This window comes from Rhinatrema bivittatum, chromosome 1 (assembly GCF_901001135.1).
Source record: "Rhinatrema bivittatum chromosome 1, aRhiBiv1.1, whole genome shotgun sequence".
NCBI lineage: Eukaryota > Metazoa > Chordata > Amphibia > Gymnophiona > Rhinatrematidae > Rhinatrema > Rhinatrema bivittatum.
Genome location: NC_042615.1, coordinates 766,892,479 through 766,964,567, shown reverse-complemented (window position 1 = coordinate 766,964,567; position 72,089 = coordinate 766,892,479). Strand labels below are relative to the sequence as shown.

Below are 72,089 nucleotides of genomic sequence, written 5' to 3'. Positions count from 1 at the left end.
GCCAGGAGACGGCAGACCAATGCAGCTTTGGTGGTGGCTTCCTGCCACAGCCAGGGTCCCTGGGCCCATCTGGGCATCATGGCTTCGGAGGGTGAGTGTAGCCATTTGTGGTGCTCTCACTGCTCTGCGGCCGGCGAATGTAACAAATTCTATGGAAGTACAAATGAAGATATGCAATATTTGTGTGTGTGTGTGTGTGTATTTGCTGCTTCCTGTCTCCCTCCCCCGATAAGTTTTATGAACTTGCAGCACCAAACTTTCAGGACATTTCAGGAGGTCCAAGAGGATCCTGAGAGCAGTATGTTTTGGGATCCAGGTACATGCATGGATATGTGTGCACATATTCCGGAAAGTAGGCTCCATTAGCCCTGCATGGAACTTCTTGTTTTAAAAGGGAATGTGCATTAAAGTACTTTATTTTTGCATAGGCGATCACTGACTGTGCATTTTCCAGTAAGGAAAGCCTTAGAGACAATTTAAGGAGGAATGATGATGATGTCAAGATCACCATTTCAGATGATGCCTGACCAGCCAGGAAGTGTGGCTATTACAGAGTGCCTGTGGATATTTCAGCTGCAGAATCTAAAGGTCTTTTTTTTAACTGTCTATTGGAAAAGGAGAATCTATTAACTGTAGAAATTAAGCAATTTTTCTTCAGGGTAAAAAAACAGAGGCAGGAACCTCTTATATTAACATGCTGCTGCAGTTTCAGCATGAATGAAAAATTGATTTGCATAATAATGAATACTGAGATAGATATAAAATTCTTTGAATGGCTAATAATAAATGGTGGTGTAATTTGATGAGCTGAATTGCTTCTCTTACTTTTTTGTGAGGGACAGCAAAACTTGTTGAGCCTGGGATTATTTATTTTCCTTCAGTTAGTTCTTTATGGGATTGCTCCAGTCTTTTCTTGCATTTTCTCTTCTCCGCATCTCTCAGTTTTAGGTCCTTCTTGTTTTCTGGGGTTCCGGGAGAAAAAGGAAAAGGGGGGGTCTGATATTTCAGTTTTTGAAAAAGAAAGGCATATACATTTTCCTCCCTCCCCCATCCTTATCGCTAGAATTGTACTTGTAGTTTGCCATAACCCTCCCTATAGTTCTTTATGCAGTTTTTGAATGACTAGACCTGCATTGTGGCTATCACTGCCCTGAGGGAGGCCTGCAATTTAGAATATTATAAAGGAAAGTACAGTAAGCTGGCTAGGTGCAAGGTATGATGGAACCCTCAGATTTTTCAGTGACTTTTCTAAAACCAACTGTCCATGTAGTTTTTTTTTTATTATTATTTTTATTTTTGACAGTTATATAGGAGTAAAGGTGCCTGTGTACTTTGCACGTGCCATTTGTGTGGGTGCAGGAATGGGGCAAAATGCCATGCATGCATTTGAAAATGCTATTTTTGCACGCTCAGTTTAATCTACTGACCTATTGCATCCCCTAGGAACGCTGCTTTTGCTTTCTGGTATGTTTCTCCTGCTGCTTTTGTACTTCCAGTGCAGTCAGAACCTGTGCTGGGAACTGGTTCCATGAGCCCTAGTTTGCAACTACCTAGGAACTTTCTCCTATATTTTATATCCACCCACCCCATATTCCTATTTTTTCTTACCTATTGTTATCTTGCAGACCCTTTGTATGTTTTTGATAGGGATGTGCAGATGTTTCCAACTTTCTAAAACAAAATGACATAAATAAAATAAAATGTTGTGGGTTTTTTTCATTTCTTTCATTTTAATGCTTGCTATTAGCTACTGTGTAGCTGCCCCCCCTCAAAAAAAAAATGTTTAGAAGAGATTCTACCCTAACAGTTGCTCCTATTCCCCTATGCATATGGTTCTACCTCTAGCTTACCTGATCCAAACGAGCCAGAAGCAATTCCCAGTCTTTCCTGTTCCACCAGTACTGTACTTCAAAATGGTGCCTTGGGTCAGCTGACACCTTTTTTAAGTGTAGCAGCAGTGGGACAGGAATGACTGGGGATCACTCCTGCCTCATTTGGATCAGGTAAGCTGGGGGGAGGGGAGAGTGTTTAATGGGGTTGGGGGATGCAGGCAACTCTGATGGGGGTGGCATGCTTTTTTAAAAGTTTATGAGACATGGTTATCAGCAGGGGGTGTGTACATGCCGTTTATTGATTGTTTACATTTTTTATCACACTCCTAACTTAAATGCTTATTTATTTATTTATTTATTTTTCTATACCAATGTTCAACTAGTATTATCACACCGGTTTACAGCTTAACAATGAAATTTATTGAAATAGATTTCGTATTTTACATTGAAACGTTGTAACATGATTAGCTTTGTAATATGGGTAAACATTGTGACATGAGTAATTATGTAACAAAAGTAACTTTGTGAAAAGAGTAATTTGTAACAAACATACTTTGGATTATGGAGAGATTTAAGGAGCATTATGTCTTAGAGTGGAAGGGGTGCAGGCTTTAGAGTTTTGTATCATTTGCAATAACATAATTTGAGAAGTTGGCGATATAAGTTATGGCGTAGTTCATCACAGGCATAGTGAAGTTGACATTGAAGTAGTGAGATCCTTATAAGTTAGTTACAGATGTGGCAGGGTAACTTGATTTGCATTGGGTTGACCATGATGGGATTCTGCTGTGGGGTGTGGGAGGAGAGAAGTGTGTGTTGATTGAGGGGGGGGGGCTCATCTTAGTGTGGTTGGTGGTGAGTGATGTGTCGATGTGGGATATGCTTTTTTGAAGAGCCAAGTTTTGAGGTTCTTTTTGAATGATTGGATTGTGGGGTCGAGTCTGAGTTGAGGTGGTAGACTGTTCCAGAGTGTTGGTCCTGCAACTGTGAGGGATCGCTCCCTTGTTGAGGTTAGGTGGGCAATTTTTGGTGATGGGGTTGAAATGAGTCCAGTGTTGGTGGAGCGGAGGGTTCTCTGAGTGGTTTGGAGGTGGAGGGCAGGGCTCAGCCAGTTAAATTTTTCAGTGTATAGTGTTTTGTGGATGAGTGTTAGGACTTTGTATTGAATCCTGTGTGGAATGGGCAGCCAATGTAGGTTTTTGTTGCTTTTGTGTCTGTTCTCGCCCTTGCTCCACCCTCTCTACCATTGTGGTGACTCCCTTCGGGTCTGACGGACAGATTCTGCCATGGCTTCTCCTCGCCGCTTCTCCCCAGAATCCCCGGGCTGGTCTGACGCTGCAGATCCGCCATGTTCCTGATGACGTAAGGGCGTGTGCGTGTGCTCCAGAGTTTGTATCAGCAAGGGTGCGAACTTCGGGGGCATCCCCCCATAGTGACGTCATCCGCTTCCAACTTAAAAGGTCTTTGCTTGCAACTATGAATCAAGTTAGCAAGGGGAATTCTTTCTCCGCTGCTCTGCCTCCACAAACTTACCAAAGAGTACCCGCTCCTCGGGGGCCCCACTCTCTCTTCTTGATTTCAGATTCTAAGACGGGATTCGGTACACGCTCCTTGAGGGCCTACGTCCCTGAATGCTCAGAAGATTCCTTACTGCCTGGAAGTGATCACAGACGGGAAAATTGTGAGTTCTATTACAGATAGGAACATAAGAACATAAGAAATTGCCATGCTGGGTCAGACCAAGGGTCCATCAAGCCCAGCATCCTGTTTCCAACAGAGGCCAAAAACCAGGCCACAAGAACCTGGCAATTACCCAAACACTAAGAAGAACCCATGCTACTGATGCAATTAATAGCATGGGCATTGGGCTATTTTACAGATCCACCCTGAATTTCAAGACAAACCCATGTTTGCCCTGACCAAGGCCAGAAATCTGAAGGATTTCGTAGTCCACTCTAACCTGTTAGCCTCAAAAGTAGAGCGAGTTGATCAGCAGGGCAGTTGATCAGCGAGTTGATCAGCAGGGCAATCACAAAAAATGTGGCAAATGTAGTGCATGCAGGTTTGTCTATGAAGGTACATCGCTCAATATACCAGGGAGAAAATCTTTTCGATTTCAGCGAACATATGACTGCGAATCCACAAAAGTCATCTATGCACTGTGGTGTGCATGCCCTAAAATTTACATAGGGAAGACTATGAGGAAGCTTAAGAACAGAATCCAAGAACATGTGAGTCGCCTCGGACACCAAGTGGAAGGGGCACCTCTCACTGACCATTGGCTAGAATTAGGCCATTCACCGGAAGATTTCCAGGTAGCAGTCATTTTTCAGTTACAGATACACCCGAGAGGGGGAGATTTAAATCTGAAACTTATACAAATGGAACAGAAATTCATTTATACCTGGAACACCACTACCCCCAATGGACTCAATCGTGAGATAGACTGGACAGTGTTTTCCTAAAAGATAACAGGCATAACAGTGAAGATGAAGATAAACAGTGAGAAGCTAATCAACACCCAAGGCTTCTCAAGTTTTAATATCAATAGAGAGAAGTAGACGCACAGTCATAAACTCAAACACCAACAGAGAGATGTGAATGTACATCCATCATTCATAAATACTCATAAAGGCTGCATCGGCATGAATTGAGGCGGTATAGCACCGCTTTGTAAAAAATGGACACACCCCCCAGGTTGCCATCAGAGAGCGGACATGAGAAAGCTTAGTCGCCCATCAGGTCCCCGGAAGTGCTTAATAGAAATAGAGTAAATTTAATGGAGAATAAAGAGTTATTCAATCCCAGCAAGGATGATCACAGGATCAGTTCAACAGTCAGATGAACCGCACAATGAGATCAACTAGATGAACATTATCAACACAGACATAGCTTATCCACGGAGGCAGCGGCATCAATTGAGGCGGCACTACACCGCTAAGCAATGAACGGACACACCCCCCTGGTTGACATCAGAGGGCGGACCTTGGAGTGCTCAGTCTCCCATCAGGTCCTCAGAGGCATTCCCAAAGTCACTAATCACCCTGATTTAAAACACTGTAGCCAGTCTCGGTCTGATGAAAGGAATGGGTGGGGACCCGCGGTGAGTATAAAAAGAGCAGAATAGGCAAGCGCGCCTCAGACACAGCAGGTAGGCGCCGTCCACGAGCAGAAGCATGATCAACACAAAAGTAAGTATCTCAGAACGTGCGCATGGGATGCAGCGAAGGTTTATTGGAATAGACGGAAAATGAGAATTAACTATGTTGTCTCCATAGCTGGAGACGTAACAGATACTGTGTACCTGGTTAGGACACAGCACTACCCCTCCCGTAGCCCCTGAAGCAGGCATGAACGTGCCGAAACATGGCCCATGTCGGGCAAGAAGACGCGACCCCGTGAGAAGCAGCTGAGACGGACGCCCTGATAAGTATTAACAAACAAACAACGGGTCGCCTCAAAAAAACGGGGAGATAAGGGTTTTTTTAGAAAACCGTTTGAGAAAAACAGAAAAATTTGCATTAAAATAAAGAATAATAGACGGGGCTAAAAAGAAGGACACCCCTCAAATGGCTGTCCTTTAATAGAGCCACCGTACATTAGCAACACCATAGCACAAGTGTCCCTTGTATTGATGTATGTTATAGAATTGATGCAATTAATAGCAGTGCCTATTCCCCAAGCATAATTGATTAATAGCCATTAATGGACTTCTCCTCCAAGAACTCATCCAAACCTTTTTTGAACCCAGCTACACTAACTGCACTAACCACCTCCTCTGGCAACAAATTCCAGAGCTTTATTGTGCGTTGAGTGAAAAATAATTTTCTCTGATTAGTCTTAAATGTGTTACTAGGGAATGCCCCTAGTCCTTCTATTATTCGAAAGTGTAAATAACTGAGTCACATCTACTCGTTCAAGACCTCTCATGATCTTAAAGACCTCTATCATATCCCCCCTCAGCCGTATCTTCTCCAAGCTGAACAGCCCTAACCTCTTCAGCCTTTCCTCATAGGGGAGCTGTTCCATCCCCTTTATCATTTTGGTTGCCCTTCTCTATACCTTCTCCATCGCAACTATATCTTTTTTGAGATGCGGCGACCAGAATTGTACACAGTATTCAAGGTGCGGTCTCACCATGGAGCGATACATTATGACATTTTCCGTTCTATTAACCATTCCCTTCCTAATAATTCCTAACATTCTATTTGCTTTTTTGACTGCTGCAGCACACTGAGCCGACGATATTAAAGTATTATCCACAATGATGCCTAGATCTTTTTCCTGGGTGGTAGCTCCTAATATGGAACCTAACATCGTGTAACTACAGCAAGGGTTATTTTTCCCTATATGCAACACCTTGCACTTGTCCACATTAAATTTCATCTGCCATTTGGATGCCCAATCTTCCAGTCTTCCTGTAATGTATCACAGTCTGCTTGTGATTTAACTACTCTGAATAATTTTGTATCATCCGCAAATTTGATAACCTCACTCGTTGTATTCCTTTCCAGATCATTTATATATATATTGAAAAGCACCAGTCCAAGTACAGATCCCTAAGGCACTCCACTGTTTACCCTTTTCCACTGAGAAAATTGACCATTTAATCCTACTCTCTGTTTCCTGTCTTTTAACCAGTTTGTAATCCACGAAAGGACATCACCTCCTATCCCATGACTTTTTAGTTTTCGTAGAAGCCTCTCATGAGGGACTTTGTCAAACGCCTTCTGAAAATCCAAATATACTACATCTACTGGTTCACCTTTATCCACATGTTTATTAACCCCTTCAAAAAAATGAAGATTTGTTAGGCAAGACTTCCCTTGGGTAAATCCATGTTGACTGTGTCCCATTAAATCATGTCTTTCTATATGCTCTACAATTTTGATCTTGAGAATAGTTTCCACTATTTTTCCTGGCACTGAAGTCAGGCTCACTGGTCTATAGTTACCCGAATCGCCCCTGGAGCCTTTTTTAAATATTGGGGTTACATTGGCCACCCTCCAGTCTTCAGGTACAATGGATGATTTTAATGATAGGTTACAAATTTTAACTAATAGATCAGAAATTTCATTTTTGAGTTCCTTCAGAACCCCAGGATGCATACCATCCGATCCAGGTGATTTGCTACTCTTTAGTTTGTCAATCTGGCCTACTACATCTTCCAGGTTCACAGTGATTTCGTTCAGTTCATCTGAGTCATCACCCCTGAAAACCATCTCTGGAACTGATATCTCCCCAACATCCTCATTAGTAAACACGGAGGCAAAGAATTCATTTAGTCTTTCTGCAATGGCCTTATCTTCCTTAAGAGCCCCTTTAACCCCTCTGTCATCTAATGGTCCATCCGACTCCCTCACAGGTTTCTTGCTTTGGATATATTTTTAAAAGTTTTTATTATGAGTTTTTGCCTCTATGGCCAACTTCATTTCAAATTCTCTCTTCGCCTGTCTTATCAATGTTTTACACTTACCTTGACAATGCTTATGTTTTATCCTATTTTCTTCAGATGGATCCTTCTTCCAATTTTTGAAGGATTTTTTTTGGCTAAAATAGCCTCTTTCACCTCACCTTTTAACCATGATGGTAATCGTTTTGCCTTCCTTCCACCTTTCTTAATGCGCGGAATACATATGGACTGCGCCTCTAGGATTGTATTTTTAAACAATGTCCAAGCCTGTTGAACACTTTTAACCTTTGCAGCTGCACCTTTCAGTTTTTTTCTAACTATTTTCCTCATTTTATCAAAGTTTCCCTTTTTAAAATTTAGTGTTAGAGCTGCAGATTTACTTATTGTCCCCCTTCCAGTTATTAGTTTAAATTTGATTATGTTATGATCATTGTTGCCAAGTGGTCCCACCACCGTTACTTCTTTCACCAAATCTTGCATTCCACTAAGAATTAAATCTAAAATAGCTCCCTCTCTTGTTGGTTCCTGAACCAATTGCTCCATGAAGCAATCATTTATTACATCTAGGAACTTTATGTCTCTAGCAAGTCCTGATGTTACATTTACCCAGTCAATATTGGGGTAATTGAAATCTCCTATTATTATTGCACTGCCAAATTGGTTTGCTTCCCTGATTTCTCTTAGCATTTCATCATCTGTCTGACCATTTTGTCCAGGTGGACGTTAGTATACTCCTATCACTATACTCTTACCCAACACACATGGGATTTCTACCCATATAGATTCTACTGAGCATTTACTCTCTTCTATGATCTTTATTCTGTTGGACTCTATACCCTCCCGGACATAAAGTGCCACACCCCCACCAAGTTGATCCTACCTCACTCCACCTTTGCAGCAGTACTCGCTCCACCTTTGAACCGGTACTCGCTCCACCTTTGAACCGGTACTCGCTCCACAAGGGCCTATGTTCCTAATCTCCGAAGACTCTCTTCTGTCTAAGACGTTATCGCAGGTACGGAGATCGAGAGTTATTACTGCAGATTGCAGATAGGAACCGATACTCGCTCCATGAGGGCCTATGTTCCTAAAACCCTCCAAAGACTCTCTTCTATTCCAGAAGCCATCTCATACACAGATATTGTGAGTTCTTATTCCAGACCTCATATAGGAACCAGTTCTCGCCTACGGCTCCTGTTCCTGAATATACTGAAGACTCTCTGTTGCATAGAAGCCATTACAGATATTTACAATTGTGAGTGTATCATCTACTACTGGTTATGTATGCAACATACCCTGTCTACCCAATACCTATAGTCTCTCTCTACAGCTCAGCAACCCAGAGATCGCAGTTCCATGATTGGAGGGACTTCAGCCCTGCCGGGCACATCAGCTCACTACTGCCACCTCTGGTGGTTCTACTTCCTGTCTAATAAAGAACTATCTGTGTTTGTCTCCATACTCCAGCCTAGCCAGTGGTCCCTCTCAGAATATCCTCCTGGGGGCACTGTCATCTGCCCAAGGATTCACCAATTTCCATTAAGTGTTTATTCCTTACACTACTAGAGCGGTATCATACAGACTACCACTCTGTGGGAGCCAACCCACAACAGATCATTAACTCCGCCTACGGAGTATTACAAACTGCTACTCCTCCCCTCGGAAGGAGCTGATCAATAACAGATTGCTAACTTCCATCTGCTTGCTCCACCCATCAGCATAGCAGATTATAACAGATTGCTAACTCCGCCTCCCTGGCGGGTTGAGCCATATCAGTAATTTGCTCCTCCCGTCTAACAGATTGCTAACTCCTCCTTCAACGAGAGTATCCAGCAGCCAGATCCATAACAGATTGCTAACTCCTCCCCTCTTGAGGAGCAGATTTATAACAGTTTTTGAGGATTGGTGAGATGTGTTCAGTTCTTTTGCAGTTTGAGATTGTTCTTGCCACTGTGTTTTGTATTAGTTGTAGTGGTCTTAGAGAGTTGGATGGGAGGCCCAGGAGTAGGGCGTTGCAATAGTCAGTTTGGAAAATAGTAGGGCTTGAAGAACTGTTTTGTAGTCGTGGTTGTGGAGTAGTGGTTTGATTTTTTTTGATAATCTGGAGCTTGAAGAAGCCATCTTTTATTATTGAGCTGATGTGATTCTTCATGCTGAGTTCACTGTTGATGAGTACGCCGAGATCTCTGACTGTGAAGGTTGTTTTATTTTTTGAGGTAAGTGATGTATCATTGTTTTTGAGAGTTGAGAAGGTCTTGTTGCTTATGTGTAGTATTTCTATTTTGTTGTGGTTGAGGTTGAGGGACATTTGTGATAGAAGGTGAGTTATCTTCTGGAGGTGGTTGTCCCAGGTTTCTAGTGTGTTTGTGATGTTATCTTTTATGGGGAGTAGTATCTAAACATCATCAGCATATACAAAGTATGTTAGATTTAGTCCTGTTAGGAGCGTACATAGGGGGAGGATGTAGATTTTGAACAGTGTTGAGGAGAGGGATGAACCTTGAGGTACTCCATGAGTGAGGGGGATTTGTTTGGATTCTGTAGTATTGATTCTGATTTTGTATGATTGGTTTGTCAGGTATGATTTGAACCATTTAAGTATAGTATTGCCTAAGCCTATATCACTTAGTCTGTTTAGTAAGGTTTCGTGGTTGACAGTGTCAAAGGCAGCGGGGATGTCTAGTAGGATGAGGATGTATGATTGTCCATGGTCGAGGCCTTTGAGGATGTGTTCTGTGAAGGAAAAAAGGAGCGTTTCAGTGTTGAAGTATTTTCTGAAACCATATTGGGATGGAGACAGGTTATGATTTTCCAGGTTTTCGGTAAGTTGGCGGTTGACAAGTTTTTCTATGATTTTGGCTATGAAGGGGAGGTGGAGATGGGTCAATAGTTTGATGGATCGGCTTTGCTGAGTTGTGGTTTTTTGAGGATTGGTTTGATGCTGGCGCATTTGAGAGTGTCAGGGAAGGTGCCTTGTTCGAGTGAGATATTAATTATGTTTGCTATGGGTCTGGCTATGGTGTTTGTGATTTGGCTTAGAAGCTTTATGGGAATGGAGTCAATGGGGTGTGCGGCTGGGTTAAGTTTCTGTATTATTGATTCTACTTCGGTTGAGGCAACTGTTTCCAATTGCGTCCAGGAAGATGTGGTGATATGTGCTGGGTTGGGTGTGGGTTGGTTGGTGTGTGGGTTGACGGCTATTATTTTAGCAATTTTATTGTTGAAGTAGTCGGCAAGTTCCTCACAAGTTCTTGAGGAGTTTTCTTGGTGTAGCGTGTTGAGGGTGGGTTGTATCAGGTTGGTGACATAGGCAAATAAGGTTTTGGGGTTGAATTGGTGTTCGTGGATCTTTTTGGAATAATAGTATTTTTTGGCCTTTTTGAATGTCTGTTCTGTAAATATATAAAATGGTTCTATATCTATCTTTTAATTGAGGGGATGGGTCTTTTCACCATTTTCTTTCAGATTGTCTTAGAAGGTGCTTGGTGTTTTTTAAAGCTCCGGCGTGTACCAGGGTGTTTTGTGTTTGTTGGCAGTCTTGATAACTTTTTTGAAGGTTGGGCATTTGATTTTTGCCACCTCAGAGTTGATGGCTATCCAAGAGTTTGTGGCAGTGTTTGCGTCATTCATGTCCAGTTCTTTTAGTTTGTTTGGCAGGATTTCGGTGAGTTTGTTGCTTGGGCATAATTTGGTGAATTCCAGGAGTTTGTCAGTTTGGTTTGGTTCTGTATGTGGGTGATTTAGTTGTAAGCTGGTGTGGATGAGTTTGTGGTCTGACCATGGGATGGTGGAGGTTGCAGGAGGGTGGGTCTGGTCTATGTGATTATTGATGAATATTAGGTCTAGGGTGTGTCCGGAGTTGTGGGTGGGGGTGTTGATTATTTGCTTGAAGCCAATGGCTGTCATGGTATCTAGGAGTACTTCACAGGTTGGTGGGAGTGGTGATTTGTCCATATGTAGATTGAAGTCCCCTAGCACGATGGCTGGTATGTCCATGTTGATATTGACGGCGATAGTTTCAATTGAGGTGGATAGATTTTGTTGTAGTGTTCCAGGAGGGGCATAGAGGAGAATAATTTGTAGCATCTTTGGTTTGAAGAGGCTGATTTCAATGGGGGATGGTGGGTTAATGGGGTGGAGTGTGATGTTGTGTTTCTTTAGGGCCATGAGAAGTATGCCGCCACCTTTCTTTTTTTTTTTTTTTCAGCCTTGGTATAGAGTATATGTTGTAGGTTGCTTTGGGTAGTTGGTTGATGAGGGCGGTGTCTGTGTTTGAGCCATGATTCCGTTATACAGAGTATGTCGGGATGAGAGTCGATTAGGAGGTCGTGTATTATTGGTATGTTTTTGTGATGGATTGTGCATTGAGTAGTAGTAGAGATATTATGGAGAGGGTTGTGATTAGATTGTTTGAGCGTGTGGGGATTGTGATGAGTTTTCGCGTTCTGGTAGTATGTGTTGTTTTTGTATTGCAGTCGGGGTAATGTTGGTTTAGGGTTGGAGGTGTGACTCTTGGGCGCATATTGGGGTGTGAGTATGAGGGGAGGTATGGGGTAGAGAGGATGAGTGGGTAAAATGAGAGCATATGTAGTGTGTGTTTGGGGCTGCTGCTGGGAGTTGCTCTGTCAGGGTGTGTTGAAGGAGGGGGTTATCGGGTTTGGAGGGATCAGAAGAGGTTATTGAGTGGGGAGGAGAGGGAGAATGTGTTTTCGAGATGGGATGTTGTTTGAGGTCTTTGTGGGGTGGCACTAAGGGCGCAACATATTATTAAACATATTATTAAAACATACTAAACAAAATACAGTAATCAAAACAATAAACAGAGATCCAAATCTTGGATAACTACCTTGTAGCAAAGGGAATCCTCTTTCATTATTCTAACTTCTAAACACCGGACCCCATTACTAGCATTCTGGAAGAGCCAGGTCGTGATCAACCTTTTAAAACCCATGTAGTCTGCACGCTAGTGGGCCTATCGGGATAGTTGGTTCCACACATGTGCAGCTATCACCAAAAAGACTTTATCTCTGGTACTCCTCAACCTTGCATTCTTGTGAAGAATGCAGGTGATAACTAGAATTATAAAAGTTTAGTCTCTCTTCTAGAATGTAAGGCCCAAACCATGCAAGGCTTTGCATGTTAAAGGCAAAACCTTAAATTTAGCCCAGGAACCTGCAAGTGGACTATGGTCAGAAAAAGGTGGTGCTAGAAAAGACCCTAGCTGCAACTTTATCAATCCATTGTAATTTTTTGAGGTCTTTGAGGAGCTCTCACATGTAAAGCATTGTAGTAATCTATTATAGAGATTCCTAGTGCTTGGGTAACAGATGCTAAAGAAGCTAATTCATGATAAAGTTTGAGATGTCTGACTAGTTGAAGACTTCCAAAGGCTGCTCGTGATAATGAGACAATTTGATGGATAGCTCCAGGTCCAGATGAAAGCCCGAATACCGAATACTCTTGTCAATGGGAAGGGGACACTCTCTGACATACATTTTAAGCTCTTGGTTTAGCTCCCATGATTTTTCTGCCCAGAACCTTTCAGATTTACTTATGTTCAGCGTACGTTTATTGTCTCACAATCATAATAGTGACCGCTGACATACAGACAGAAATCAGTTCTGGACATCATATTATTATATCTTCACTTAACAGGAAATACACCTGAATGCCACCTGCATAGAGAATGTGTTGTAAACCAAATGTCTGGATGCTTTCACAAAGTGCTGTAATATAGGCGTTAAATAATATGGGGGAAAGCAATGATCCTTGTGGGACACTGCACGCCAGCAGCCATGAATTTGAATAAGCATCTTGTAGGATCACAATTTAATTTTGCACTGTTCAAAAATGATATAAACCAGTCTAATACAGCGCCTTTCAGCCCATCCGATGGTTTTTACTGTATTGAATGCTGCTGAAAAGTCCAGCAACAAATTTCCTGCAGGGTGTCTGACCTGTTGTAGATTTCGGTATCATCCTCAAAAAGACAAACCTTTCCAGATAGTCTTTCTGCAGTACTTTCTACCCCTATGCTACCCCTTTTGCTATCTCTCTTCCTTCAATCTTGCCTTCTTCCTTGTCTGCCTCTCATTCCTCCTCCTCCTGTTCCTTGCGTCTTTCCTTCCCTGCCATATCAAACTACCCCACCATTTCACCTTCTCCCTATTACTTGCTGAAAAAGAAAGTTCACTTGGGAAAGGACAAGGGGAGGAAGAGGAGAAGGGGGAACCACGGAAAGTGCATCACTTTGTCCCCATTCCATCACTATTCAGCAGAGGCTTGCATCCCCAGCAATCACCCAAGTCACATGGAAGGGCAAACTGGCATTTTATTCAGGAGCCAGGAAAGAGGGTGAATGTCCTGCAAATCTCCTGGAGCAACCTAGAGACTCAGGATATCTGCACTTACGCACTCACAGGCCGATACAGTAAAGTCCGTGGGAGAGCGGATGAACGCCCGCTCTCCCGGCGCGCGCAAGGCCCTTCACCGGTGTGCGCGATTCTCTATTTAAATTAGGTGACACGGTAAAAACGGGGAAAAGGAGGCGCTAGGGACACTAGTGCATCCCTAGCGCCTCCTTTTTGACAGGAGCAGTGGCTGTCAGCGGGTTTGACAGCCGACGTTCAATTTTGCCGGTGTCGGTTCTCGAGCCCGCTGACAGCCACGGGCTCGGAAACTGGATGCTGGCAAAATTGAGCATCCGGTTTTCGGCCCGACAGCCGCGGGCCGAATTCAAATTTTTTTTAACTTTTTTTACTTTTCGGGACCTCCGACTTAATATCACTATGATATTAAGTCGGAGGGTGCACAGAAAAGCAGTTTTTACTGCTTTTCTGTGCACTTTCCTGGTGCCGGAAGAAATTAGCGCCAACCTTTGGGTCGGCGCTAATTTATGAAAGTAAAATGTGCGGCTTGGCTGCACATTTTACTTTCTGTATCCCGCGCGCATACCTAATAGGACCATCAACATGCATTTGCATGTTGAGGGCGCTATTAGGTGCCGCGGGTTGGACGCGTGTTTTCCTCCCCTTACTGAATAAGGGGTAAGGGAAAACGGGCGTCCAAGAGCAGGCTAACAGTGCGCTCCATCAGAGAGCACTGTACTGTATCGGCCTGTCAGAGAGGAACAATAAAAGTTAAAAGTCTTAAATGTTTAGAATACTGGCCATGGTTTTGGAATTTTCTAGCATTTCTAGCTCCTTGTTAAAAGATACACACTTGTGAAATTGCAGTCACTCGTTATAATGGAGGCTTGGATTTGAAACAAGTGAAAATCAGTACGTTTTTTAAATTAGGTGGGGAATTCTTTTATAAAGCTTTCCTTATAGTCCTGTCCAGATTCTTGTGCTAGGCATCTTATTTAGGGTCTTCTGCATAGTTTGCGCATTTATGTTGGGCATTACCTAAACATATCACATTGCCATTATCACTTTTATTCCCCTCTTGAGACTAGCAGCAGACTTCCAGTAAATACCTTCTTACAATCATAGAGCACATCCTTCCTGACAAGAAGAAACCTGAATTTACAATCCTAAAACACAGACATGATCAAGTGGTACTGCTCTGAACCAGACTGAAGAAGAATGAGTCAGAAGAGTCTTGCTGTGGAAGGGTTGTTTTGCTCCTTTTATGCAGTTATGGAGGACATTATAGGTAAATAGGTCAGTAACTGACAGCTTCCAACTCTTTTAACCAAATCCTAAAACTTTTTCTGAACTATGCTCCTCAATAATTCTCTCTTTTTTTCATGTATATGTTTTAAGTTTTAAGAAAAACCTCCAAGAAACACTCTTGTTAGGTTAAATGTGCTATACTCTTCATTAATATAACATACAAGTCCATGAAAGAAAAGAGGTAGGGAGGAGAAGACACCAATCCAGGTATCAAACTGAAAAAGAAAACGTAGCAGGAAAGTTCTGTAAAACACCAGCAAAAAACAAAAGGAAGGGATAATATACTCACTGTACTGCAGGAGAAACAATCATTAAATGGCACTTAGGGAAAATCATAATTGATATGGCTAAAAAAAATCTCTTACTTAAGATTTTGGTACCTAACCAAACATTTTAATGGATATGAAAAAAAAACCAAAAACCCAGTCCGGAGAATCCTAGATCTTAGAAGCAAAAGCTGCTTCCTTCTAACCAGAGTGGCATGTGCCACATCTAGAAAAATTCTTCTCTTACATTTGAGAGAAAGCTCATCCCTATTTTTAAAAATCATTGCTTGTCTTGCTCTAATACTAAATTTACACTCAGTGTTGCCAACTTTGCTTGTCCTCTCCAGAATCCTGTAGGAAAGTTGTTAAATCCAAAATATCTGGAAGATTAAGAGACAAAATCACCTGCTCCAGATGGTGGTGGTAAATGGAATTCACTCTGAGAAGAGAAAGATGATTAATAGTGTGTCTCAGGGACTGGACCTGAAGCCGGCTCAGTTCAAAGCAGTAAACTTATGAGTAATATTATAGAGGGGTTATAAGGCAAAATTTGCCGTTTTGTGGATGACACAAAGATCTACAGCAGAATAGGCATCTCGGAGGGAGTAGACAGAATGTGAAATGATCTAATAAAACTTGAGAAGTAGTCAAATGCTTGGCAGTTAAGATTCAATACAAAAAATTGCAGTCGTACATTTTGGGTGCAGAAATCTGAGGGAGTGATACACGAAAGGGCTTGAGAAGCAGTTGGGTATTGACCAGGTAGAGACCTTTAGGAAGTCAAAAAGTACAATAAGGTGGTGGCCAGAGCCAGAAGGATGCTAGGGTGCCTTAGGAGAAGTATAACCAGCATAAAAAGAGAGGTGATAATGCCTCTGTTCAGGTTGTTGGTGTGGCCTCATCTAGAAAAATGTGTTTGGTTCTGGAGACCACAACCTAGAAGTGGTCAAAAGAGGCAACCAAAATAGTTTGGGGTCTGCACCAAAAGTCATATGAGATGAGACTTAAAGATCAAAATATGTTTCCTCTAAGGAAAATGAGAGATGGAGACATGAAAGAGAAATGTAAATGCCTGAAAGGTATTAATAATGGACAAGTGGTAAATCTTTTTGAATGGGAAAGAAGCTGTAGAACTAGGAGTTATGATATGAAGTTCAAAGGGAGCTCAGGAATAACAAGAAGAAATTGTTTTCCTTCAAAAGATGGTGGAAGCCTGGAATTCCCTCCCAAAGGAAGTGGTGGAGACAAAAAGGGGTAGATTTTAAAAGATGTGCGCGCACACATGGATGCACCAATTATATAACATGCACGTGTTGGCGCACGCACGTATGCACCAGATTTTACAATCCGTGTGCATGTGTGGGTGGTGCACGCGGAGGGGGGGGGGTGAACTTTTGCAAATTACAAGCGGTGTCGCAATCGGGCCTTCCCCTGTTCCCTCCCACTTCACTCCAATTAAGAAGCGGGCTGGGAGGGAACTTCCCTACCCCCTACCTAAACTCCCTCCCTCTTCCCCTCTCATCCCCTCTCCCGGCTCCTGAGGCCTAATTCGGGGCCTGGTTGACGGCGTCCCTGCTGGGGCTGCGCCGTGGCGAGCTCCTCCATGGACGCTCTGCCCCTAGGCGTGCGTGCATGCCACTTGGGCGCTTTTCTAGGCCGTTTCCCGCCACTGGTGACTTCGCCCAGATCCTGACGTCAGATGCCGCGGCCTTCTTAGGTTGGCCGTGGTCAGCCAGTCTTTGCCTTGCAACGGGTTAGCTTCCTGGTTTCCTGTTGCGTTGTGTCCCGGAGCGTCTGGCTTGTCTTCGTCGCTCCGTTCCTGCCTGCCTGCCTGCTTGCTACAGTACCTGCTTGGTTCCTGCCTGCTTGTTACAGTTCCTGCCTGGTTCCAGTACCCAAGTCTTGCTGCAGTTCCTGCCTGGTTCCAGTACCCGAGTCTCGCTACAGTTCCTGCCTGGTTCCAGAACCCGTACCCTGTTACAGTGTAGTCACTGTGTTAGTCTGGTTCCAGTTACCTGTCCTGATCCACCGATCACCTAAGTCCCAGCGGTTGGGCTCCTACGGGCTCCTCCCGGGGGAGTGCCAGCTTCCAGGGTGAATTGCATCTATGTCCAGCCTGATCATCCTCCTACCGGCCTACTGTATAAAGCCAGTGTCCTTCTTTCCCAGTCTCCAGTGGGTCGGCCCAAGGGTCCACTAAACCGAGACTCCCATTACAGATTGCAAGGCACAGGACTCGGCGGATGCGCCTGTCTCCTTGGATTTTGCCAGGGTTGGCCCAGCAGCTGCAGTACCAAAAACAGTACCTCGATGTCCTTACTGGTTCGGTAGAGGAGTTATCGGCCCGGCTTGATGCCAGAGCCGCTACTGCTCCAGTCCAGTTATCCGAGGCCTCAGATTCTTCTGTAACGCAGCTAACCCCACCCGCTCACTACACTGGTAACGCAAGAATCTGCCGTTGCTTTCTGAACCAATGTTTCTTGAGGTTCTCTCTGTTGCCCCGGCAGTTTCCCTTGGACGCAGTGAAGGTGGCATATATCTTGTCCCTGCTAGATGGGAAGGCCTTAATTTGGGCTTCTCCCCTTTGAGAAAACAATGATGCATCTTTAACAGACCTACAACGGTTCATCTCAAACTTTCGCCAGGCCTTTGACGAGCCCGCCTGAGCAGCTACCGCCACCACTGAGCTGCTGCAGCTTTGCCAGGGGGCTCGTTCCTTGGCAGACTATGCAATGGACTTCCGGATATTAGCCCAAGAAGTAGGTTGGCAAGATGGTAGTCTTAAGGCCATTTTCTTGGAAGGTCTCGCTGGACGCATAAAGGATGAAATAGCTGCTAGAGACCTGCCAGAGGACCTCAATGCCTTGATTGACATGGTCGCACGCATCGACCGCTGCCTACAACAACGGGCTAAGGAGCAATGCTCTTCTCGCCGTAGTCCAGCTCGGGGGCCGAGACCTGTGTCTCTGTCTAAGGTTTCTCCTCCAGATGTTCCCACCAGCGAACTCATGCAGCTGGGACGGGCCCCGCTGTCTGCTGAAGAGAGGCAACGTCGCCGTTCATTGAAGTTGTGCTTGTATTGTGGTAAGAAGGGCCATTTCTTGACATGCTGCCAGGAGCGTGCGGAAAAACACCTGAGCCTAGGTGGTCGGGAGGAGCACCTCCTAGGCTGTGCTTCAGCTCCTCAATGCACTGTGCCAGTTACCTTGGAGTATCCTGGAGGCTCCTTCGAAACAATGGCGTTTCTGGATTCCGGAGCCGGAGGTAATTTCATCTTACAGGACTTAGCCTCCCAGTTGCAAATTCCTACGCAGAGACGGAAGGTCCCGTTACGGATTACCTCTATCCAGGGTACGCTTCTTCCTGGACCTGTCTTGATGTACACCGCACCCATTACGGTCCACACCGGAGCGATCCATTCAGAGGAGATAGCCTTCCTCATGTTAGAGAAGGCTGTCTACCCCGTGGTGCTAGGGTTGCCGTGGTTACAGAAACACTCACCCATGATCCAGTGGGATACGCTACAGATTGTTAAATGAAGTTCCTACTGCCTAGCTCATTGCATGAAGGTGCCTAGAACTCCTGTACTCCCCTTGATGCATTCTGCTCTGGGTCCTCCTGCACCTTACGAGGACTTCACGGATGTATTTTCCAAAGCCAAGGCGGAGATCCTTCCGCAACATCGACCCTATGACTGTACCATTGACTTGCTGTCTGGTACCATGCCTCCTCGAGGAAGGGTTTATCCCTTATCTCTACCTGAGACCCGGGCCATGTCCGAGTACATTGCCGAGAACCTGGACAAAGGTTTTATTCGCCCCTCCAAGTCGCCTGCAGGAGCAGGTTTCTTCCTTGTCAGCAAGAAGGACGGCTCATTGAGGCCATGCATAGATTATTGGGGCCTAAATGCTATTACCAAGAGAGACCGCTATCCGTTCCCGTTAATCCTGGAGCTCCTCGATTGACTCCAAGGAGCAAAGGCTTTTACAAAATTGGACTTGCGAGGAGCATACAATCTGGTCAGAATTCGTCCCGGTGATGAGTTGAAAACTGCGTTTAATACCCGGGACGGGCATTACGAGTATCTCGTGATGCCTTTCAGGCTTTGTAATGCCACGGCAGTGTTCCAGCGCCTGATGAAGGAGGTGTTGCGGGACCTTCTGAACACATGTGTAATAGTCTACCTCGACGACGTGTTAATCTATTCCCAAGACTTGTCTTCACACCGTCAACATGTTCGTCAAGAGCTCCAGATCCTCAGGGAGCACGGCCTCTATGCAAAGCTGGAGAAGTGCAGCTTTGAGAAGTCCTCTCTACCATTCTTAGGCTACATAGTCTCCGCAGAGGGCTTTCGAATGGACCCACAGAAAGTGGCGGCGATTAGGAATTGGCCGAGGGGCCTGAAAGCGTTGCAACGCTTCCTCAGTTTTTCCACTTTCTACCGTCACTTTATTCCTAATTATTCTCACAGTGTGGCTCCTTTAACTGCATTGACCCAGAAAGGGGCTAATGCAGTGGATTGCCCTGCTTCTGCCTGTCAAGCCTTTGAGGCTGTCAAGGAGGCCTTCCTATCGGACACTTGCCTTCGTCATCCGGATCCCACTCGACCCTTTGTGGTGGAAGTTGATGCCTCCAATTTGGCTGTGGGGGCAGTATTGAGCCAGTACTCTGATTCCAGACAGCTGTTACCCTGTTCATTTTTCTCAAGGAAATTCTTCTCGGCTGAGAGCAACTATTGTGTTGGTGACAAAGAGTTGCTAGCTGTGAAACTTGCCCTGGAAGAATGGAGACAGTGGTTGGAGGGAGCCAACCATCCAGTTACCATTTATACAGATCACAAAAACCTAGCTTTCTTGAAGCAAGCTCAACGCCTCAATCCGAGACAAGCCTGGTGGTCGCTGTTTTTCGACCATTTTGACTTTACCTTGCGCTACAGACCAGGCTCGAAGAACGTCCGAGCGGACGCCCTTTCACGTGCCTCCGAAGTTGAAGAGATCCCTGAGACGCCCCAATATATCTTGGACCCAGAGAAAGTAAGCCTAGCGATAACTTCAGTGACCTCTACTGAGAAGACTGTGGTCCCCTGTCACTCTCGAAGAGCAGTTCTTGATTGGGCTCATGACTCCCTTACTGGGGGCCATGCTGGTTGGAAAGGGACTTTGGATTTGCTAAATCGTTTCTATTGGTGGCTAACAGTGAGACAGGTCGTTCAAGCCTTCGTGAGCTCATGCCCTACCTGTGTGATTCAAAAACCACTCATCGGCAAACCCAGGGGTTTGTTGCAACCATTACCCATTCCGGTGGAACTGTGGACAGATGCAGTGATGCCACGGGGTCTGTGGAATGGGGGAAACCCAAGGAGGATACCTCAGTATAGTTGGTAATGGTCCGCAGAGTGAGATACACTGAAGAGGGTCCTCAGTAGAGATGGTAATGGTCCGCAGAGTGGGGTACACCGAAGAGGGTCCTCAGTAGAGATGGTAGTGGTCCACAGAGTGGGGTACACGAAGAGGATCTTCAGTAGAGATGGTAGTGGTCCGCAGAGTGGGGTATACCGATGAGGTCCTCAGTAGAGAAGGTAATGGTCTGCAGAGCGGGGTACTCACAACAGGAGTAGCGATGGTTCCAGGGAAGCCCCGGAGAACAGAGCAGGCAGAAGTCCTGAGCGTTAGGCCCTCTGAAGAGAGGATAGCCAGAGATGAGGAGAGGGCCCCCAAGGAGCGGGTACCCGGGACGTCTCACGCCAAGGAAGCAGAAGCTGGAACGAAGGGTCCTCTGTGAGCGAGGTGGATTCAGCAATGAGGGAACTCATTGCCATGTCGTAGGTAGGCAGGACCAGCCGGCTTAAATGTCCAGGAGGAATGACATCATCTGGAGGGGATGCCCCCGTGGTTCCCGCCATGATGTGCTTAAGACTGGCCCATGCGCGCGCGTGCCTAATGGATTCTAAAGGCAAGATGGCAGTCGGCGGTGTCCGTGCTGTCCAGGGAGGCCTGGGAGCAGTAGGCAGGCCGGTGATAGCTGGAGGAGACCACAAGTCTTCCCCACGAAGTTAAAGCTGTGAAAAAAGAGGTGAGCAACAGCAGTCGCAGCCATCTGCGACCGATGGGCGTAACACCTAAGTTAGGTGCCTTGCACTGAAAATCAATCTTTAGGGATGTGAATCGTTTTTTGACGATTTAAAATATCGTCCGATATATTTTAAATTGTCAAAAAATCGTTAGGGCCACGATACAATACCAATTCCCCCGATTTATCGTTAAAAAATCGTAAATCGGGGGAAGGGGGAGGGCAGGAAAACCGGCACACTAAAACCCCCTAAAACCCACCCCCGACCCTTTAAATTAAATCCCCCACCCTCCCGAACCCCCCCCCAAATGCTTTAAATTACCTGGGGATCTGGCGGTGGTCCAGAACGGCGGCGGTCCGGAACGGCCCCCTCAATAGAATCGTGTTGTCTTCAGCCGGCGCCATTTTTCAAAATGGCCACTGCAAAATGGCAGGAGGTCATTCAGCGGGGGTTCCGGGCCGCCGCTGAACGACCTCCTGCACTCGATCTCCTGCCGGCGCCATTTTCCGTACGAAAACGATTCGCGGCGAGAAATCGCTCCCGGAACCCCGCTGGACTCCCAGGAAACTTTTGGCCAGCTTGGGGGGGCCTCCTGACCCCCACAAGACTTGCCAAAAGTCCAGCGGGGGTCCGGAACGACCTCCTCCGTCGAATCGTTTTTGTCTATGGCCGCTGCCATTTTGCGGCGGCCATTTTGAAAAATGGCGCCGGCTGAAGACAACACGATTCTATTGAGGGGGCCGTTCCGGACCGCCGCCGTTCTGGACCACCGCCGGATCCCCAGGTAATTTAAAGCATTTGGGGGGGTTCGGGAGGGTGGGGGATTTAATTTAAAGGGTCGGGGTGGGTTTTAGGGGGGTTTAGTGTGCCGGCTCACGATTTTAACGATTTTTCACGATAGTTTACACACCCAAACGGCAACAATACGATTCCCTCCCCCTCCCAGCCGAAATCGATCGTTAAGACGATCGAGGACACGATTCACATCTCTATCAATCTTAGTTGCTTAACTTTTCTTCCCCACCCTGAATTCATTCCTATAACCATCCACTTTTAAGCACCTACCCCAGCTCAGTTTTCAAAGGAGCAGATTTAGGAAGCTGACTCCCAAAGTGTTACCCTGTGGTGAACAATTTTCAAAGCAGTTTACACATTTTACTGTGTTGTTTGACAGTCTGTAAATTGCCGAGTGACTCCAGATTTTCAGAACAGATTGATCCATTCCTGGTTTTACCCCGTTGCATGCAGGGACTTATAGTTCTAACGTCCTATTGCAGTTCCTAAAAAAAGAAAGACTGCAAGTCCCTGTGTGCAGTGGGGGAAAACTAGGACCCAGATCAGTGTGTCCTGAACACTTAGAGCCAGTTGGCAGCCTTACTACCTCAATGTGTACCTCAATGTGGAAGAAGGCCCTCACAAAGGAGCCACAAAGCCTACCTTTTCAGCCATATTGAAAGGAAGTGATCCTGGGGGGCGTGCTTGGATCGGGGAATGTAAACTACATGCGTGGATTGCATTTTCAGTTCTACGTGCTATATTTTCTATGGTAAAAGTACCCATGTAAAAAGTATCTGCAAATATCCACTGTGTACTTTTGTGCCTGCAACAAGTGTCCAAGAAAAAAGTACCACGCACAATTTCTCTTTGAAAACTGGTGCAAAGTCCAGAGGTTAAAAGTGCCCATAGACTTTGTCCCAATGTGGACAGTTTGAAAATGCTCATCCTCCCATAGGTATTATCGGGGAAATTTTCCCAAATATTTTTGTGTGAGTAAATGTCCATTTCCCCGCGTAAAAATGGAATTTGAAAATTCCCTGTCCTTCTCCCATTAGTGCGGGTAAAACGTACGTGCGCTGTTTCACAGCCCACGTAGCTACTCACAGAGAAAAGTGGCCAGAGTTTGATCATGGCAGGGATAGATGGTATGCAATGGGGATTTCAAAGCAGGCGGAAAGTACCCCTGCTGGCCTGCAGTTTCAAAGGGAAAATCCATAAGGGAGTTTCCCAGCAAGCTTGCAGGTCCACGGATATAAAGAAACCAAACGGAACTATGTCAGCGAGCTATTTTTGCCTTTATGTATTTCTGCCCTTTTTTTTACACTTATTGTTGCAATTATTTGTTAACTAATGATGACACTGTGAATGTTTTCGCTGTAACTCGTTAAACCTATGTACTTGTTGATGAGGAAATGCTTCCCGGGATCCTACTTTCTTTGATGTGGTACCGGAGTGGGTTGATAACAGTTTTGCAAAGGGATCTAGGCGCTGGCTTTGCCACTGAAGTGAAACAGAGAGAAGGCAGCACAGAGGGAGATTAGAGAATGGGAGGGAGAATGAGCCCCGAGAGGCTGTTGGAGAGACAGCAGGAAGAAGGAGGCCAGCAAGCAGCTGACAGGCACAAGAATGAGCCTGCAGTGAGAGTGACCCAGGCCCTTTCACTTGCCATCCTTCGGGAGTAATGGTGATGGACACCGTAACAGTGCTGCACACGGGCATTGTCTGTGTAACAGCAAGATAGCAAACTGTGACACATATTCCCTAGCACGATTCGCAAAGTGCAGCCTAAAGGGTAAGCCCCAGGAGGCGATGGCAATAAGCAAAGGATTGCAGGACTGGAAGATTGCGACTCACAATCCACAGAGCGCAAATTTTGGATCATCCCATCTCATGCCATTTGTTGGCATTGTTCATTTGATATGGTTTTAGTTGCTTTTTTTTTTTTTTTTTTGCCTTTTTAAGCTTTTTTCTAAATCTGACTTCCATAGGCAACATTGTATAGTTTAAATATAAATACAGATCATTTGGGTTTGCCAGAGAGCCTGCAGTAGCAGAACATGCTACCAGGTAAGAGAACTAAGGTTAATTCTTCTCTGGTATCAGTCCTCACATGTAGCGGTGCTGGGGGACTCTGTGGAAGTAGTTTTAACAGCCCCTGCGGAGTACAGGAGAGCAGGGGTGCAAGGGAAGTCATACAGGGTGCTTTTTTAGCCACAGGACATCACCTCAATGCCTGGCCAGAGCTGGCAAGGGATAAGGAAGAATGAGGAAGCCTTATTATTCCAGAAATCATGGATTTCTGCATAAAAGACAATCAGGGACTTAGATATTTATTCCCTGATTTTAGTATATTGATAAAATCCAATTACAAATAAAGATTCCAAAAGCATCCACTCCCAGCAAATAGCCAGGTTGGGTCTCTGCTTTTCAGATTACAGTCTTCAAGATCAAAAATCCATCCTTTCACTACATTTAAAACAATCACATGCACATTATGTCAGTGGTAAAGCATAGTGTTGTGCTTGTAAATTAAAAAGTTGCTCTGTAATTAATTTGGGAAATGGAGTATTTTATTTTAGTCGCTCCCTTCAGGCCATATCAAAGCAGATTAATTACAGGGTTTGCATTTTTCCTAAACTTCTGTACTTGTAGGCTTTAGAAGTTGCTAGGAGCCCACAGGCATAGTATAAGAGAAGGTTAAAAAGTAAAGAACAAGGATACGTTTACTCCCATGGGGTTTAATTACAAAGAGCAATGGTCAAAAACAAATTAGATAAAATAGATAAACATGCTAATAAAACCACAAAGACACTATTATATTTTCATTAAATCTCTGTTGCACACAGTGCTTGACAAAAAGCCAAAACAATCCAGTTGTATGAAGTGTTCGCATCATTAGCTCCATTTTGATTTTGTGAAAAAGAAAGCCAACGTACTTTCCTTAGCATAGAAATCCGACCTGGCAGATGGTTGCCTCTTAGCACTGCAGAAGTGATTTAGATTGCTTTTTAAAATCCTTTAGATTACACATAGACTAAGATGGAAAGTTATTTTCAGGAGCAATGGCAAAAAAAAAATATTATATGGAGTCAAGAAAAAATATTCTGAGTTAAAACATACATCTCTGGATATCAAACCAAAACCTGTTTTCTATACCAAGAGGACCATCTTATGCAAGTAGTTATTTAAGGTAGTGATTCTCACATCTTCCTGTTTGTCATTTTTTCTTGTTTTTTTTTTGTTTATGCCAAGTATAATTTTTTTCTTATGATTTTATACTTTTCTGGCTTTGTATATTTTTTACTTTAGTCATAACCTCTTGCTGCTTCCCTCCTCTTTCTCCTTTTGTTCATTCATGCAAGGTATAGTCATCCATTAAAGACTTCCTTGTTTGTACTTCTGATGAGAGTCAACCAAGTAGCACCCCGTTATACTTAGATGCATAATCATGGCAAATGAGATGAAACCTTCCGAAATGAAATAAAGGTCAGAATGAGATATCATAGTAATTTTGCTTGTTTTAGCTGTTAATCGATGTATGTAGATAATTTATTTTCTTGTGCTATTGCATTAAGGAGACAATCAGTTAAGAAAATGATTTGTTTTGTGCATAAAGCCTGTGTTAGGACTTTCTGCAAAACTCAACCCTTTGTCCTCCAAGTCTGCATATTTCTTCACTGTGGATTCATGACAGTGCAATTATTCTAACTGGCACTTTTTTGACATGTGACATGTCTTTGCAACAAACAGCATATTTTGGTGCCAAAATCCAGGTACTACTTTTCCTCACATGACTAAAAACCATCTGGGGCAGGATCCCCATGAACATGGGTTGCAACCGGTCTTATCACATATTCCTGTATCAGACCAGTGAAAATATTGGTGTCTCATTCTCAGGGGACACATGACACGTATCCAGCAGTCATAAATTTCACAAGACCAAATATAAGTTGTACATTAGCTGAAAGAAAAGACCTACTACTTTTCCCTAATTAAACACAACTCATATTTGTGAATAACTCTAGTATACAACATTCATCCAGCACATTGCTGATTAACGAAGTCCCTTGGTCTGATCATTCTCTAATTAGTTTCGTGATCTCTTAGCCTAAGCTTTCCAATGATTCAAAATCTTCTATTCCAGAGTTACGCTGAGATTTTATTGATATCTCCAAATTTATTGATGCCATACTACCTCTTTTAGACTCCAAATTCTTTAACGAACTAGATGATCTAGTTATCAGTTGGACTGCATCTGTCATTTCAGTGCTTGAAAATATCGCACCCCTTAGACCTGTTTCTTACTCCAATAAGAGATCCCATCCTTGACTTACCCCTATTCTTACTTTATGTAGGAAACCCCTGAGGAAAAGCTAGCATATTTGGCACAAATCACCTTCTTCTATAAGTGTTTCTAATTTTAGAATGTTACTCACTAGGTATCAATCCAAAACACGATACTAAAAAGAATTTCTATGCTGATAAAATTAAGCAGTTAGGTAATAACTCTAAGGCACTATTTCAGTTAGCCAAAAACTTGACTTGTGATATGAAATCTTCTTTACCTCCTTCCAACATACTATCAGCTGAAGATTTTCTAAAATATTTTTCTTTAAAAGTTGAGAATCTCAGCTAGACCTTTTCCAATGTTACTCCATGGTATTGTGATTCTCCATTCTTCTCTACCTCAATATAGTCCTCTTTCAATGATGTGTCCTCTACTGAAGTTTCTAACATCAACTCCTCAATGAACAATGTTTTCTGTCCTTCAAATATTTCCCCTATCACCCTTTTTAAGGCAAGCAATGACAATATTGCTCCATTATTAACTACTATAGTTCATTTCAATCTGGATGTGTTCCAGTTTGTCTTAAAAAGGTGGTTGCAAACCTCTTTTGAAGAAACCTAGTTTGGATCACTCTGATTTATCCAATTAAAGGCCAACTTCATCCTTACCATTTGCTTCTAAAATGATTGAATGTGCCATGTTACAGCAACTTACAGACTTTATAGAGGACAATGAAATATTTGATCCCCATCAGTTCAGTTTCAGATATTCTATGTACACCATGCTACTTTTAGTATCTTTGTTAAATACTATCAGACAAGGTTTAGATAACGGCCAACAATTTCTGTTTGTTTCTTTAAATATTTCTTCAGCTTTTGACACTGTCAATCATGAGATTCTTATATTCTGTTTGCATGATTGTGGAATAACAGGAAATGTTTTAAATTGGTTTTCATCCTATCTCAGTAATTGGTCACATCAAGTCAAATTTAACAATCAATTTTCTACATTGCATCCTCAAGGTTCTGCATTGTGTTATTTAACCTTTATTTGGCTCCAATTTCCAAACTCCTTGCCAATGTCACAGATGGTTATAAAATATATGCCGATGACATTCAATTTTTCATCTGTTTACATCTTCAGCTTTGCATTTCTTCAGTTAAACAGTGGCTACGTCAAAACAAACTTTCCTTAAATACCTCTAAATCTGAATTCTTATTAATCCATAGGCCTCATTCTATTTTTCAGTATGATTTTGTTTCTATTGATAACCTTAGTTTCCCATTAATGCACCTATAAAAAGTTTAGGTGTCTGAATTGATTCTTCCCTCTCTTTTCAACCTCACATCAAGTCCATAATCAAAGTTGTTTTTTTAAAATTAGCCGGTTTATGTCATTATCAAGATTTTCTCATCATTATTTGTGTGATTATCTTTCCCCACATTGATTACTGCAATATTCTTTATTTTGGTCTTCCCTCTAATTCTTTATATCCATTACAACTGCTTTTCAATTCTGCTGCTAGACTGATTACTGGTGTTAAAAGTTATGGTTATATCACTCTTGTGCTTGAGAAGTTGAAGTGGCTACCAATCCAGCAACAAATGCATTATAAAACTGGTATGACTATTTTTAAGCTATTAAGTGCAGATTCCTGTTCATGGGCAAATGCTATGTTAAAAATATATAAATCACCTCGACATTTGAGATCTTCTTAATGTGGACGTCTGGGCGCATACCATCTGTTCATCATGCTCATCTTTCAGTAACAAGGGATTCTGCCTTCTTGGTTGCAGCACCCATTTTTTGGAATTCTTTACCAATGGAACTCTGGTTACAAGACTGCCTCAAAAAATTTAGACTTAAAAAACAATTTTTTTAAAATGAAACAGGCATTTTTTTGATAAAGATTTGTCAGACTTCTTGTATTAGGTTTTGCAGCTTGCGATCTTTACATGTCTTATGTTTATGAGTTTTATTAAGTTTGTATGTGTTTTATATTTATATTTTTATATTTATGTTTTTATTATGAATGTTTTCATTTATTTTATTTTATTTATTTAATTCTTTTATATACCGACCTTCATGACATGAGTCATATCAAATCGGTTTACACTGAACCAAGGGTTAACATACATTATCAACTGTTTAACAATAGGGCTTTAACAGGAGTCAATGTTTTCATATTGTAAATGAAATATGTTTTCATTTCAATATGTTTTCATATTTCATTTTTCATATTTTCATGAAATATGAAATAATGAAATATGAAATAATGAAAATATGAAATAATGAAATAAAATAATGAAAATATGAAAATATTTTCATAATGAAATATGAAATAATGAAAATATTTTTCATTATGAAAATATGAAAATATTGTCATATTTTCATTTTTCATTTTTCATATTTCATTTCAATATGTTTTCATATTGTAAATCGCTTGGGCCTTTTTGTGTTAAGTGAATAATACATTTAATAAATTAATGAAATGGATAAATAACAGTCCTTTATTTAAATCTATCCCACTTATGATTTTATAAACTATTAAGTCCTGTCTCAGCCATCTCTTTTCCAAGCTGAAGAGCCTTAATCTATGTAGCCTTGCATTATAGGGGAGCCATTCCCATCCCATTGTTATGGTTTTGAGGTGTTTGGTGGATTCTTAGGTGCTGCAGTGATGGCCACCCCACGGGGAGGAGCCCCACGGGGAACTGCAGTACCAGGCTAGACTTAGATGCACAAACAGAGAGAGAGTTTTAATTGTAGGGCTTGTAGAATTCACCAGAGATGGCAGTAGTGAGTAGATTCCTGCAGCAGCAGTCTTGGGTCCTCGGCTGAGGAGACCCGTCCCACAATGGTGGTATAGGGAGCTCCAATGCAGGTTTCCAATGAGGAGCTGAGGGTGAGACAGACTGGTAGATGTTAGATTACTCACACTCTTGTAGCTGTAATGGTGGAGTTCCCAGCAGGTAGAAGTATTAGTAGCAGGCACCAAGGTAGACAACTCAGGCCCTCGAGGAGTGAATACCTGGATACTGGATAGGCACCTGGAAAGAAGCATAGGTCCCCCGAGGAGCAGGTACCCAAGTTAGTAGAACCCTGGAGGGTAGCAATCCTTGCTAACTCAAAGTCAGTCAGCAAATGGGCAGCCAGATGTTGTGTTGTCACTCGAGGGGTCGCCCCAGAGGTTCGCGCCAACGTTGGAATAAAGATGTGGGTAGCACGCGCGCACCCTAGGAGGCCCTCAGGTGAATCATGGTGGAATGCCTTGCCATAGCCATTCTGGGGATGCCGGGGAGTGCGGCAAGCAGACGCGGCGGTCGCCATTTTTCCGAGGTTGGTGGAGAAAGTGAATATTGAGGTGAGGCATGTGGGACGAAGCCATCTTCTGAGACCGATGGACGCAACAGTACCCCACTTCAAAGGACCTCCTCCAGATCCCCTACCTGGTCTTGGTTTCTGAGGATGCGAACGATGATACTGAGTCAGCATCTCTTTGTCCATGATATTAGCCATAGGTTCCCATGAGTTGTTTTCTGGTCCATAGCCCTCCCATAAAGCACAAAGGAAGGTGATCTATGAAAGCTGTTAGGAAATACAAAGAGATAGATGCCTGTAGTCTTTTTCAATTCCTTTATTGAAGTGGAGACGTAAAAAATGATAGCCCGACTGTGGCCGAGTTTCGCCGCTTATGATGGCTGCCTCAGGGGCTTGTATGTACAATCATGGACTCTTGATTTGGTTCAAGTCATGAACTTATTTGTTAATTGTAGTTGCATCTGTAGCTGCTCGCAGCCCGCCAAATCTCCACTCCTCTTTGCCACCACTTGCTGCCCCATATGGCTCACACCCAGTGGTGTACCAAGGGTCTCCGGCGCCCGGGGGGCCAATGCATGTGTGTGCCTCTCCAGCATTCCCCCTTAATCCTTCTTGTACTAATGTCACAGAAAATCAGTGGCGTCTCTAGACAGTAGAATATTTTTGGGGGGGGGAGCCAAAATGACATTTCTTCATTACACCCACCTCTATAGCATGGATCCTACTTTAAAACTGGTTATAAAAAAAAAAGTGATAATAAAAAAGACCAAAGGGTCTTATGCGTAATTTTAAAAAGCTGGCCAGTTTCACACTATAAAATTATTTGATAGCCTCAATCAACTAATTCTATAGAGCTATGAGAGTGAAGTCTGGAATGTATAGGAAGGGACAGAATGTCAATCTAAATCTTGCATCTCCAGTTCTGTAACTCTGCATCTACTGAAATTCCCCCAAAGAATGGAGCTTGGATGTTTCCCTTACAGTAAATTTTATGTGTCTTTATAAATCCTTCTGTTTATCTATATCATTATACTACTATTTTGTTTAACTGTATTATGATTTAAATTATTTTAGTATTATCTATCTATGATTATACTTCTCCAGGCAGCCGCCCCTGCCATTTGGTGTTTTGTTTTGTTGTTTGTGTTTATGTTTTTGTTATGGATACTTGCTAACATCCCTCTCTAATTCTTTTATTCTTACCCGTTGGCAGTTGAGTATTTGGGCTTCTGTCCCTCCCGACGCAGCCCATGTGGCAAAATATGTTCTTTTTCGGGGGACCGAAACTTTTCCTGTATTCTGTGAATAAAAGTTGGAAATGCTTGGAAAATATCTTCATTATCTGATTTATTTGAACACACATACAAGGATCCTAGAACCTCTAGCGTTATACCCTTTCTGTTTGGTTTACATTGATAAGCAAACCATACAACTGTAAAGAATATTTTCATCACTTCATAATATCTCAGTAAAAGTAATGTTGGAAACCAGGTCAGCGTCCAGTGTGCTTCTTACTGCCTAGTGACTTTTACGCTCATCAGTGCTGTTATTATTGCTATTTACAAGAATTTTAAACTGGGATTTAAGGCACAGGGGCCTTGAGAGTTATCATCCCCTCCTCCCCCCCTCCCCCAAGGGAATCCTGACCATTCAGATCTTACAGTGCTATGGGGAGATTTAAGTAATTTAATATCAAGGAAGTGTACTAGTTAATACTGTGATTTGAGATATGGCCTCGGAGCCACTATCTAGAACAAACTAGCCCAAGAGTTACACTTTTGTGTTCAGTCTCTGTCCCTCCCAACACAGGTATAACAAAACACAGTCTGTGTCAACAAAGGGGGATTCCAGCATTTGTATCAAAGTTCTGAAACATTTATTACTATCAGTAATTGTTTTTTTTAATTTATTCATTGGACTTATTTGTGGAAGTTTTTATCTCATCAACACCTCTTCCCCTTTTCTGAATTGATTTGATTTGGTGATGTTCCTCTACCCCTAAGTATTGTGCTGATGAGCAGTTTTCAACCATGGTTTCCCAAACTTTCCTAACTAATCGTCTGCTTTGGCTATAATGCAAGTTTTGGGGGTTTTTTTTGTTTTTTTTACTATTGTTAACTTGATATTTCCAGGAGGCACATATATAAATTCAAGAAAAAAAAATAGAAGTCCTAATGTTTACCGGTATAAATGCAAATACAAGCATTCAATATTAGTAATAATACCTTAGAGGGCATGGCTTGTGGCAGGGTAGGATTCTGTGTTACATTCTAAAATAGACATCTTAGTTTTATGCTCAAGGCAATATATTATTCCATCATGACACATAAGTGCATTAAGTTGGATTAAACATGCCACTTTAGAATCAGCAGAGCCATGCACCATGTCAAGGTGGGAATATGTAAAGCATGAGTACAATTCAGCCCAGAAGATGAAGGGAAGACCGAAGAGGTGAAGTGACTAAGCAAGAATGTGCTATTAAGAAAGAACATGGCAATGGATCAACTATGAATATTCCAAAGCAGGGTAGATCTCAGACCTCACACCCTCACTGATAAAATACAGAAGTGTGCCAATAAGGAGGACAAAGAAAAGTCACAGGGCACTCTGAGGAGGTTATAAAATCATTAACAAAGCTGATGGTACCATGAAATGTCAGTCTAAATACTAAACTAACAATAGTGCAGTCCTTTGAGAATCATTATCAGCTAAAGTTTTAAACAATGCCTCAGGTAAGTGAGCTTGCAATCCTAGCTCTATGAAGCTAAAATGTTTAAAGATGCAGGCATTTTGGGACAGCTAAAGACCCTTCCTGGAGCAATCCTTTCCACTGTCAGAATAATTCTTATTCTGTTTGACACCCCCTCCCCCCAATCCCCAGCCTACACAGCTAACAGATACTGATGGATTAAAGATTTATTTATTTATTAGTGAAAGTTGATTTATTTACACATTTCGTTGACTTGATAAAGCGATTACAAATAATAAGTTACTTTACCTCTTATGGTTTTGGAGGGCATGTCAATGTACTGTGTTAGCCATTGCTCTCAGGTGAGTGTTAAAGTGATAAATGATAACGGGGATGGAACAGCTCCCCTATGAGGAAAGGCTGAAGAGGTTAGGGCTGTTCAGCCTGGAGAAGAGACGGCTGAGGGGGGATATGATAGAGGTGTTTAAGATCATGAGAGGTCTTGAACGAGTAGATGTGACTCGGTTATTTACACTTTCGAATAATAGAAGGACTAGGGGGCATTCCATGAAGTTAGCAAGTAGCACATTTAAGACTAATCGGAGAAAATTCTTTTTCACTCAACGCACAATAAAGCTCTGGAATTTGTTGCCAGAGGAGGTGGTTAGTGCAGCTAGTGTAGATGGGTTCAAAAACGGTTTGGATAAGTTCTTGGAGGAGAAGTCCATTAACTGTTATTAATCAAATTTACTTAGGGAATAGCCACTGCTATTAATTGCATCAATTCTCCAACATTTGTCAATTCAAGGGAATCCTTGTTCTGTGGTGTTTCTTCTGTACGGTGGCTCTGTTCAGGGATAACCACTTTGTGGCTATCCTTTTCATTCGCTCCGTGTATTACTCTTTATGATCTGTACTCTCATATTTGATTTTTTATTTTTTATATATTTTGTGCTTCATAAAATCCCACCTCCCTGTTCGCTAATCCGACCCGCTTGTGTGTTCTTATGGTTAAATACTTATCAAGGCCGCTGCCTCTGTCTCTTCTCACGGGGTCGGATCCGCCTGCCCGACATTGGCCATGTTTCGGCACAAGGTGCCTGCTTCAGGGGCTACGGGAGAGAAATCTACTGTGTCCAGGCTGGGTTCACAGTATCGATGTATCTTCAATTTTGCTGTTCTGTGTCTGTGCATGGGCGATGCCTTGCCTCCATGTCTGGAGGCAGGCGTAACTTGTGCATGCCGGCAGACTGCCAGCGCGCCATTCCCTGGCCCAGGGGCTGGTTCGGAGGCCTCAGCCAAGCCCCCAGAATGCCCCCGGGCCGGTGCCATGTCCACGGCCCCGCCCCCAGAATGCCCCCGAAAGCCGCGCCAGCCCCGACACACCCCAAACACACTCTCCAAGCAAAGCCCCGGGACTTATGCGCGCCGGCGGCCTATGCAACATAGGCATGCCGGCGTGCAGGGCTTTTAAAATCTGCTCCAGAGATTTTAGGAAAGTCAGATTGGGTATGATACTTTATTTAAACACTTGTCATATCAATTCATTAATGTTCAGACTAAGGCACGAGAAAGATATTTGAAAGAGAATCTTAAACAAATTTTTTAAATTAATTTAAAATAACACTCCACTATGAGAAGAAAATTTATACAGATATTTTATTAGAAAACTAATACGCAAGTCTTAAATATCCCAATCTAAATGACATGCTCCTTGACATTTTGCTGTTTTTCACCTTCGTGGCACCTTTGTACATTGCTTTGGATAATCTTTTTTTTTTAATGTGGAAATGATATCTAAATATCATTAAATAAATAAATATGCTGATTGTAGCATGAGCAGGCACATAAGCAATGGTTTGATTTAATTAGATTTTTTTTTAAATTGTGATGTCCTTGGAATTTCCTTTGATGCTTTTCATCCCAGAAACAGTGGAATATATATACTTCCCGCACCACCTACTGAAATGTTATATTGATTTCCTTTGCACCTCTCAAGACTGCAAGAAAGTCTCTGAAATTCCATCATCTTAGATTTGTAAATATGTGTTTGGAAAGTTTAATAAAGACCCTCTACACTGAATGGGCTTGTTTAAAAATAAGTTTTCCCCATCTTGATGGTAATTTTGCTCCAGTTCTCAAAGTGAATGTATGCACATGCTTTCACTTTGAAAATTATCCCAGAAAAAAAAAAAATACCCTGACACTTTTACATCTGCTAAGTTGTATGGGTAGATTTTGCGAGAAAACTTACATACGCACTTTTGAATTTTCAAACCTCTGTGTGTAAGTGCTAACCCCTCCTTAGTGGTGCAATGTTCTCTCCACCTAGCTTGATGTTATTCAGGTAGAGAGTCCATCAAGCTAGGTGGAGAGACCATTGCACAAATCTCATCTTTGGATGAGTTTCCTCACTCCGAAGGTCATCAAATCTTCACAAGAGATCACTGTTCTGTTCATACGTCTCACTTTGAATGTCAAAGTGGCCCCTAACCCCTACACTAATACCTAAACCTCACCTCAAGTGACTAGGTAGGCCTCCTATAGAGGTATAAATACCTACCTAGTATGAGGGCATTATGGCTAGTCTCTCTCTCTCTCTCTCTCTCTCTCTCTCCCTCCCCCTCCAGTGGTTATAGAAGGGCCCTGATAGGTAGGCTGGATCTCCAGCAGCTTAAAAGTTATCACAGTTTGCAATATACTGCCATAAAACATGCCCCTTTTCCTATCACATGCAATATTTAGTGCATTTGGATAAATCCAGGCCTAAATTAACTAGGAAATCAACAATATTAAGATGCTGACAGCAGTGAGATAGGGGCCTTCCAGTCTTTTGCACCGAGTACCATAAATGTGATTATCTGTCAGTTGATGAAAGGTTGTATATGTGTGTGCCCAGTGCAAAGAGCTGCTGATTCTCAGAGAACGAGTCCCTTCTCTGGAGGCTAGAATGGCAGATCTGGAGGAGCTGAGGAAGACAAAGAGTTATATAGATGAGACCTTCAGGGACATAGTAGCCAGGTCCCAACTTCAGTCTAGCAGCCTCCATGCTATTTTGGAGGAGCAAAATCATCTGGTCAGAGAGCATTACTAGGAACTGATACTGTAGCAGGGATCTGCTCTCCAGATGAAGCAATATCCTTTTGCACAGAGGATGAGTCTCCAAGGGCTACTGCCCAAGAGGGAAGGGTTAGGTCATCCATCATAGTTGATGATTTGATTATTATGAATGTAACTAGCTGGGTGGGTGGTGAACTTCACATGACACCTAGATAAGATTTTAAAAGGTGCTGGGGAGGAGCCAGCTGTCATGGTACATGTGGGCACCTACGACACAGGAAGGTGTGGGAGAGCGTTCTATAAGCCAATTTTACGCTCTTAGGTAGAAGTTGAAATCCAGAACCTCCCTGTTCCATATGCAGGACCACAAAGGCAGGCAGAACTCTGGAGTCTCAAAGAATGGATGAGACGATGGTGAAAGAAAGAGGGCTTTAGTTTTGTTAGGAACTGAGCAATATTAGTGGGAAAGAGGAGCCTATTCCAAAGGATAGACTCCATCTTAACCAGGGTGGAACCAGGCTGCTGGCACTAACCTTCAAAAAGAAGATAGAGCAGCTATTAAACTAGATCATGGGTGAAAACAGACAGTCGCTCAGCAGCACACGGTTTGGAGGGGAGTATATTCAAAGGATACTAAAATAAGAGAGGAGTTAGGTCATTCCAATAGTTCCAATAAAAACAATAGTAGCCTAATGGCTTATAACTAAATAGCCACCTGAGTTAACAGATTCCAAAGTATCCCTGTGAAGTGATTGATAAGCAGTTTGTTAATACCAACAAAAAACTACTTTCAAATGTCTGTATGCTAATGCCAGGAGTCAAAAAAAGTCAGGTAGGAGAGCTAGAATGTACAGCACTAAATGAAGAGATAGACATATTTGACATCTCAGTGACCTGGTGGAAAGAGGATAACCAATGGAAGAGTGCTATACCAGGGTATAAATTATATCAGGGTGGATCAACTTGGTGGGGAAAGGGGGTGGCGCTTTATGTTATGGATGGCATAGAGTCCTACAGGAAAACAATCCTGCAGGAGAATAAAAGGTGAATTTTAAAAGTAGGCATTAATTAGGGGATGCGTGAATATGTTGTGCTCATGCACATCAAGCAGATTTTAAAAGCTGCCCAGATAAACACATACATTTCTCAGCGCACACATCTCAGAAGTTTTCAAAAAGGAGTGGGGTATGGGCATGGTCTGGGCAGGGCTTGGGCATTTGGGGCGTGAAGCTGAGATATGCGCGTACATACTTGCCAATGCCCCCTGCCATGTAATTTTACTTCTGCTATGGATGCCGTATAAGTTATAAAATAAGAAAATGAGGCAGATCAGTGGGGTTTTAAGGGTCTTGACAAAGTGGGGTGAAGGGAGGCTATTAAACTGGAGGGGGGGGGTTCTCTTAACTGAACAAACTGGAAATTAACTGGTTTTAGTGGCAATGGTGTCAGCGTGCGCCCCTTTTCAAATTCCTCCACTTACACAGTCGAAGAGGCATTTGCACACACAGGCGCGTGCCCACTTAAAATTGGGTGCACGTGTGCATGCGGCCAACCTATTTTATAGCATGCGCACATATGCACATGGATGTTATAAAATGGATGCCTCCCTGGGTGATTTTATAACATGCAAATATGCACTGTGACACATCGGGGCCTTCCCCAGATCCCTCCCAGCCCCCTACCCTAACCTCCCTTCCCCTATCCTAATTTTTTTAACTAACCTTTTGCTGCCGGTGCACGATCCCCTGGCACAGCAGCAAATGGCTGCTGTACTGGGCACTTCTAGCCCCACCCGGCCCAGAAAACGCTTATGTACATACCGGCCTTTACATGCGTGGCCTTCTGAAAATCCACCCATAAGTTTGTACCTGAGGCAAGTGTCACAAGGAGCGACAGAGGGACTTGAATCCTGGTCTCCTGGTTCCTAGCCTGCTGCCCTAACCACTCCCCTTAAGAAATAGCCACTACTTATCACTGTGCGATAGCAGCATGGGAGCTATTTTCTGTTTGGGATCTTGTCAGGTACTTGTGACCTGGATTGGCAACTACTGGAAACTGGGCTTGAGGGCCCCTCAGTCTGACCTAGTATGGCAAATTCTTTTATTCTTATATATGTGTGTTTGTGACCGGGGGTAGTTTTACCATAGTATTTTATAACATGTGCAGATCATAAAATACATGTATGTTTACCCTAGAACATACATGTGTATGTAGGCCAATACGCGAATACATGCAATGCATTGAAATCACATATTTCAATTCATTGAATATGCATACTGTAACCGTCTGTTTTTACTCAGTAAGGAGGTCCAGACAACTGATCCGTAAAGATAGACTTTTATTGCTAGCAAGATGCAGCTAAGACAAAGGCTCAGTACAACTGCATGCCACGCCCCCTTAGGAGCAAACTTTTATGCACTTTACAACTCTTATCTTTCACACATGCGTTCTGGTTTTGCTGAACAAACATTTTACAAACTGCTGAACAAGCATTAGCTAGCGTGGTCCTCTAGTAGGTGTAGCTTATGATTAGACTATTGTTTCGTCATTTAATTGACGGGTTAGACATTTGCGACGGCGTTCGTATTAATACAATACAAAATATGAATCCAAAATGGAGTCACGTTCACTAAACGTTAGTGCGTAAGTACGTCATTACGTGTTAGGTTCCGTTTGCGTTGCAAATGTTAGTAAATCAAGATGGCTGTGCGTTTCACTGCAGCATGGTTAGACTTAGTTCTTCAGGTCTTCTCGTACAGCGATAGTCCATAAAATTGAACTCCTTCATTCCCCCCTTTGATACTTCAACTTCGATAAGAAGGCGTAAGTATCACCTTCATTGGTGAAGTAACTGAAATGACAAGAAAATAATTAGTACCATAATACTGAGTAAGGCCCTAAATTGTTAGCCAGGTCGATGGTGTCTTCACCGGTTTGAGACGGATGGGCCCTATTGGCGTCACCCCCCTTTGTAGCCGGACTTCACCTGAGCAAACAAGGTGGCCGTACGTGTTAAATTAAAAATTAGTGTCATAGTAAACTGAAGATTCATCTTCTGATTCCGAAGAATCACTGAAAGGTAACGAAGAAATTGAAGCGTACTGGTTCAGCATCATAATTTGGGCTGCTGCACGTCGATCAGCGATCTTCTCCATCATAGACGAAAGGCTCCTGAGGAAAAGAGGGAAACACATAGGGAGGAGTGCACAGGATAGTAAGAAAAATAATAAAGGGAATAAGAGTTCTCTGAACCCAGGAATAGATGTAAGCCAGGAAGGTAATGAAGCTGTCCAATCCAAGGCTCCAGACCAGGATTGTACCGGAACATGCGCCAACCGCACCATACGGTCTGTGATTTCCTCGATGACTTTACTCTTATCATCGATCTGCAAACAACAATTGGAAAGGTTAAATTTCCCACAAACACCACCTTCCTGAGCAAGGAGGTAATCCAGGGCTAATCGATTCTGGTATACAGCAGTAATTAATTTTGTATTTTGTTTGGCAAGAATGTTAAGGGCTAGAGCCGAATCATTGGTGAGGAACTCGAGAACAGCTTGAAGTCTGATGATACGGTTGTTCATGTATACAGGCGTTCTGTATCCAAAAGAGCCATCCTCCGCCCATGTTCCTGGACCATAATATTCGATAATCCGTTCGGGTGGCCATTCTTGATCGGACCAGTCTCCGATAGAGACCTTTTGTCTTCGTCGCCTACTTGGCTTCATTGGACTATAGACAGGCACCCCTAGCGTTTCTCCTGCTGTGACTGGTAGCAGGAAGAAGCTAGGACGGATAGTAGCTAGGAAGCAGGTACCGTACCATTGAGGAGGTAGTTGTTCATAAGCCCGTCGTCCACATACGAAGTAATAGCCGTCTGGGGCTATGAATGACGTGGTTAATTGGCCAGCTTCTTTCCACGTAGCGTTTAAGGTAGGCTCGGTCCAGAATGGTGTGGGTATGGTCTGGTTTTCTGTTTGCCACCATGATTGAGTATTACTGGCAACTGTGAGAACTCCTGTGCATGGGGAGTTACCGACAGGTACTTTGTATAACTTGGAGACGTGCCGTGACAAACATTGTCTTCCGATGACATCCGTCTGTAGAGCCCATTCATAAGGATTGTGATTTCGATTATACGTGGTGGACGTGTTCATAGTGTTCAAGTCAGCTTGAAAAATCTCCCTGGCCTCCCATGGCCATTGTTCTCCAATATTAGTGCCACCACATACAAAGCAATTTTGTACTTTCAGGGATAAGGCTATGTTCTCAGCTAAGTTGATGAACATATTTTTTGCTTGGTTGGATATAGCATGCTTTTTCAACTCCTCATTGATTTGAGAAATTTCATCGAAGAAGGACTGGTATCCTACCACAGTGGTTTGATGAATGATAGGGAGCGGTTTTTCTCGTCGCTGAGTGATAGTAAGGTATGTCATGGGATCTCCTCCTGTGCCATCAATGCCAAAGCCCCAAGTATCTTGCCATGGGGATCCCTCAGATCGGACTGGCCATTTTAGAGTAATGAGGTTTCCTGCTCCCTTACTTAGTCGACCCATTCCAGGGCATCCTGAATATCCTCCTCCAGTATAGTCACAGACCAGATTCCATCCAGAAAGTTCTTTATCCCCGGCACACGGTAGCCACCGGGAGGGATTACTGGAACGGTCATAGGGACAGAGATATTTGTGATTGAAAGTATAGGCTCTCTTCCATGCTGGAGAACCGCAATGCACTGCGCTTGGATGTTTGTCGATGGCATCACAAGTGTTGAAGTCAATGGAGACAATGGGTGGTCCTCCAATTAGGACCTTTGTCGAGTTGATGTAGTATAGAATTCCTTTTCCAGCTGGTACGATGTCAGAAGTATAAGCTTTTGGCAATCCGGTGGTTAGCGTTATATTGTAGTACTTGGGTGTGGTAGGCGAATGACAGATGAGCTTGCCGTTAAGGATACATCGATGGAAAGACTGTTGTCCTTGAGTGGTGTTTAAGGCACAAGCAGGCTTTGTTATACATAATGGTGGTGGCTGAGATTGATGAATGATTGTGAATACCAACTGGTACCCGTCTTCAGTTGTTGTGCGAACTTGCTTGATGCATTCTGTACAGTTTAGGCTGAGCGAAGATTGAACTGATGTTGGTACTATAGCTATGAAGATCATTAGTAGCCATAGGATTCTCGGATTATGGCAAAGATGAGCCATAGTTGAGCAGAAATGATGATATAGAGGATGCTGATGAACCATTTCCAATCGCTGCTGGAAGGGCATATGATAGTTAGAGCGGTTACCAGGAGGGTACTGATAACCCACTTCCAAAGTATTGAGATCATATGCTTTTGATGCCTGCGAGAGAAGGAAGAAACAAACAGGTTATTAGTATTTTTGTGACTGCATTAGTTTCTATAGTAGGTTGACCTTTGCTGTATTTCTAGTAAAGCGCAGGGTGCTGTCACCAGTCTTGGAGACCTGCCAAGTTTCGGTGGCTGGTTTGACTCGGGTCCAGTGGATCCATGTGGGACAACCGGATACTTTGAGAGCGGTAGGTGTGGTTAACAGCACAGTGAATGGTCCCTTCCATCGAGGTTTAAGGAAGTCTGATTCGTCCCATTCCTTGATCCACACAGAGTCGTTCACCTGGAATTTATGGATAGGATTGATTAAGATTAGTGGCTCTGTCTCACAGGTATATTTGCGAATTGCTTCCACAGTATTGTAGAGTCCTTTCATTTGGTTGCTGAGTGACATTTCCCCTTGGACTTGTAAGGATTCGGGGAAAGAGGGCAACGGTGGCGGCCTTGCGTACATCATTTCATAAGGGGTTAGTCCTGATTGTCGTGGAGTACATCTGATGTTAAACAATGCCAATGGTAGCATTTTGGGCCATTTGGTTCTTGTTTCTTGACAGAGCTTGGCTAATTGACTTTTCAAAGTTCTGTTAGCTCGTTCAACAGTCCCACTACTTTGAGGTCTCCATGTGCAATGGAGATGCCATTTGAGGCCCAAAATTTTGGTGAGGTGTTGAGTTGCCTCGCTGGTAAAAGCTGGGCCGTTGTCTGAATTGATCTGCCGCGGTAATCCATATCGTGGTAAGATTTGGTTCAATAAGAGGGAAACGACTTCCTTTGCAGTTTCTGTTCGCGTAGGCACAGCTTCAATCCATCCGGTGTAGGTGCATACTGCTACCAGCATGGCTTTGTAACCTAGTGCAGGGGTCATGTGGGTGAAATCAATTTGACAGACTTGAAATGGTATAGTTCCCCGGAGAACATGTCCCGGTGCAGGACCAGGTCCATTGCGAGGATTATTTCTTGCACATGTAACACATTGATTAATTGCATGTTTAGTCAATTGTGTGATTCGGTTTATATAGTATGTTTTTGCCAGTAGTTTTGCCAATGAATCACGTCCCAGGTGTGTATGACAGTGTGCTTCTCTTACTATTGTCCACGCAATAGTATCAGGTATCCATATCCGTCCGTCTGAGATGATCCACCACCCATTCTTTTGATGGAAATTTTCAGCTTTTGCCCAGTCGTTTTCTTCGGCTGAGTAGGTGGGTACTTCAGTTGGAAACTGCAAGAGGGGGCATATGGTCATTTTTGTTTGATAATGGTCTTGGGCTCCTGCCTTGGCGGCAGAATCAGCTTTCTGGTTTCCCCGAGCGATAGGATCAGATTTTCCGGTGTGTGCTTTGCAATGCATTACGGCCACTTTGTGTGGTAGCCATACGGACTTTAACAGTTCATGGATCTCTGGCGCATTTGCCAATTGTTTTCCTTCGGCATTGAGAAACCCTCGTTCCTTGTACAATGCTCCGTGGACTTGGATGGTTAAGAAGGCATATTTAGAGTCTGTATAAATATTTACAGTTTTTCCTTCAGCCAACTGAAGAGCTCGAGTAAGGGCAATTAATTCAGCTTTTTGTGCAGACGTTCCTGAAGGCAAGGGTCCAGCTTCAATGATATCATCTTCAGTTACTACTGCATAGCCAGCCACTCGTACTCCATCCTTTACCTGACTACTTCCATCTGTAAATAAAGTCCATGCGCCTTGCCAAGGCTGATCTCTTAAGTCAGGTCGACTGGAGTGTACTGTAGCCATGACTTCTTCACAATCATGGCTTACTGGTTCAGGTGCTGGCATTAGAGTGGCTGGGTTTAAGTTTTTACTGTCTTGTATTTGAATTTCAGGAGTTTCACATAGTAAGGCTTGATACTTTACAAGACGTGAGTTGGTCATCCACTTTGGTCCATGTGTTTCGAGCAGTCCCTGAATGGTATGAGGAGTTGTTACTTGCAGAGTTTGTCCAAATGTCAACTTGACTGCTTCTGGAATCAATATGCATGCAGCCGCGATGCTTCGAAGACAACCCGGCCATCCTTTGGCAACATTGTCCATTCCTTTTGACAGATAGGCAACGGGTCTCTCCCATGATCCGAAGGTTTGAGTCAGGACCCCAATGGCCATTCCTTTTTTCTCATCTACAAACAGATGAAATGGTTTAGTTACGTCAGGTAGCCCCAGAGCAGGGGGTGAGATCAGGGCTTCTTTTAGTTGTTGTAAGTGTACTAGTTCATGTCCTTCCCACTGGAAGGGTTGAGATTCTGCTTCTTTACCCCGTAGCTTGTCGTATAGGGGTTGGGCAATAACTGCATAGTTAGCAATCCAAAGCCGGCAGTATCCGGTGGCTCCCAGAAATGCTCGCAGTTCCTTTTTGCAGGTTGGTGTAGGCTGATGTCTTATTGAATTTGTACGAGAGATTCCAAGGCATCGAGTGCCTTCACGGATTCGGAAACCTAAATACTCTACTTCTAATTCACAGATTTGGGCTTTCTTTTTGCTTGCCCGGTACCCTTTTGAATACAATGTCTGTAACAGGTGAAGGGTAGCTTTTGCACAGTCAAGATATGTGTCTCTGAACAACAGTAAGTCATCAACATACTGTATTACTGGCCCATGTTTTTTCTGGTAAGTTTTCAAATCTTTTGCCAGCTGTTCCCCGAAGAGCGTGGGAGAATGTTTGAATCCTTGAGGCAACCGAGTCCAGGTGTACTGTTGTTTTATTCCAGTGTGTGCATTTTCCCATGTGAAGGCAAAGATCTTCTGACATTCTTCTGCTACCGGAACGGAGAAAAAAGCATCTTTGAGATCGATTACACTGTACCACTTTGATTTGGGATTGACTTGAGCTAGAATGGAGTAAGGGTTGGGTACCAGGGCCACCAAGTCCGCTACTTGGCTATTTACTTTTCGTAGATCTTGTACAGGTCGATAGTCGTTAGTACCAGGTTTCTTTACTGGTAGCAAGGGAGTGTTCCAGGCAGACCGGACTTGTCGCAGGATGCCCAAGTCAAATAGTCTTTGAAGATGTACTTGTATTCCCTGTCTGGCTACGTAGGGAATAGGATATTGGGCTTGGTTAATGACTTGTGCCTTCTCTTTCAGTTCTATCCAGACTGGGTCAGCCTCAGTTGCTAGTCCTCCTGGATTGTTTTCAGACCATACTGAAGGTACGCTATCCATCAGGTACCTTCGTTTTGCATTGAGAGGGGTATCTTCCTCATATCGGTGCTTGATGGTTCGTTCAACTATGGGAAGATGTAGTCTCCATTCCTCTTGGAGAGGGCAAATAAGGGAAACAGGATTGTCTGCAAAGGAAGCTTTGATTTCACCATTTGATTCAAACTGTAAAGTGGCCCTTAATTTGCAAAGGAGATCTCTACCAATTAGTGGAACTGGACATCCAGGGACATAGAGGAATCGGTGGGATACTAGTTGTCCTCCCACTCGAACCTGTCTATTCTGAAGAATAGGGGCTGCCAGTGGTTTCCCGGAGGCCCCTACAATGGAGATGCTTTGTGCTGTGGGAATAGCGATTGCAGTAGTCATCACAGATCGTTGTGCTCCAGAATCTAGTAATCCTCTGAAGGTTTTAGCCCCAACCTTTATTTCCACCAACGGGTCGGAGGGCAGGGCTTCCTTGTTTAGTCATGAGTTTCGCCCGATATCGTCACTAGACTCGTCTGACAATTCGTCCAACGCCATTTGCCATTCATTTTCTTTAGATTTTGAGGGTTTTGACCTGTTCCCTCCTTCGTCCTCCCGTGGTTTCTCAGGGCACTCAGCCTTCCAATGTCCTTCTTGTTTACAATACGCACATTGATTGACCCCTACAGGCGCTCTTCCTCCTCTGAAGGATCCGCCTCTTCCTGATCTTCCTCTCTGCCATCTTCCTCTCTGCCCAGGGTATCCTCGATACTTTCTGGCCTGCTCTCCGAAATTAGTTTCTTCCATTGCTGCCGCTAACAGATTAACACTTTCTCTCATCCTTCTGCTACTTTCTTTTTTCTCCTTTTTCTCATCTTCCAGCTCTCTATTTCCATAGACTTTGTCTGCCATAATTTTGAGCTGGCTGATGTTCATTGCTTCAAATCCCTCTGTTTTCTGGAGTTTTCGGCGTATATCGGGGCATGACTGTCCTACGAAACTCATGACTATTATAGGGTGGTTCTTTTGATCTTCTGGATCAAAAGGGCTGTATCTCCGATACGCATCCATTAGTCGTTCGAGGAAGTCTCCCGGAGTTTCGTCTTTCTTTTGTACTATATCCTGGATTTTAGTCATGTTCATAATTTTTCTTTTTCCCTTCCTTAAGGCTTCTAGGAAGGCTCTCTGATAAGCCGCGATGCGGTCTCGTCCACTGGGAGTTTGGTAGTCCCAGTGAGGGTCTGTTGTCGGAGCAAGTTCCCTTGCAGCGGCATCAGGATCACCGTCTGACCCGGCTCCACTTCTGGCTGCTTCGTCCATGTTTTGTTGTATTTGTCTTCGCTGCTCAGTGGTGAACAGGAAAGAAGCCAGATGGCGGATGTCAGCCCAGTTGGGATTATGTGAGGAGAAAATTCCGTTTAAAAAATCAATCATTTGATCTGGTTTTTCAGCGTAGGAAGGGCCGAGCTGTTTCCAGTTAAAGAGATCGCTTGATGAAAAAGGGACATAGGTATATAGTCTAATAGTCTGTGTAGTTTGGAAAGCATTTTCCTCACTAGGGACCGCAGGTACGACAGTTGCAGTTTCTCTGATTGGGAGTTGGAGACTGGCAGCCGCTTGTGTTCTCTGACGAGTATGGGCTGAGACAGGAGGTTCCGGTTCGTCCTCTGCTCTTACTGATTCTAACTCTCTTTTAGTTTCCTGTGAAGTACTAGGCAAGGGGTCCGCTTGTTCATAAGAAGGAATCGGTGGCAGATTAAGCAGCGGTGGGTAAAGTGGGATGTAAGGCGGCGGTGCTGGAACTTCTGGTTCGTCAATTAATATGGTCTCCGCTGCCGGCAGTGGTTTAATTTTTTTTTCTGTAGTTTCTTCATTCTTCTGGACTACCAATATGGCCGCCTCCGGTGACGTCATGCCGTCTGCGTCCAATATGGCCGACTTCTCCTTTCTTTTCCGGTTTGGTGACTTCCGGTGGCCCGCCTTCTTCATCTGCGCCACCATGATGAGGGCAGCTCCCTCTACTAACTTTTGTGCCCAGGACGGGGGATTGAGAATAACTTCAATCCAGGCATTAATATATGGGACATCTTCAGGAAAACCTGGCTGATCCTCTTTTGTGACTATTATTCGGACTCTAGAGGCCGTGACAAAATCGAAAGTTCCTTTCGGGGGCCAGTTGACGCACAAGCTCGGCCACCGATAGGCACAGCGTTGGATCATACCAGGTTTAGTACAGGTATGTTTATCAAACACTTCGCTAAAGTGCTCCGTCATGACTTTTAACGGGGTCGACCCTCCCCCACCCATTTAGGATAGAGGTACAGACAAAGAGGGGAAGGGATAGCAGATAGGTAAGGGGTCCGTATCTGCCAGACACAAAAGGGTCACACTTGCCCCGACTAGAACGCGGTCGCCCGGTCTAGAACTGCGAGACCATTCACTCTCTTTCACACAACAAGAAACCTATTCCCAAGATTTCTTTCTGATTCCCAAAATTCAAAAATTTCCGAAATTCCAATTCAGGTTTTCAGTAACGAGGTCTTCGGAGGGGGAGCTCCTACTAACCACGCTGTGGGGTTTGATCAACGCCCCCTCGATCCATTTCAAGATCGGCTGGTAATTTAGCTGTATCTGGTTTCTAATTCAGGTTCCCCTGTTTCTTATTCCCGTGCAGATAAAAGTATACTTGCCTGAAACGTTCTCTCGATCGCGAAGAAAGCCTTCTTTCCGAATCACCAGCCCAGAGGTCTCAAGAAGTTTCTTGTGGAACGGTCCCCTCAGAAACCTGATCGCTGAACTCAGCGGTGGCTACTCACCAAATAAGTCTGGGGGATCGCTCCGCCACCAAACCACCGGACCAGCTGGGGGGCTAAAATAGCGTCCCCGGCACCTCCTGGCTGAAGCTCGCCAAATGTAACCGTCTGTTTTTACTCAGTAAGGAGGTCCAGACAACTGATCCGTAAAGATAGACTTTTATTGCTAGCAAGATGCAGCTAAGACAAAGGCTCAGTACAACTGCATGCCACGCCCCCTTAGGAGCAAACTTTTATGCACTTTACAACTCTTATCTTTCACACATGCGTTCTGGTTTTGCTGAACAAACATTTTACAAACTGCTGAACAAGCATTAGCTAGCGTGGTCCTCTAGTAGGTGTAGCTTATGATTAGACTATTGTTTCGTCATTTAATTGACGGGTTAGACATTTGCGACGGCGTTCGTATTAATACAATACAAAATATGAATCCAAAATGGAGTCACGTTCACTAAACGTTAGTGCGTAAGTACGTCATTACGTGTTAGGTTCCGTTTGCGTTGCAAATGTTAGTAAATCAAGATGGCTGTGCGTTTCACTGCAGCATGGTTAGACTTAGTTCTTCAGGTCTTCTCGTACAGCGATAGTCCATAAAATTGAACTCCTTCAATACTATAACCATCTAATTTAAAAATATACGCACATACATATTTTTTGGGCAGAAATAAAGTAGGACTTACTTGTGTAAAATCAGGATTTATATGCCTATATTGGTGAATTTTAAAACATACTCATGTGAGTAAAATTAGCAGTTTAACCAATTAATTTACCAATTTGCCCACTCCTTCTCCAGGTCATCGAGACCCTCCTAGTTCTTCAGTCTGAAGTCCCCCAGTTCAAATACAATACACACGTTTAATATCACTTGCACCAGATAATTAGCAAGTGTAAAAATACACAATAAGCTGGCAAATGTATGTGTGTGTCTTAAACTAGTAACTTACTCATGTAACTGTTGGCTTTACCCAGAAACGATCCTAGGCCATATTTTGTAGAAGCAGAAAAATGGGTTTGGAGAGGGGCTAATCCTGGTTTTGGACCAACCTTTGAGCCCGAGGGCCACATTAGGAGCCCAAACCAGGTTGAGGAGGCCAATAAAGAGGGGTCCTCCCAGAAAATCTGCAGAGTGGCAAACTGGGGTTGTTTCCCTGGAGTGGCAACGTGCACCTCCTCTGAGGATGTCACTTCCAGGCTCAGCTTTTGCTGGAGGTGTCACTTCTGAGTGTGCCCCTCTGCCAACGAGGTAATTTCCTGTTATTGCTTGTCTGGGCTGCTTTAAAAGCTCCCTCAGGCCAGATGTGCTTTAAACCCACCTCTGGGCTACAGCACAATAAACAGGAAAAATAAGAAATTGCCACATATCCAGCCACAGTCCTATCTCTCTTCCCATATAAATTTCTAAATGATATAGCTAATTCTCTTCAGCTGTTTTAGAGTGTTCAGTTTCAGATAAACTGTGTTTCTTACAATTCTCACTGCAAAGTAAAGGTTTTGTTGAAAAGGGGATACATTTCCTCTGGACTGTAAAGAGACAGTCTTTAGTCAATAGGCAAAACGCTCCTAAGGATAGCATTACTGGGTTTCTGGTGCTGGGTGAAATCACTTGACCTTGTGACATCACAATGCTTCTGAAGCATGCACCAGTGGCCCAGTAATGCACACTCTATTGTGCCTTATTGCTTAAATGCAATCACACTAATCATTTCAATAAAAATGTCAGGTGGAATTGAATGGAAGTCTTGGAGGTGAAAGACCAATGCTTTATACACTTGACTCAGTGAAAGTTAATTTTGCTGCTTTATGAGATTCAAAGTCTCCTTTATGTCTGACCTTCAACCGAAGAAGAGAGGAAAAAAAAAAAGCAGAAACATAAAACATTAGAGATGTTCTTTGTCCGGTAAACAGTTGACAATAAAATAAAGGTTAGCATTTGGTTTATGTTTTGTGAAAGCATCATGCTCACAAGTGGGAAGCCAACCTTTTCTCTCTCTCTTTTTCTGATATACAGCATGCAAGCACGCACACAAACACACACTCACACCCCTTTTGTCTTGCTGATAGACATCATCCCAGCAAGAGCTACTAATTAGTAATTGATAAATATAAGTGTGCTGTCTTCCTTGAGTAGAGTACCACTTGATAGTAATTAATTGTGCATTGATTCTCATAGATTGACAGGAGGCCTTCTCGGGTACTTACATGGATTTAATGTTTGAAGATTAAGGTGAACATTGCTGGTTGGAATAGAAGCTAGACAGATTTCAATGACGCATATGCTCTGAACAAGACTTATCCAGCTAACTTTCATGGGATATTCAGCAGCACGGCTATGCTGCTGAATATCTGGGTGCTCTATGGCAGGTCTAACTTATCCAATTAACTTAACTGGATAAGTCTGAATATCATAAGAACATAAGACATGTCATACTGGGTCAGACCAAGGGTCCATCAAGCCCAGCATCCTGTTTCCAACAGTGGCCAATCCAAGTCACCAGTACTTGGCAAGTATCCAAACATTAAACACTCTACATGCATTCATAAATAAAAATGACAATGTCTCATTCTGTTTTTATATTGTTTCTTTTAATTGTATTGTTTTTAGTTCAGTTTTAATATTGTACTTAGAGTTTTACGTTAAAATCTGAGTTTATTGCATTTTTAGTTGTATTGAATTGTATTATTTTATTATGCTATGTACTGTTTTTATATGTAATTTAATCATTGTAAACCGATGTGACAGTATTCTCTAAATACCGGTATAAAAAAACACAACAAATAAATAAACAGATCCCAAGCTACTATTCTTAATTGATTAATAGCAGTTTATGGACTTCTCCTCTAAGAACTTATCCAAACCTTTTTTAAACCCAGTTACATTAACTGCCATAATTACATCTTCTAGCAATGAATTGCAGAGCTTAATTATGCATTGAGTGAAATGATTTTCTCCGATTTGTTTTAAATGAGCTACTTGCTAACTTCATGGGCTGCCCCCTAGTCCTTTTATTGTCTCAGAGAGTAAAGAACTAATTTACATTTACCTCAAGTCCTTTCATGATTTTGTATTATTGATGTAAACATATTGTATGTGGTTCAGCATTATTTTATTAATGTAAATATTACGATCCACATTGAAAGTATGGCAGAATTTAAAATGGATCAAATAAATAAGGGATTTTTTTTTTATTCTGACAAGCTTCAAAATATCAGGGTTGGCCCCTTATGTCTTGTATGCTGAAGATGTAACAGTCTGAAGATCCATTGAACACAACAGGATTAGAACTGTAAGAGAACAGAGATTGAGCTTTTGAATTTATATCTGCTACTCAGATGCACGTGATAATTGAAACCTGTTATTTAAGAGAACTTCAGGTTATATAGTTAGCTGAAATCCTAAACATACTGTTTAGTATTTTTATCCAGATGTTTTGGCCTTTTCCATGTCTATCTACAGTCTAGTGTGGTGTCCTGATGTTGCATGTAGAGATGGATCCAGTTCCAGGCATGAATGTAGTTTCAGGGAGCAGAGGAGGCTTGAGGGAGCACAGCACTCCATCACGGTCTTCACAGACCACAAGAACCTAGAATATCTCAACTGAGCCCAACGGTTGAACCCTCGCCAAGCCCGCTGGTCACTATTTTTTAGCCAGTTCAACTTTACCCTCCATTATAGACCAGCTTCCAAGAATGCCTGGGCCGACGCCCTATGCAGGGCCTTTGAGACGGACAACATCCCAGCGACTCCCCAGTACATCATCGACCCAGCGAGGGTCCTCTTGGCCACCACCCAGATGATTCCACTGGGGAAAACGGTGTTGCGCCTCCGTCTTCGACAGAAAGTCCTAGCCTGGACAACCCGGAAGAGCGCGTATATTGGATTTACTATGGCGGGTCTACTGGTGGTGTTATGGTTAATGGTGTTTGGGTGGATCCTTGGACACTGTAGCAGCTGACCACGCCCACGGGGGCAGTCCCGTGAGGGACCACGGTGTCAGGCTAGACTCCGGACAGACAAACACAGATTTGAATCTTTTATTAGACAATTTAAGTGACCACCAGAGGTGGCAGTAGTGAGTAGTGGTTGTAGAGCCTGGCTGGGCGCGTCTTCCACAGAACGCAGGAACAGTGGATCCTCTGCGAGGCAGTGCTGTAATGGAAAGAGACTGAGAGTTATGAGCACACAATAAGATTACATTCAAAGCCACAATGTAGAAATAGGAGAAGCTCCGAGACAGGGAGAGCAGGCCCTCGAGGGGCGAGTACCTGATCCCTTAGAGCAGAGAGACTCGATAGCATTGTACTCACTTAGCAGTAACAGAGATTCCACTAGACGAGAGGTCTGGCACCGGAGCAGAGAGCAGGCCCTCGAGGAGCGAGTACCTGATTCCAGTGAAGCAGTATTGTGGAGAGAGATGGTATTTGTACTCACTAGGGATGTGAATCGTGTGCCCGATCGTTTTAACGATTGGGTTCAGCTGGGGGGGGGGGGGAAATCTGATCGTTATGAGATGTGAATTGGAATCGGTTCCAATTCCAATTCACATCACTAATTTTTTTTAGTGAGGCCCGTGCCGATAAAGAAAACCCCACCCCGACCCTTTAAAATTACCTCCGTAGCCTCCCCCACTCTCCCAACCCCCCCAAAAACTTTTTACACATACCTGGTGGTCCAGGGGGGCTGCGGACTGCGATCTCTCGTTCCCACGCTATCAGCTGCGCTAAAAAAAATGGCGCCGATGGCCCTTTGCCCTTACCATGTGACAGGGCAAAGGTAGCGCCGGTGCCATTTTGAATATTGGCAATATGGCCCGCATGCAGGAGATCGCTCCCGGACCCCCGCTGGACCCCCAGGGACTTTTGGCCAGCTTGGGGGGGCCTCTTGACCCCCACAAGACTTGCCAAAAGTCCAGCGGGAGTTCAGGAGCGACCTCCTGCACTCCGGCCGTATTGCCAGTACTCAAAATGGCGCCGGCGCTACCTTTGCCCTCACAATGTCACAGGGGCCGACCGTCAGCACCCCCTGACCCAGGACATGCCACGACACGCCCTCCCCGCCCCTTTACGAAGCCCCGGGACTTGCACGCGCCGGCAGCCTATGCAAAATAGGCGTGCCGGCGCGGGTAAATCCGGCTGGATTTACGCGCGCAGGGCATTTAAAATCCGGCCCATGGATTGTAACAATTTATTAAGATACCATAGTTATCATTGGTATCTCAGTGGAAAAAGATAAACAGTGGAGTGCCTCGGGAATCTGTACTTGGACCAGTACTTTTCAATATATTTATAAATGATCTGGAAAGAAATACGACGAGTGAGGTAATCAGGTTTGCAGATAATACAAAATTATTCAGAGTAATTAAATCACAAGCGGATTGTGATAAATTGCAGGAGGACCTTGCAAGGCTGGAAGATTGGGCATCCAAATGGCAGATGAAATTTAATGTGGATAAGTGTAAGGTGACGCATATAGGGAAAAATAACCCATGCTGTAGTTACACAATGTTAGGTTCCATATTAGGAGCTACCACCCAGGAAAAGGATCTAGGCATCATAGTTGATAATACATTGAAAATGTAGGTTCAGTGTGCTACAGCAGTCAAAAAAGCAAACAGAATGTTAGGAATTATTAGGAAGGGAATGATGAATAAAACAGAAAATGTCTTAATGCCTCTGTATCGCTCCATGGTGAGACCACACCTTGAGTACTGTGTACAATTCTGATCATCGATTCTCAAAAAGGATATAGTTGCACTGGAAAAGATACAGAGAAGAGCAACCAAAATGATAAAGGGGATGGAATGGCTCCCTTATGAGGAAAGACTAAAGAAGTTAGGGCTGTTCAGCTTGGAGAAGAGACGGCTGAGGGGGAATATGATAGAGGTCTATAAAATCATGAGAGGACTAGAACAGGTAAATGTGAATTGGTTATTTACTCTTTCAGATAACAGAAGGACAAGGGGGTACTCCATGAAGTTATCAAGTAGCACATTTAAAACAAATTTGAGAAAATTATTTTTCACTCAAGAACAACTAAGCTGTGGAATTTGTTGCCAGAAGATGTGGTTAGTGTGTTTAATGTAGCTGGGTTTAAAAAAGGTTTGCCCTTAGGGAATAGCCACTGCTATTACCGACATTAGTAGCATGGGATCCACTTAGTGTTTGGATGCTTGCCAGGTACTTGTAAACTGGCCACTATTGGAAACAAGATGCTTGGCTCGATGGACCCTTGGTCTGATCCAGTAAGGCAACTTCTTATGTTATTTTTCAGTTCCCTACAGGTTCTCTCTAGCAACCTGCTGAGACATATACATTGCTTCTGTGTTTTAACTCTACAGACTGAATGTTGCTAGATACAGTTCCCTGAATCACAAAATTATCTAGCACAATGGCCCCATTCCAGCTACCTACAGATAGGATTATAATATTCAAATGTATTTATCATCTTTTAATATCTTGAGAGTGGACATAGCTTCATATCCTGGGCCCAGTATTCTACAATTAGCACCAGCTGAATCACAGGAGAGTTTCTTATAGAGCACAGCCATTATCAAACTTTCAAATCCAGGTGTATTCTCTGCATTCTTTACTACCATGAGGCTGCAGTTTTTCCAAACTACCTGAGGTCTCTTAGCTTGCAGTCCACACCAGCCTTGAAGGCTTCACTAATTCTGGTGTCAGCACAGCCTGAACCCAGGTTCTCAATTAGTGCTCATTAAGTTGCTCCAGTTTTCAGTTCACAATCAAAGCTATATGGTGGGCTCTCTCTCAACGTCACTGAACCAGCTAGCCAGCCTTACTTAGATGTCATTGTTTTCCAAATTTCTCTGCATTTCAGGAGGTCTAGCTTTCATACTTTGCCAGCAATACTGCTCTAAAGACTAGTTATCACTCAGATCTTTCTTTCCTTTCCCTCTCTCTTCCCCCAGATCTTAAATTCAGCTAAAGCATTTTTATATACCATCTCTAGGTTTGCAAACTTCTAATAAGTAATGCAACACAGTCTTAATGCCTTTCACAAAAAAAAACAAAACAAAACCCAAAACAAAAACAAACAACTTAAACTTTAGTGCCATGATAGTTTTAGAACTGGTTCTGGTTCTTCTCCTCAGAGGGATGCTCCATGCTATTTGGGCCGAGACTGAGCGCCCCGGATCTCTCCTGCTGCTCTGCTCTGATCTGCTGTTTACTGCAGCCCCACCCCCTCTTATAGCTCCTATCAGCCAATTGGTGTGATTCCACTGAGTCACTGTGATCCAGTTCTACTGTGCACAGCTTATTCCCACACAAGATGCAGAGGCATCTGGGAACTGTAGTCCCAATAGAGACCATCTTAGTCTTCATTATGCCCTGTTTTACTCTGATACTGCTGTCATATGCTTTTATGCCTTCTGTCTTGCTCAGGAACTAGTACAATTCCTTCTACATCATCACACCCGGACTGGCAGCTTCTTATGTTCTTATGTTGCATAGAATGATTCTGGAAATAAGATAATGGTTTCTTGCAAAGTATTTGCTAGCTATTTTCCCATTAAAGTGTCTCAGCTCTGGTCTAGGTTTACAAATATTTTAATGTGATCTCACTTCACACGAAAAGTAGAAGAAAACAAGGAACATTTGATTTTCTAATAAGTTGTGTTTCTTGAATTCCTCTTCTTTTCGTGTTGTTGTGATGGATGACACACGGAAGATTCTGTGGCTGCCTGTCGTGTCATCGTAAATGATTTTGTGGCTTTTCAGGATTCAGGAACCTTCTTAAAGGCCTTGGTCACACAGCGATTTATCGCTGGATAGGCAGCGGCGGGCATCCCCACTGCTTGCTGTTCCAGCGTTGCAAATTGTCCCACCCCGTAAAGTTGGTCAGGTATATATGCTCCTCCCGAGGTATTTCCAGCTATGAGGGCTTCCCTTTGATATTCTGAGTCCCAAACCACATACTGAGCAGGGGTAAGGATCATATGGGTCAGATCTTTCCAATCCTGGGGAATTAATTTATAGCCATTCGCAATTCCCTCTAACATCCCTCGAGTATAGGTGGAATGAATTCCTGTTTCTGTGATGCTCTTTCGGAGTTCCCGTAGGATATTATACGGTAATGCCGACCATTGATATTGAATCCCACCCTGGTCATTAGGGACCTCCGTAATGGGAAATGCTTGAAGCCCCTCCAATAATTCCTCTCCTGTGAGATTTCCTTTCACTTGTTCTTGGTGAAACCCCACGCGGACCGCACCGCATAGGTCGTTACTGTTAGTACCTGGAGCGTGGACCCTTGTTCTGAGGTAGAGTCTGTACTGCCGTCAAGGGAAGAACTCCTCATCGGTCTCTACCGTCAGATGGCGAGGCCTGTTGTAAATGTGGATCAGACTTCACCCTGGAAGCACGTGGTCCTCCCAGGAGGAGCCCGTAGGGACACGGCCGCTGGGACTTAGGCGACTTCCTGAGGATAGAAGATGGTCTGGATGCAGGCGCCTCTTGCAGGTCGTGGGTTCCAGATGGCTGGCGCCTCCAGCAGGTCGTACGTAGTCTCAGTAGAGAAGTTGAAGAAAATCCAGAAGTCGTCCAAGATTCGGAGTCCCAAGAGCAGTCCACAGACAGTCCAGGGGTCAATACCAGAGAGCGATCCACAGCCAGTCCAAGGGTCGAAGTCCAAAGCGTGATCTGAAGCCGGTCCAAGGGTCGAAGTCCAAAGCGTGGTCCAAAGCCATCCAGTGGTCGGGGTCCAAAAGAAGCAATCCAACGAGGAAGACAGAGCAGAAGCGGGACGAAGAACCAGGATACCAGGAACACAGGAACCAAGCAAGACCTCAATACTAAGGCAAGGTCTGAGGAGCAGACCTTGCCTTTAAATACAAAATCCAGAGGAAGTGATGCAGAAGGGAGCCACGACACTTCCTGTCGTGGCTCCTTTAAGAGCTGTCTTCAGCCACATGCGTGGCCCTAGTGAGTCTGAGAAGAGGGCGGAGCCACAGCGGGAGTCCGAGGCCTGTGGCCAGCCGCACGGGGAACGTCTTCTGAAGCTTTTCTGCACTTTTGTTAAATGGTAAAGTTTCACCCCTGTTTCTTGTGAACCAGCATGATGGGACCACCGTCTTGAATGTTGGTATATAAAAAACTTAAATAAATAAATAAATAAATAAATAAAAGTCCAGAGCAATGCGAAATTTTTTACAGAGATTACGCCAGTAATGGGCTGTAAACTGAGGACCTCGATCACACACAATGTGTAGCGGAAGACCGTGAAATCTGAAGATATGGCGCATAAACAGCTGGGCCAAACAAGGAGCAGATGGGAGGGAGGGTAGTGGGATGAAGTGGGCCATTTTAGAAAACCGATCCACTACTACCCAGATAATGGTATTACCCTCCGAGGGTGGCAACTCCACAATGAAATCTGTGGAGATGTGTGTCCAAGGTTTCGACGGAGCTGATAATGGTTGCAACAGTCCTTGTGTTTTCCCTGTAGGAATCTTATGTTGTGCACAAGTTGGACAGGAGGCCACATAAGCTTGAATGTCCTTGCACATACCTGGCCACCAATAATGCTGCTGTAATAGTGCCTGAGTCCGAGCTCGTCCAGGGTGTCCAGCCAGCAGCGAGTCATGTCCCCAAGATAACACTTTATTTCGTAATCTCTTAGGAACCACTGTTTTTCCGGGTGGTACAGTGAAGGTCGCAGCTAGGCTGATGCAGGCCGGGTCAATAATGTATTGGATGGGTTCCTCCATATCTACTGCCGAGAAGGATCGAGATAAGGCATCTGCCTTAATATTCTTGTTAGCAGGCCGGTACCCGAGCTCAAAATTAAAACGTGTGAAAAATAATGCCCATCGAGCCTGACAGGGGTTCAAACGTTGGGCCTGTTGAAGATATACCAGATTTTTAGGGTCCGTGTAAACTGTGATACGGTGCTGGGCTCCCTCCAGCCACTGTCGCCACTCTTCAAAGGCAAGTTTGATGGCGAGAAGTTCTTTATCCCCGATAGAGTAATTCCGTTCGGCAGACGAGAATTTCCTGGAGTAATAAGAGCAGGGATGAGATGTTCCTGAAGTGTCATTCTGACTTAAAACGGCCCCTGAAGCATCCACTTCCACTACAAACGGTCGTCTAGATCCACAAGCATGGTTTCTTGAGGAATGAATTCTTGAGCGCCCGAAATGCCTCCTCTGCCTCTGGAGGCCAAGCTTTAATATTAGCGCCTTTGCGAGTAAGAGCTGTGAGAGGTGCTGCTAATTTAGAGAAATTTAAGATAAAACTGCGGTAGTAGTTGGCAAAACCAAGGAAGCGTTGCAACGCCCGTAGTCCGTTGGGTTGAGGCCATTCTTGTATACATTTTAATTTGGACGCATCCATCTGAAAGCCTTGTTTCGAGATTATATACCCCAAGAATGGTAAGGATTCTTGTTCGAAGATGCATTTTTCGAGCTTGGCATAGAGATGATTTTCTCTTAAACGTTGTAATACTAAGATCACATGTTGTCGATGTACCTGTAAGTTCTGAGAGAAAATCAAAATATCATCAAGGTAAACGACAACACATACATATAGCAGATCCCTGAATATCTCATTTATGAAATGTTGGAATACCGCTGGAGCGTTTGTTAATCCAAAGGGCATGACTAAATACTCATAATGTCCATCCCTGGTGTTGAATGCCGTCCTCCACTCATCCCCCTCTCGAATTCTGACGAGATTATACGCTCCTCGAAGGTCCAATTTTGAGAAAATCTGGGCTCCTTGTAAACGGTCAAAGAGTTCCGCTATGAGTGGTAACGGATACCGGTCCTTGATAGTAATGGCGTTAAACCCACGGAAGTCTATGCATGGACGCAGAGTCCCATCTTTTTTCCCAACAAAAAAGAAACCAGCCCCACCTGGAGATTTGGAGCGTCTGATGAAACCTTTCTGTAGATTGTTCTGAATATATTCCGACATGGCTCAGGTCTCCAGAGCGGATAAGGGATAAACCCTTCCCCGAGGTGGGGTGGTGCCAGGAATCAGATTGATGCTGCAATCATACTCCCGATGTGGAGGCAAGATATCCGCAGCTTTTTTGGAGAAAACATCAGAAAATTGCTGTTACGGCAATGGCAGACCCTCCAGTCGAGAAGTGCAGATGAAGCTACAAGATGAATTGGATCCGGAGATACAAGTCCTCTGACAATTTGGTCCCCAGCTGATCATTTTCAGAGAGGTCCAATCGAACTGTGGGTTATGCTGCTGCAACCATGGGATGCCCAGGACTATGGGGTGAATGGCTCTCTGAATAATGTAGAAAGAGATGCTTTTGGAATGGTTCGGAGAAATGTGGCATTCCATCGGAACGGTGTGATGAGTTATCCTCCCCGGCAGGGGGTCTCCATGGATGGAGGAGATAATCAATGGCTTTGGACATAGGCACGTGGGAATGTGTAATTGTTTGACCACATCTTGGAGCATAAAATTTCCACCTGCTCCGGAGTCTACTAAGGCTAGTGCGGAGAATCGATGTTCTTCAAATCCCAGGGAAACATGCAGAGTAAGTGGGGGAGCTGGAGAGGTGACGCCTAGGGTTACTCCCCTGATGGAGCCTAGGCTTTGGAGTTTCCCGGACGTGTTGGACAACGGGCTGTCAGATGACCCGCTTCTCCGCAGTAAAGGCAAAGTCCGGCTTTACGGCATCTGTCTTTCTTCTGGAGAAAGTGGACCCTGACCCAACTGCATGGGTTCTTCAGTAGCTCCTTCAGGTTTAGGAGCGGCTTGGGATGCTGGGACCGAGCGAGGAGAAGCAGCACTTGTTATGTGTTTCCTCGTACTAGCTCCTTCCCGTGCTCTCTCTTGTAGCCGCCGATCTATTCGGGTCACTAATTCTATGATTGCGGTAACTCTCAGGCTGCCATCTCGTCTTTTATTCTGGGTGACAAGCCTTCAAGAAATATGGATCGAAGACAGTTCTCCTCCCAATGGAGCTCGGATGCCAAGGTCCTGAATTCGATGGTATAATCAGCCAACGGCCTCCCTCCTTGTCGAAGTTCTCAAAGTTTGGAGCCCGCGACTACTTGTCTCCCTGGATCATCGAACACAGCTTGGAATAATTCTAGGAACTTAGACAGATCTCGTAGGACTGGATCTGCCCGTCGCCAGTATGGAGAAGCCCATGCAAGAGCCTTACCCTCCAATAAGGATAGGATACACGTGGTCTTGGTGAGATCGTCTGGAAACAAAGAAGCTTGCAGGTGGAAGTGCATACTGCACTGGTCGAGAAATCCTTGACATGATCGAGAGTCTCCAGCGTAGCGTGGAGGAGTAGGTAGAGGAATCACCGTCCGGGTATTACTCTGTATAATCAGAGGTACGGGTGGTGGAACAGCCTGAGCTGCCGCCATAGAGTCCATCCGAGCGTTAAGTCTTTCTAAAGAAGCTGCCATGGATTCCAAGATCCGCTGTTGTTCCATGACCTTCTGGGCTAATCCGGGAATAGCCTGCCGGGCTGAGGCCTCTGCCAGATCCATGGCCTTAGTATTCTGTTAGTACCTGGAGCGTGGACCCTTGTTCTGAGGTAGAGTCTGTACTGCCGTCAAGGGAAGAACTCCTCGTCAGTCTCTACCGTCAGATGGCGAGGCCTGTTGTAAATGTGGATCGGACTTCACCCTGGAAGCACGTGGTCCCCCCAGGAGGAGCCCGTAGGGACATGGCCGCTGGGACTTAGGCGACTTCCTGAGGATAGAAGATGGTCTGGATGCAGGCGCCTCCTGCAGGTCGTGGGTTCCAGATGGCTGGCGCCTCCAGCAGGTCGTACATAGTCTCAGTAGAGAAGTTGAAGAAAATCCAGAAGTCGTCCAAGACTTTGAGTCCCAAGAGCAGTCCGTAGCCAGTCCAGGGGTCAATACCAGAGAGCGATCCACAGCTGGTCCAAGGGTCGAAGTCCAAAGCGTGATCCGAAGCCGGTCCAAGGGTCGAAGTCCAAAGCATGGTCCAAAGCCAGTCCAGTGGTCGGGGTCCAAAAGAAGCAATCCAACGAGGAAGATAGAGCAGAAGCGGGACGAAGAACCAGGATACCAGGAACACAGGAACCAAGCAAGACCTCAATACAAAATCCAGAGGAAGTGCTGCAGAAGGGAGCCACGACACTTCCTGTCGTGGCCCCTTTAAGAGCTGTCTTCAGCCGCGCGCATGGCCCTAGTGAGTCTGAGAAGGGGGCGGAGCCACGGCGGGAGTCAGAGGCCTGTGGCCGTCTGCACGGGGAACGTCTTCTGAAGCTCCCTGCATCAGCAGGAGCCTCTATGGAGGCCCGACGCCGCGGGTGAGTGCCAGGTCCTGGCCACAGACCGCCACGGCCGGCCACCATGGCAGTCGGCACCGGCCGTGGACTGCCGCGGCCGGCGGCCATAACAGTTACATGGAGTGGCGTCGTGTAATGGTAATTTATCTGGACAAATCAGTGATGCAGAATCAACGACTGTCGCGGGCAATGGCAGCTGGGGGTACAGGGAGCTTGTGGGTGGTGAAGGGGTTTGAGGGTAAGGTGGAGGGAGGTTAGTTTCTTTGATTTCAGTTTCTTTGGTTTCCTGGGGTTCTTCCTCCGAGGTGGATTCGGAGGATGCCACGGGAGCCTTGGTTGGGAACGGTGCCTTTTGATTGTGTGTCCCCAGATTTTCTATCGCTTCCGTGCGTTTTTGCCAAAGCAATAGATGTTTTATTGAGGCACGCGGGGGTGCGTGCAAGGCATTCCCTAAGTTGATCCAGTCCTGGATATTCAAAGTACCAGCCTCTGGATACCACGGGCACTGGCTTTCTATTTCTTTCAACATATTTTCTATATCTCCTAGTCTGATGTGAATTGCCACTCCTTTTGTAATAAAGAAATGATTTCTTACTATTTTCTGCAACTCTTTTGCATGAACATTCTGCTGAGTTGACTGTCGTCCCCCCCCCCCCCCCCCATACTCACGAATGTGGGAGCGAAGTTCGCTGCGTGCACCTGGGCTCGCCCGGCCGGATAAGTAGGGGGATTCTCATCTGGAGGGGTCACCAGATGTTGTGATGGATGACACATGGAAGAAGACACGTCAGGCAGAGTTCTTGGGAAGGCACCCTGAATGCAGTCCGAGTGCTCTTTTTATTATACAGAGTTTACAGAATTCCACAGCGTATTCAGCATACTATTGGTTATACTGCTAAGTGCTAATGCATGCTGCCTGCGTGCTGTGTGCATGCCTTCATTGCTATTGGTTACTACATCTTAGAGATGTGAATTGTGTCCTCGATCGTCTTAACGATCGATTTCGGCTGGGAGGGGGAGGGAATCGTATTGTTGCCGTTTGGGGGGGGTAAAATATCGTGAAAAATCGTGAAAAATCGAAAAAATGTAAAATCGCAAAACCGGCACATTAAAACCCCCTAAAACCCACCCCCAACCCTTTAAATTAAAACCCCCACCCCCCTGAACCCCCCCCCCCCCAAATGACTTAAATAACCTGCGGGTCCAGTGGCGGTCCGGAACGGCAGCGGTCCGGAACGGGCTCCTGCTACTGAATCTTGTTGTCTTCAGCCGGCGCCATGTTCCAAAATGGCGCCGAAAAATGGCGGCGGCCATAGACGAACACGATTGGACGGCAGGAGGTCCTTCCGGACCCCCGCTGGACTTTTGGCAAGTCTTGTGGGGGTCAGGAGGCCCCCCCAAGCTGGCCAAAAGTTCCTGGAGGTCCAGCGGGGGTCAGGGAGCGATTTCCCGCCGCGAATCGTTTTCGTACGGAAAATGGTGCCGGCAGGAGATCGACTGCAGGAGGTCGTTCAGCGAGGGTTCCGGCGCCTCGCTGAACGACCTCCTGCAGTCGATCTCCTGCCGGCGCCATTTTCCGTACGAAAACGATTCGCGGCGGGAAATCGCTCCCTGACCCCCGCTGGACCTCCAGGAACTTTTGGCCAGCTTGGGGGGGGGCCTCCTGACCCCCACAAGACTTGCCAAAAGTCCAGCGGGGGTCCGGAAGGACCTCCTGCCGTCCAATCGTGTTCGTCTATGGTCGCCGCCATTTTTCGGCGCCATTTTGGAAAATGGCGCCGGCTGAAGACAACAAGATTCAGTAGCAGGAGCCCGTTCCGGACCGCTGCCGTTCCGGACCGCCGCTGGACCCGCAGGTTATTTAAGTCATTTGGGGGGGGGTTCGGGAGGGTGGGGGATTTAATTTAAAGGGTCGGGGGTGGGTTTTAGGGGGTTTGAGTGTGCCGGCTCACGATTCTAACGATTTATAACGATAAATCGTTAGAATCTCTATTGTATTGTGTTCCATAACGGTTTAAGACGATATTAAAATTATCGGACGATAATTTTAATCGTCCTAAAACGATTCACATCCCTACTACATCTTATACTGTGCACGTGATAGCCTTGTGCCAGTTTCTGGGTGAAGCAAGCAACCTCCTCATGAAGAGGTGGGGGCTGTCTGTGAGCCTAAGATAAGGAAGTGCAGAGATCTGAGGAATGCTGACGCAGTCAAGCTCAGTGTGTGTTTAGTGCAGATAAGGAAATACAGAGAGATCTGAGAAGTGTCGATGCAGTCAGGCCCAGTGTGGTCTGCCAGCTACTGAGCAAAGCCTTTGTCTCCACACGTGTAACGTGAGATCACATTACAGTATTTGACTTGAGTATTCTTATTAGGGATGTGAATCGTTTTTCAACGATTAAAATTATCGTCCGATAATGTTTATATCGTCTTAAATCGTTATAGAACACGATACAATAGAAATTCTAACGATTTATCGTTAAAAATCGTTAAATCGTGTTAGTGCGCACTAACTCGAGTTAGTGCGCACTAACTCCCCGTTAGTGAGCACTAACTCGATTTAGTGCGCACTAACTGAAAATGATACAAATAAACACTTTCCAGGTCACTGAAGGTCAGTTAGGAATGAATATGTGTTCCTATTGGCTGGCTGCCCTCTTATCTATTGATGTTACCAAGGTTACCACTGAGGTGATGGTTGGGGGGATGGGAAATGGAACTGGAAACTAACGAACACCAACAGAAAATGAAACAAAGTGTTCACACTTCCCAGGTCAGTAAAGGTCACTTAGGAATGAATATGTATGTATGTATTCCTATTGGCTGGCTGTGCTCTTATCTATTGATGTTACCAATATGGTTGGGGGGATGTGAAATGGAAACAGTTGGAAGCTTGACAAAAAAAGTAATGTAATGATCAGCACTCACGTGACTAGAACTTGTTTGTTTATTATTTTTGTTAGCAGGCACCTGAAATGCTAGTGCATGTTGAATTTGCCAATCACTGTGCATTTTAGAAAGGTGGTCCTGGCTGGAACTGTACACAGTTCAAATATATGTAATTGATTGTTGGTAAGTGTATTTTTTAAGTAGCCACACTGGCACCAGTATGTTTACTTTTCCTCCTACTTAACTCACTAGCTCAGCTTTGTAAGAAGGGCTTCTCTGCTTGTGTGTTGTTTTTGTTTGGTGTGAGGAGAGCAGAAACATCAGATCTTTATTCAATCTACTACAGTCATCTCTTACAGTGCCCTATCCCTATTAATACCAGGAGTGTTGTGATCTTCCTGCACACAGTGCCCTAACCCTGATACCAGTCTGAGACAGCTCCCTCCCTGCATTACTAGTGAGAGGCTGGCTTCACAGACAGGGGGGAGCTGCCTGACCCTCACTCCTGACTTCCCCCATGTCCCAGCTAGTGAATGGTGTGTGGGTGAGGGGGGGGGGGAGGATGGTGAAGTCTGAGACAGCTCCCTCCCTGCATTACTAGTGAGAGGCTGGCTTCACAGACAGGGGGGAGCTGCCTGACCCTCACTCCTGACTTCCCCCATGTCCCAGCTAGTGAATGGTGTGTGGGTGAGGGGGGGGGGGGGGAGGATGGTGAAGTCTGAGACAGCTCCCTCCCTGCATTACTAGTGAGAGGCTGGCTTCACAGACAGGGGGGAGCTGCCTGACCCTCACTCCTGACTTCCCCCATGTCCCAGCTAGTGAATGGTGTGTGGGTGAGGGGGGGGGGTGGATGGTGAAGTCTGAGACAGCTCCCTCCCTGCATTACTAGTGAGAGGCTGGCTTCACAGACAGGGGGGAGCTGCCTGACCCTCACTCCTGACTTCCCCCATGTCCCAGCTAGTGAATGGTGTGTGGGTGAGGGGGGGGGGGGAGGATGGTGAAGTCTGAGACAGCTCCCTCCCTGCATTACTAGTGAGAGGCTGGCTTCACAGACAGGGGGGAGCTGCCTGACCCTCACTCCTGACTTCCCCCATGTCCCAGCTAGTGAATGGTGTGTGGGTGAGGGGGGGGGGGGAGGATGGTGAAGTCTGAGACAGCTCCCTCCCTGCATTACTAGTGAGAGGCTGGCTTCACAGACAGGGGGGAGCTGCCTGACCCTCACTCCTGACTTCCCCCATGTCCCAGCTAGTGAATGGTGTGTGGGTGAGGGGGGGGGGGTGGATGGTGAAGTCTGAGACAGCTCCCTCCCTGCATTACTAGTGAGAGGCTGGCTTCACAGACAGGGGGGAGCTGCCTGACCCTCACTCCTGACTTCCCCCATGTCCCAGCTAGTGAATGGTGTGTGGGTGAGGGGGGGGGGAGGATGGTGAAGTCTGAGACAGCTCCCTCCCTGCATTACTAGTGAGAGGCTGGCTTCACAGACAGGGGGGAGCTGCCTGACCCTCACTCCTGACTTCCCCCATGTCCCAGCTAGTGAATGGTGTGTGGGTGAGGGGGGGGGGGGGGGGATGGTGAAGTCTGAGACAGCTCCCTCCCTGCATTACTAGTGAGAGGCTGGCTTCACAGACAGGGGGGAGCTGCCTGACCCTCACTCCTGACTTCCCCCATGTCCCAGCTAGTGAATGGTGTGTGGGTGAGGGGGGGGGGGGGGGATGGTGAAGTCTGAGACAGCTCCCTCCCTGCATTACTAGTGAGAGGCTGGCTTCACAGACAGGGGGGAGCTGCCTGACCCTCACTCCTGACTTCCCCCATGTCCCAGCTAGTGAATGGTGTGTGGGTGAGGGGGGGGGGGGGGATGGTGAAGTCTGAGACAGCTCCCTCCCTGCATTACTAGTGAGAGGCTGGCTTCACAGACAGGGGGGAGCTGCCTGACCCTCACTTCTGACTTCCCCCATGTCCCAGCTAGTGAATGGTGTGGGGGTGAGGGGGGGGGGGAGGATGGTGAAGTCTGAGACAGCTCCCTCCCTGCATTACTAGTGAGAGGCTGGCTTCACAGACAGGGGGGAGCTGCCTGACCCTCACTCCTGACTTCCCCCATGTCCCAGCTAGTGAATGGTGTGTGGGTGAGGGGGGGGGGAGGATGGTGAAGTCTGAGACAGCTCCCTCCCTGCATTACTAGTGAGAGGCTGGCTTCACAGACAGGGGGGAGCTGCCTGACCCTCACTCCTGACTTCCCCCATGTCCCAGCTAGTGAATGGTGTGTGGGTGAGGGGGGGGGGGAGGATGGTGAAGTCTGAGACAGCTCCCTCCCTGCATTACTAGTGAGAGGCTGGCTTCGCAGACAGGGGGGAGCTGCCTGACCCTCACTCCTGACTTCCCCCATGTCCCAGCTAGTGAATGGTGTGTGGGTGAGGGGGGGGGGGGGGAGGATGGTGAAGTCTGAGACAGCTCCCTCCCTGCATTACTAGTGAGAGGCTGGCTTCACAGACAGGGGGGAGCTGCCTGACCCTCACTCCTGACTTCCCCCATGTCCCAGCTAGTGAATGGTGTGTGGGTGAGGGGGGGGGGGGAGGATGGTGAAGTCTGAGACAGCTCCCTCCCTGCATTACTAGTGAGAGGCTGGCTTCACAGACAGGGGGGAGCTGCCTGTCCCTCACTCCTGACTTCCCCCATGTCCCAGCTAGTGAATGGTGTGTGGGTGAGGGGGGGGGGTGGATGGTGAAGTCTGAGACAGCTCCCTCCCTGCATTACTAGTGAGAGGCTGGCTTCACAGACAGGGGGGAGCTGCCTGACCCTCACTCCTGACTTCCCCCATGTCCCAGCTAGTGAATGGTGTGTGGGTAAGGGGGGGGTGGGGGGAGGATGGTGAAGTCTGAGACAGCTCCCTCCCTGCATTACTAGTGAGAGGCTGGCTTCACAGACAGGGGGGAGCTGCCTGACCCTCACTCCTCCGGGGTATTGTGATCTTCCTGCACACAGTGCCCTATCCCTGATACCAGGGGTGTTGTGATCTTCCTGCATGCAGTGCCCTATCCCTATTAATACCAGGAGTGTTGTGATCTTCCTGCATGCAGTGCCCTATCCGTATTAATACCAGGAGTGTTGTGATCTTCCTGCATGCAGTGCCCTATCCCTGATATCGGGATGTGTGCAAGAAGATCACAACACCCCCGGTATCAGGAATAGGGCACTGTGTGCAGGAAGATCACAACACCCCCAGTATCAGGAATAGGGCACTGTGTGCAGGAAGATCACAACACCCCTGGTATTAGGGATAGGGCACTGTGTGCAGGAAGATCACAACACTCCTGGTATTAATAGGGATAGGGCACTGTGTGCAGGAAGATCACAATACCCCTGGTATCAGGGTTAGGGCCAAGTTCTAGTCACATTGACTGATCACATTACTTGTTTTGTCAAGCTACCAACTGTTTCCATTTCCCATCCCCCATATACTGTCAGTAGGAAACTTGGTAACATGAATAAATAAGAGGGCAGCCAATAGGAATACATATTCATTCCTAAACTGACCTTAACTGACCTGAAAAGTGTCAAATTGTATCATTTTCAGTTAGTGCGCACTAACTCCCAGTTAGTGCGCACTAACTCCCGTTAGTGCGCACTAACTCGAGTTAGTGCGCACTAATCGGAAAAAACGATTTTTAAACGATTTTTTAACTAAAAAATCGTGCCTAAGACGATTTTCTTGCCCTGCCACACGATTTCTATCGTTAAGACGATATGGAAAACGATTCACATCCCTAATTCTTATGTTTGTCAGGATTTTGTTTTCATTTGCTAGGTCTACAAATGACATGACACCAGTGTGTTAAGGAGTCTCAATTTAGTGGACCCTTCGGCCGGGGCCAATCCTTAATTGCCGCCACTTTCTCAGGATCCATTTGAAAGCCTGTTGCAGAGATTATGTAGCCCAGGAATGGCAGGGACATCTCAAAACTACATTTTCCCAGTTTTGCGTACAGACCATGCTCCCTAATAATTTGGAGCACTTGACGGACATGCTGACGGTGTGAAGGCAGGTCCTGGGAGTAGACTAGCACATCGTCGAGGTAAATGATTACGCATGTGTTCAGAAGGTCCTGTAACACTTCATTCACAAGGTGCTGGAACACCGCCGGAGCATTACATAAGCTGAAAGGCATCACAAGATACTCGTAATGCCCGTCTCTGGTATTAAAAGCGGTTTTCCACTCGTCTCCGGGACAAATTCTGACTAAGTTGTAAGCACCTCGTAAGTCCAACTTTGTGAAAATCTTCGCTCCCTGGAGCCTATCGAGGAGCTCTGGGATTAACGGGAGCGGGTAACGGTCTCGCTTAATAATGGAATTTAGGCCTCAGCACGGTCTCAGCGAGCCATCCTTCTTGCTGACAAAGAAGAAGCCTGCCCCTGCAGGCGACTTGGACGGGCGAATGAACCTCTTGGCCAAATTTTCTGAAATATAGTCGGACATGGCCCGACTATATTTCACCCTTCCTCAAGGGGGCATAGTACCAGGTAACAGGTCTATAGCACAATCATACAGATGATGCTGCGGAAGGATCTCTGCCTTGGTCTTGGAAAATACGTCCATAAAGTCCTCATAAGGTGCAGGAGGACCTAGGGCAGAGTGCATCAACGGAATTGCAGGAGTCCTAGGCACTTTCATACAGTTAGCTAGGCAGAAAGGGCTCCACTTGACAATCTGTAGAGTATCCCACTGAATCATGGGCGAGTGCTTCTGTAACCACGGCAACCCTAGCACCACAGGCTGGACAGCCTTATCCAATACTAGGAAGGCTATCTCCTCCAAATGGATCGCCCCGGTGCAGACAGTAATGGGTGCCATGGACATCAGGACAGGTCCTGGAATGAGCGTCCCCTGGATAGAGGTAATTTGTAACGGGACCTCCCGTCTATGCAGGATGAAATTACCTCCGGCTCCAGAATCCAGGAACACCATCGTCTCAATGGAGCCTCCAGGGTATTCCAGGGTAACAGGCACAGTACATTGAGGAGCTGTAGGAGGAGCTCCTCCCGACCTCCTAGGCTTTGGCGTTTTTCCGCACGCTCCTGGCAGCGTGCCAAGAAGTGGCCTTTCTGACCACAATACAAACACAACTTCAACGAATGACGACGTTGCCTCTCTTCAGCAGAGAGCGGGGCCCGGCCCAGCTGCATGGGCTCGCAGTTGGGAGCATCTGGATGAGAAGTCTTAGGAGAAGGCACAGGTCTCGTCGACACAGCAACAGAACTGTGGCGAGGGGAGCGCTGCTCCTTGGCCCGTTGTTGTAGGCGGCGGTCAATGCGGGCAGCCATCTCTATCAGGGCGTTAAAGTCCTCCGGCAGATCTCGAGCAGCAATCTCATCCTTTATGCGTCCGGAGAGGCCCTCCAAAAAGATGGCCTTAAGACTACCATCCTGCCAACCTACTTCCTGGGCTAAAGTCCGGAATTCCATAGCATAATCTGCCAAGGAGCGAGCCCCCGACGGAGTTGCAGCAGATCAGAGATAGCCAATAGAGATGTGAATCGTGTGATCGATCGTCTTAACGATCGATTTCGGCTGGGGGGGAGGAGGGAATCTTATCGTCGCGGTTTTGTTATTTAAAATATCGTGTAAATCGTAAATCGGGGGAGGGCGGGAAAACAGGCACACTAAAACATCCCTAAAACCCACCCCGACCCTTTAAAATAAATCCCCCACCCTCCCGAACCCCCCCAAAATGCCTTAAATTACCTGGGGTCCAGAGGGAGGGTCCCAGTGTGATCTTTTACTCTCGGGCCTCCGCTGCATTGTAGAAATGGCGCCGGCGCTACCTTTGCCCTGTCATATGACAGCAGGGCAAAGGTAGCACCGGCGCCATTTTGTTTTTTTGTCCCCCGAAGTCAGGAGCATAGGAGATCGCTCCCGGACCCCCGCTGGACCCCCAGGGACTTTTGGCCAGCTTGGGGGGACCTCCTGACCCCCACAAGACTTGCCAAAAGTCCAGCGGGGGTCCGGGAACGACCTCCTAAACTCGAATCGTTTTGCCGTACGGCAAAATGGCGCCGGCCATACGGCATATGGCCGGTGCCATTTTGTACAGCCATTTTGTACGGCAAAACGATTCGAGTTTAGGAGGTTGTTCCCGGACCCCCGCTGGACTTTTGGCAAGTCTTGTGGGGGTCAGGAGCCCCCCCCCAAGCTGGCCAAAAGTCCCTGGAGGTCCAGCGGGGGTCCGGGAGCGATCTCCTACACTCCTGACGTCGGGGGACGCTCCTGACGTTGGGGGACAAAAAACAAAATGGCGCCAGCGCCATTTCTACAACGCACCGCAGGCCCGAGAGTAAAAGATCACACCGGGACCCCCGCTCTGGACCCCAGGTAATTTAAGGCATTTTGGGGGGGTTCGGGAGGGTGGGGGATTTATTTTAAAGGGTCGGTGTGGGTTTTAGGGTTGTTTTAGTGTGCCGGTTTTTCCGCCCTCCCCCTTCCCATGATTTACGATTTTTGACGATAAATCGGGGGAATTCCTATTGTATCGCGCTTCTAACGATTTTTGACGATTTAAAATATATCGGACGATATTTTAAATCGTCAAAAAATGATTCACATCCCTAATAGCCAAGGCTACTCGGGCAGGCTCATCAAAGGCCTGTCGAAAGTTCAAGATGAACTGTTGTAAGTCCGTTAGTGAGGAATCATTATTTTCCCAAAGGGGAGAAGCCCATATTAAGGCTTTCCCATCAAGCAGGGACAGGATATACGCCACTTTCACCGCATCCAAGGGGAACTGCCGGGGCAACAGAGAGAACCGTATAAAACATTGGTTCAAAAAGCCGCGGCAGGTCCTTAAATCACCAGCGTAATGAGAGGGTGCCGGCTGCTGAGTCACTGAAGAGTCTTGACCCTCGGGTGCTGGTTCTGGGGCAGACGAGGCCCTGGCATCCAATCAGGCCAATAACTCCCCTACCGAACCAGTAAGGACTTCGAGGTACTGTTGTTGTTACTGCAGCTGCTGAGCCAACCCTGGCAGATCTAAGGGGACAGGCGCATCCGCCGAGTCCATGGCCTTGAAATCTGTTATGGAGTCTCAGTTTAGTGGACCCTTGGGCCGACCTGCAGGAGACTAGGAAAGATGGTCAATGTCTCTAGTATGTGGCAGACCGGGAGGCAGATGTTCAGGCAGGACGTAGAGGTACTCTTCACCCTGGAAGCTGGTACTCCCACGGGAGGAGCCCAACCGCTGGGACTTAGGCGGCTTCACCCTTGAAAGATGAAGCCCCCCCCCCCCCCGGGAAGAGCCCATAGGGGCCCGACTGCTGGGACTTAGGCGAGTTGAAGATCAGGACTGGGAACTGGAACCAGACTAGGACAGTAGCAAGTACTGTAACAGGGCTCGGGTTATGGAATCAGGCAGGAACTGTAGCAGGGATCGGGTACTGGAACCAGGCAGGAACTGTAGCATGACTCGGGTACAGGAACCAGGCAGGAACTGTAGCAGGCAAGCAGGAACCAGGCAGGTACTGTAGCAGGCAGGAATGGAGCGAGTAGCAAGACAGCTCACTCCGGGGCATGACGCAACAGGGAACCGGAAGGGAAACCCGTTGCAAGGCAAAGACTGAGTGTCTGCGGCCGGCTTATCAAGGCCGCGGCATCTGACGTCAGGAACTGGGCGGAGTCACCGCCTGCGGGAAACGGCCTAGAAAAGTGTCCAAGTGGCACGTGCGCGCGCCTAGAAGCAGGGCGTCCATGGGAAGCTTCCCGGTGGCGCAGCCCCCGCGGGGATGCCGCAGAACAGGGCGCAAACCAGGCCTCCAGAAGCGGGAGTAGGTCCAGGAGCACGGAGGTAAGGGTCTGGTCACGGCAGTCGAGGCCAGAACCGCAACACCAGTGATTGCATTATATGAGGGAGATCAGTTAGAAAGACTATTCAGCAGTTAACCAATTTAAATAATTCATCATGCCTCTTGAATCCTTGTTCCACTGTAGTTATGAAAGTATTAAGGAACCATATTGGAGAAGCTATTTCCATCACTGTGTGACGGGTAGTGGGTGTGTGAGCATTTGGTGCTGTGGCACAGTTGATGGACGTTATAGTTAGTGAGGTTTGGGTAGACCCTTGGACACTGTGGCAGTTGACCACGCCCATGGGGGGGAAGTCCCGTGAGGGGCCACTGGACACACAAACACAGATAGTTCTTTATTTAGACAGTTTGAGAAGCCACCAGAGATGGCAGTAGAAGATGTAGCCCGGCTGGGCTAGTATTCCCCAGGGTGCTGGAACAGCGTTTCCTCCGGTAGCAGCGCTGTAGTGGAGAGAACTGAGAAAGTGAGTACAATAGAACATTCACAGAGTTCCAATATGGAGAAGCCCCAAGATAGGGAGAGCTGGCCCTCGAGGAGTGAGTACCAGATCCCTGAAGGTAGAGAGACTTGTTGGCAAAGTACTCACAAAGTGGTTCCACATAAGAGATGGCACTGGCGCTGGAACGGAGGCAAGCCCTCAAGGAGCGAGTACTTGGTTCCAGGGAGACAGCTCTGAGGAGTGGATGTTAGTAGTACTCACTGATGGTGTCTGTAGCGAATTTCTTCCAAGTAGAAGAGGTGATAGATGCAGGCAGCGAGTCAGGGAACATGGGCTCTCGAGGAGTGAGTACCGGTTACCTGATAGCAACCTGAAAGAAGCAAAGAGACCCCAGAGGAGCGGGTACCCCGTTAGCAGAAAGAGTCCAATGGAAGTTGGAAGGCAGAGTAGCTGGGTACGGAGAGCGAATCCCATCCGTAAGATTACCCTTGCTAACTCAACAGCTAGCAATAAACAGTAGGCTTAAATATCCGGGCAGCATGACGTCATCACAGGGGGACACCCTTGAGGAACGTGCCAATGAGGAAATAAGAATGAGGGCCGCGCAGTGCGCGCGCCCTAAGGTACCTGGAGAGCATGGCGGGAACCAGCGCCCAAGCCGGTCCGGGGAACCGGAGAGGACGGCAGGCAGACGCCGCGGCAGCCAGGCGACCACGAGGAGCAGGAGGAGTCGCAGAAAAGGAAAGGTAGGTGGAGTGAAGCCGTCGGAAGTGACGTTTGCAACGATGGAGCCTTGAGGGTGAACCTTCAAGGCCTACGCTGGCAGCTGGCAAATGTGCTCTGTAGTGGGAGAGGCTGGAGCTTCACCTTTTCTAGCCGCTTCCCCCGCAGGTTGAGCTCTTGGGGTCTGGTGGCCGGCAGGACTTAGGTGGACGCCTAGGGCAGTGGTGATAACT

General features: G+C 45.6%; 1 protein-coding gene across 1 annotated transcript; it reads right to left on the bottom strand.

The window, feature by feature from the left end:
• Positions 1-40,181: 40,181 nt before the first annotated feature.
• LOC115077417 lies at positions 40,182-44,451 on the bottom strand. Its single transcript, XM_029579709.1, has one exon. It carries the CDS (start codon positions 44,284-44,286, stop codon positions 40,798-40,800), a length of 3,489 nt encoding a protein of 1,162 aa, XP_029435569.1. The 5' UTR covers positions 44,287-44,451; the 3' UTR covers positions 40,182-40,797.
• Between the last annotated feature and the right edge of the window lie 27,638 nt (positions 44,452-72,089).

What these genes read in the sequence shown, in the direction of transcription:
- LOC115077417 (XM_029579709.1), bottom strand. Translation starts at nt 44,286, where the DNA reads ATGACTACTGCAATCGCTATTCCCACAGCACAAAGCATCTCCATTGTA.